Consider the following 59,917-nt stretch of genomic DNA (forward strand, 5'->3'; position numbering starts at 1 on the left):
CTCCTCCTCCTCTTTTCCTCTTGTGTTGTCTCATCTTGTCTCTTTTCTCCTCATCTTGTCTCTTCTCATCATCTTCTTCTTATCTTACCTCTTCTTATGTTTTCATCTTCATCTTCTGTTCCCAGGTGATGCGTGTACCCACCAGCCTTTGCGCCCACATGTGTTGCCACCAGCTCCCCACCAGCTCTTGCTCCGTGCCTCAGTTTCCCCCTCACACAAGCACCTGCCATGCTGCAGAGCACATTCAGTACCAGGTACCAAGGGTGGTGGGCACCAGGGGGGCACCAGGCCAAGGGTGGGGGGCACCAGACAGCCAGCTGACACCTGCTGTCCCCTTCCCAGAAGGGACCGCCCCCAAATTTTCCCTCCCTGGAGATCCTCGGGCACTGATGGGCCGTGGGGGCAGCCTGACCCCATGGCAGGGGCGGGATGGTGAGATGAGGTGTCTGCTGGGGACAGGGCGGGGTGATGGGGACCAGGGTGAGGTACCCAGTGGGAACTGGGACGAGGCACCTGATGGGGACTGGGATGGGGTGATGGGGACCAGGACAAGGTGGTGGGGACCGGAATGAGGCACCTGATGGCTACTGGGATGGGGTGAAGGGGACTGGAACAAGGTGATGGGGACTGGGACGAGGGACCTGATGGGGGTGGAGATGGGGTGACGGGACCTGGACGAGGTACCTGCTGGGGACAGCAATGGGGACTGGGATGAGGTACCTGCTGGGGACAGCAGAGTGATGGGGAGGGTGATGGAGAACCTTCTGGGGATGGGGGGATGGGGACCAGGACAAGGTACCTGCTGGGGACAGAGCAACGGGGACCTGGACAAGGAACCTGCTGGAGCCCAGCACGGGGTGACAGTGACCATCCATGGCGATGGGAGCATCTCCCACCCTCAGCAACCCCCGAGCAGCCCTGAGCTCCGCGCCCACAACCTTCCCCCTCCCCAAACCCGCAGCGGGGGGGAGGAGAGGACCATGGCCCCACCTCGCTCACCCCCAGAGATGCGGCGGTGGCCGGTGGCTCCCGCGGGGTTGGGAGCGGCGAGGGCCGGAGCGCGGGGAGCTGCCGGCTCAATGCCGGGGCCTCGCTCCCACGAGCGGATGAAAGGCTCCCTGTCCAAGCGGCATTCGACGCGCTGCGAAGGCTCATTCCCGATCGGTCACGCTCCGAGGCGCAGCTGCAAAACCCCCTCCAGGAGCTCGGGATGCTCCGGGGGCTTTGTTTGGAGCAGCCCCGCTTCCCGGGGAACCGTGACAAGACGATGGGATTACGGCGCAGGAGAAATAAAAAAAAAAATATAATAAAACTCACCCTCGCTGTGATGGAGAAACAAAGGAGATCCTCGAGTCCCTGCGCTCCTGCCCCGCGAATGACGGCCTCGGGGATGTGCCGGCCCCGCGGTGTTTGGGGAAGGGGCATGGCGAGGGTTTGAGGGTTCCCAAGGAGGGAGGGTGGCTTTTTGCGGGGGGGGGGGGGTGTGTGTGTGTCCCACCATTTCTGCTCCCAAATCCCAGCAGCGAGCGAGCGAGCAAAAGGAGGAAAACCTTGCAAGGAAGCAAAGCTTAACGAGGAGGAAAAACCTAGCGAGCAGGAAAAACCTGGTGGGGAAGGAAACTGGTGAGGAGGAAAACACTGGTGAGGAGGAAAACCTTGTGAGGAAGGAAATCTTGCAGGAAAGGAAATCTTGTGAGGAGGGAAATCTTGTGGTGAAGGAAATCTTGTGTGGAATGAAATTTTGTGCGGAAGTAAATCTTGTATGGAAGGAAATCTTGTATGGAAGGAAATCTTGTGAAGAAGGAAAGCTTGTGTGGAATGAAATCTTGTGTGGAACGAAATCTTGTGTGGAACGAAATTTTGTGCAGAAGGAAATCTTGTGAGGAAGGAAATCTTGTATGGAAGGAAATCTTGTGAGGAAGGAAATCTTGCGGGGAAGGAAACCCGCCACCACAAAGCAGTTTCCCAGGAGAAGGCAGAAGCGACGGCTCGGCGCGAGCCTGGCCAGGCCAGGCCTGCAGGTGCCCGTGCCCAGCGTGCCCAGGCGAGCGGGTCGCAGCGAGCGGTTCTGCTCCTGCTGCCTCGGGAGGAGCCGGGGCTGCCCAAAACCCCGGCGCGGTTTTGCTTCGCGGAGGTTAATTGGGTTAGCGCGCGGCTGAAGGGCGTAACTTGTCCGGGCGCCTGCTCCCTAATGAGCATCTCATTTGAATCTATGCAAAATAGCAGGGAGCATGGAGACATGCTAATTAAAGTGATTGCTGTTCTCTAATTAAGCAGCAATTCCCCCCCCCAAGACGGTATTCTCATGCAAATGGCGCCCGAGGAGGGGATTCGGAGGGGAAAAAAAGCCTTGAAAATTGTATGGGGAGGAAACGCAATTTGGCAGCATCCCCACCCCGCGAAGGACCATCATTATAATCTTGATTTTGACTGTTTTTACCTTGAAAAAACAGGTCTGGCCATGTCATTTCTGCACTGAAAACGATCCTCAAGTCCTCAGCTTTTCTGATGGCCACCACAAATCAGGTGATTTAATTCGCCAACTGAGCCAACCCTGCTTTTGTTTTGTTTTGGGGCATTTTCTTTGGATTATGGGATTTTTAATCGGCTGAGGACTTTTCTAGACTTCACTTTCTTTCTTTTTTTTCCCCTTTTACACTTGTGGAAATAATGACGTCCTACAGGAAACCTCCTGAGGGATAAAATTAGGGCTGGTAAACACAGGGTAGCGCAGCCCATTGGTCTCGCAGGTTTGTCCAAAACCCAAGAAACTTTGTTCCAAGTTTGGTTGCTTTTTTAATTTATTTTTTTTTAATTTTTTTTTTAAAAAAAGCCTATTTCTCTTTTATTTTTAAACATAGGAGCTATGTTTCTCTCCGGCCTGCTCCACATGCTGCTAGAGTCTTTCCACGCAAAACCCTCCTTGGGATAAATCCCTTTCCAGCTCAGCGCCCACCCACCACACGCAGATGTGATCAAAATTTAGTAAATTTGAAAAAGATGAGGCATTTTGGGCCTACCTTGGGCCTTTCGGAAAGGGCCAAGGGTTTGGGTGCAGGATGAGGCCTTAACACTGGTTTGCTGGTTTTAATCCCGCAGATTAGGTCTAATGCGGGGCAATTTAGCAAACTGTTAATATTAAATTACGCCGCAAACGACGGGAGCTTCCCTGATGCTTAACGTGATCTCGCTGCGGTTTGCAGCTGGATGCCGTCCAAGCCTCGATAAGCCCCGTTTTTCAGCCCCGTCTTGGTTTCTCGGTGGTGGAAGATGATGCGTGGAGGATGCGTCCAGCGTGCAGGAGCGTTTTGCCCCGCTCGCGGCGGCTGGAACCCCTCGGGGTGGGGGCGAGGGCCGGGCAGCGGGTCCCGCGGGCTGGGCGGGTGCGCGAGGGCGGCCTGCGGGCGCAGGGCCTGCGGGCGCAGAGCGAGCGGCTGAGCGCGGCGCGGGGCTACACGAGTGCGTGGCTGAGAGGGCGCGTGGGTGCCAGGGTGCCCGGGTGCAGGGGCACGTGGCTGCACAGTCGCACGGGCACAGAGCTGCAGGGACACGTGGGTGCAGGGACACACGGTTGCAGGCTTTTAGGGAGACACAGTTGCAGGGTGCAGGGGTGCAGGGACACACAGCTGAAGGGTCACACGGTTGCGGGGACACAGGGGTGCAGGCTTTTAGGGACGCACAGTTGCAGGGTTTGCAGGGTCACACAGTTGCAGGGGCACGAGGGTGCGGGGGCACACAGGGACGCAGCCGCACGGGCACACGCTTGCAGGCTGTGAGGGACACACGGTTACAGGTTCCAAGGACACACGGTTGCAGGGACACACGGTTGTGGGGACGCATGGTTCCAGGGACACAGGGGTGCAGGCTTTTAGGGACACACGGTTGCAGGGGCAGAGGGGTGCGGGGTTTGCAGGGTCACACAGTTGCAGGTGCCGGGTCACACGGTTGCAGGGGCACAGGGGTGTGGGGACACACGGTTGCACAGTTACACGGGCACACGCTTGTAGGCTTTGAGGGACACACGGTTACAGGTTCCAGGGTCACAGGGGTGCAGGCTGCAGGGACACGGGGGTGCGGGGGCACAGGGGTGAAGGGGCACAGGGGCGCAGGGACACAGGGGTGCGGGGCAGACGGGTGCAGGTTGCAGGGGCTGAGGGGTGCGGGGTTTGCGGGGACACCCGGCTGCAGGGCCAGGCGGTTCCGGGGTGCAGGGGGCGGGGGCCGGCGCCCCCCGTCTGACGGGCGAAGCCCCGCGGCGGCGCGCGCGCACGTGCAGCTCCCCCCCCCCCCCGTTCCCCTCCCGCTTCTCCCCTTAAAGGTCCCGCAGCGCCGGCCCCGCCCGCAGGGATCCCCCGCCCGGGCCGCGCTCCCCGCTCCGCCGCCCCGGGGCAGGGCCGTCGGCCCGCAGTCCCCCCGCTCCCCCCCGCTCCCCCCCGGCCGCCGTTGGTACGGTCCGCGGGGCGGGGCGGCCCGGGGAGAGGCGGCGCCGCCGCCGCCTCCTCCGACACGGGGCGCCGGTGGGAGCGGGGCGGGGAGGGGGGGAAGGAGATAAGCGGCGCGGCCGGGCGGCGTTGGATGGAGGCTCCCGTCCGCCGGGTCGCCCGCTCCAGCCTGGAATGTCCTGGGGAGCCGCCGCCGAGCGGGACCGGCACCGGGACCAGGGAGGGGGCGCGGCGGCTGCTGCCGCCGAGAGGTAACGCGGGCGCTTCCCGCCGCGCGGGCGCCGCGAGGGGACGGGGGGCGCGGGGGGGACCCGCAGGTGGCGGCGGCCCCTGTCAGCCCCGGAGCCGGCGGCCGGGGCGGCGGGAGCGCTGAGGCGGCGCCGCCGGCACCTGAGGGGCTGAGCGCGGCGGTGGGCGGGAAGCCGAGCCCGCGCCCCGGGAAGCCCGGGCAGGACCGGAGGGGCTTCTCGTGCTCCCTTTGCAGCCGGGCTCCGGCGCGGGGTTTATTCAAACCATCTGACTTGATTTTTTTTTTTTGTTTTTGTGCTCTCGGTCTGTGAGACTGAGCCGGAGAAAAGGCTAAAACTGCGCCTATGCGGAGAGCGCTTTGGTGAGTCGGAGAAAAATTCTCCAGAGCAGAGTTTGCCCTGCTCTGCCTCCAGCCTGTTAGTGTTGCTGATTTACGGGTTTATTTCACAGTGAAAGTTGCTCTGACTCTGCGAGATTTGTCATTAAAACGCTGCTCTGTTTGAAGTCGCCGCGGCGATGCGGCGGGGGATGGACTTGGGGTCGCGTCTCGCCTCTTTCACCGTCCTAAAATTGATAATCTCAGGGTTTGCTTTTAATCCGTAAAGGTCGCTTTCTCCGCGATTAGAGCGGTTGAAAGTCAGCCCCTGAAGCCAGAGGTGGTGTGCGATGCCTGAGGACTCCGGCTGTAAAGCATCGTGACGTCTTAACCCTGATTTTCTTTTTTTTTTTTTTTTTAATTAAGGCGCCTCTATCCGTAAAGCTATCTGCTTCTTGAATTTTAAATCACTTCTGCCTGCTTTGTCTGTCTCTTTGCCAGAAAAAAAAAAAAAATTATACAGTTGCTGACTTTCAATGAAAGAACTTTCCAGCCAGCTATTGCATGTTTTCAATATTGATGCTTTTAAACCAAAAGGGAAATGTTTTTCAGACGTGACACACAACTTTCAACTGTTCGGCAGAAAACAGGCGATGTTTATTTTGCCCCTACCTGGTAACTTTTTAAAGGATTGGCGAATGGGTAAATATGATGGCTTTATGTAACTTTTTTTTTTTACTGCTTTCCCCAAATGATTTGCTGCGTCTGTGTGCTCAGAGGTTTCTGAGGAGTAGCCGCGCTGAGCCTGCGGCTGTAAAACTGTCAGCTCTGAAGGGGTGTTTACTCGGTGAGTTGTATCTTTCACACATGCACCAGAAATACAATTTACTAACCCAAACACCAGGGTTGTCACTCCTCAGCCACCGGTCACTGAGGTGACTGGGAGCACGTAAACTTTTATTCTCTGGGGTTTTGTCGTTCGTGGCCCGGCGTTTTCTTTGAACAAAGCAGGTAATCCTGTTGTGCTGGTGCTTAAAGCTGAGCTCCGTGGAGCCAGTTTGCTTTTCTGCTAGTCTCCCACAACTCTGGTGTTTTGACAGTTGGTGATTTATGTGATGTACTGCCTGCCTGTAACTTCTTTAAGGAGAAAAAAGTGCTTTTGTAATAGTAGTTGCTGAGGGCAACGGCCCACTCCTTCGTGTCGTTATATTCCAAAAATTCTCGCCTTGAGTAGCGGTGGACGTTTCGCCGTGTGGTTTCTTAACACTTTTCTGCTAAACCTGATATTATAAACCTTAATTACAACCAGCATGCTTTTGTTCCACCAAGCTCAAACCAGCTTGTGTGATTCAGATGCGTCAAAACCAAACCCTCCTTTTTTTTTTTTAATAGCAGTTACAAGCCTGTCTTGTGGGGAAGGCTTGATAACAGAGCACTGCTCCGTTAAAAAGAAGTAAACATTTTCCTTTAATCCCCTCTCCAAAACAAGAGGGAAGCCTCCAACTGGCTCGGTCTACATCCCAGAAAAATCCACAGGCTTGTGAAGCAGCCATAGAAACCCGTGGCTGTCGCTCAAAACTATGCAGTTACTTAAAGCTCGACTTCGCGGATCAAAATACCGAGACGGGATCTGCTGGGTTACCTGTCTGCTTCATGTTAAAAGATTTGGGTCTTGGTTTTTTTTCCTCCTCTGAGGGGTAGGAAGTAGGATGGGAACAGCTCTAGTAGTGAGGGATTAGTAACTCACCCGAGGATGAGCGCGGTGGCTTTGTCGCTTGGATTAATGCGATTTACACCCTTAAGCTGCCCCGAGCGCTTGTCAACAGCCCTGCCCCTGCGTGCAAGGTGAAGTGCAGGCAGGCCGGTGGGCTGCTCCCGCCTTGGCAAGCTCTGATACACCACGGAAAGCAGCTTGGAGTAGGGCTTTCTGCGATTTTGGTTCTTTTTCATCCTTCTGGGGGTTTGGTGGGACTCCAGCTCAACCCGGTGCTCTTCCCCTGCCAGCCCTTCTGGACGCTGGTGAGTGGGGTTTGGGCCAGGACTCCTGCCTGCTCCCTCTGCTGGCTTGCTAGGATGCACTGGGACTAAACTTTGTGTTTCTTACCCCAAGACTGGGAGGAAAAAAACACGTAAGGAGAGGCCTGACTCTGCCACAGGGGCAAATCCCACCAGTGCTTTCATTATCTCAAGGTGTGCTGTAAGCCTGTAAACTGAGGCTCCTGCTTTCTTTGGCTCACTGGCGTGCCAGAGGAATAAGGCAGCTGTGCTCCAACTTCAGGTGATGTCAGTTGAGGATTTTAACTGTCAGAGCTTAAAAATACACTGACTTGTTTAAAGACTGCTTCTGCAGATGGTGGAAATTGTGAAGCAGAGCAATTGATTCGCTCACGTGAGCACCCAGCCGTACCAGTGTTCGTCATCTCATAAATCCTCCTCTGCGTATCCCCCAGCAGACCTGCTTTGCCTAACGAAGTCCCTGGTTGTACCAAGACCCCTGAAATTAATTTGGTGGCTGCTTGTGATAAGACTATTCAGTGCAAGACCAGCCAAACTTCAGCTGCGGCGCTGAAAAGCCAAACTGGGAAGTGTGTGGTGATTAAATAATTTTGGGGAATAAAGGTGTTTTCTGACATGGTGCCTGATGCAGACGTGTGTGGCCAATCGCACGGCCCAGTTGAGCCACCACTCCTCTTCACGTGGTCACTGTTGATGTGACTGATGGCGTGAAGGACCAACTGCTTTGATTTCACCTTCCCTGAGAGGTTGATTGCGGGGATGGGGAACACAAACACATGCAGGATGACACAAAAATTTGTTTTGTTTTGTGGAGTTCATGTTGCTTGGCTCAGATCCCATGGCTGCAAATTTGGTTGTTGGTGAACTTGGTGCCAGTGAGGCTTTAAAAACTCTGGTTTAGTCCCAGAAGCCCTGAGTCTGAGCGAGGCTTCACCCACAAACCTGTTGAGATCTGGTACTCCAGATAACATTTTACATGGAATTGCTTTAATCGGTGCGCTGCACGCAGCTCAAACCTGCTTAACGTCTTTTGTTAGGCAACATCTAATTTGTATGAATTTATTGATACTGTAAACTTGACCTTTATATGTAGAGTCAGGTTTTTTTTGTCTACTGCTTTGCTTACAATTCGTTGACTAGTGACTGGCTCCCTTCAGCTGAGTCACGCTGCTTTCCTACCTGCTGCAGTGTTGTTCTGTTTTCTGGTTTTCCTCAGTGTTGCAGTGGGCCAGGGAGCTTCTGAGCTGATCCCTGCCTGCAGCTGGTGTGAGACTGTTCAAAAATACTGGCTTACGGAGCTTAAAATCTTGTAGCAAGCAGAATTGGTAAACTTCCTCTTCAAGTGGGGATTTACAGCTTGTCTTGCAATCCTGACTCTTAAAGCTTGTACATGGGGACCAAACTGTTCTCTGTTCACTTTGTTTTTTTGCTATTTTGATCTAGTTTAAAAGGTGAGCTGGTGCTTGGTCTGATCTCCAGGCATATTCCCTTTCCCACTAGCGTAATGTTCTCCTGAAAATTTCCCCAAGCAAGCCCTGGTGTTGTGTGTCCCCTTCTCTCCCAGTGTTCACTCTGGGGTAGTGTTTGTCCTTGGCAAATTTGGAAAAAAACCCTCTTTGCTGTGTTACTTGAGGTAATGAGAGGTCCCCAGCTACCCAGGAATTGTTTCCTCTGTGTGTGTGTGTGTATATATGTATTTTTTTTTTTCCAGTTGAGTTCTTCCAGCAACTTCCTTGGTAGATGGCTCAGTACAACTTCGAGGGCTGAGTGTATCATAGTTTTCCAGTAAGTTTCGCAGCTCACTTCTCCCTTTCTGGTGCAGATGATGATTCTCCAGTGACAGTTATCACTTCAGGGTAAAATGCTGGTTCAGCCTTACTAGGGATTGAGACTTGTGCATCCAGACCACCTGTCTTTTCCATTAAGCCCCTGCTTGCTCTTTCTATGTGAGAAATATCTTCTGTCTTTCAACAGGAGGGAAAATAATCATGCAAGGTGGGTTGTTTTCCCATTTCCCATACCTATGAGATGTCTTCTAGCCAGGTGGGACTTTATTTTATTTTTTTTTTCTTCTTTTCCCCCCTCCCCGGCTCCTTGGGCGCAGTTTCATGTTACAGCTCAGTCGGAGGACTCGCTGCTGCAGGAGGTGGCAGGTATGTTCCTGCCTCTTCCCCGCTGTGGGAATCCTGCCGTGGAGCTGCCGCGGGGGGAGTGACTCCAGCTAACCCTTCAGGAAAAAAAAAAAGCAGGCCCTAAACTTTCTGCTGGATCTTGCCCCGCAGTTATAGAGTTGCTAAATCTTCCACCCCAATGACTGGGGAGGCCTCTCGGGGCTGGAGGGGTGTGTGTGGGGGGGGAATGGCCCCTTTTTGGCAGCAGCCGGCTTTTAAATTGGCTTAGCTGTCTCATAAAACTGCGCTTTCGATGCTGCAGCTGGGCCAAGAGCTGGTTGCCTTGTGGGGTGGGGGGGTCTTGCTGTTTCCCCCTCCATCTCCTGCCCCCTGCCACTCACCAGAAACATCCGATTAAACCAGTTCAGCTCACTAAAACGGCAGGGGGAAAAAAAAATCCCCCTAAACGCAGAGCACGATAAACTCGGTTGAAATATTTTCTACCAGTTTGGCAGCTGGGGGCAGTGCCAGAAGCAGTGGGAGGGCGGGGGGGGGGGGACGGAGACCATCCCTTTTGGCAGCGGCCAGCTTTGGGCTCGGCTTAGCTGTAAGGTGAAACTGCACCCCCGGCCTCACCTGTCTGTCTGATCATGCCTTTGATTTATACCCTGGCTTTTGCTGTTTAGTTTTCCCTGCAGACTTCAACCATTGTATCTGATAATGAACCAAGTGGTTGAGTCTTATTTGTTTAATTCAAAGACAAGTTTAATATTTCCTACCTCGCAGACGTACAAAGTCTGCCTGCCTTGCAGACCTTGGTTATCCTTGCAGCAAACCCATAAAACACCAAAGGACGCCAGAGGAGGGGAAAGTGCTCCTGCTGCGAGCAGCCCCTTGTTGAAAAACTCTGCTGAGGGGCTGGGCACCGCTGGCTTACATTTTTTGGGCTGTTTTGGGGGTGTTTTGGCTTTGCAGAGGCAGTGATGGGCTGTGTGGTGCTGCCTCGCTCCACCCCACCTCTGGCATGCTGGGCTGCCAGCTCTGGTCAGAGGTGGGCTGTGGGGGTCTTCTTTGCCCCCCTTTAATCTCACATGAAGGGAAGAGGGTTTGTGAATGCCTCTCATGGCCCTGTGTCATCTGCTAAAGCACTGGAGGCCGAACAGACGCTGGAGGTGTCCTTCCTCTTGGGGAGTTGTTTTATTTTGTGTAGACACCCCGTGTCCAGCCTGCTCTAGCTGGAGATTCCCTTGTTCCTGGTGCTGGGGGTTTTCATTTCCCAGTCCTCACCGAGTAAAACAAACTGTTTATCTGGCTAAAAGGCCTCACTCTAAAGAATCTTTAAGGAAATTGTGTTGTTTTTACACCCCAGTTCAGGAGATGACCCCTCTGGTGACTGTTCCTCTTGTGAGGACGAGTCCCACCTGGGAGCTGCAGCGAGGAGAGAGGACAGTTAACGTGGCCCCTTCTGAAACGAACTGAAGATGATTCTTCTGAGTTGAAATCCCCTCCTTGCTTCCAGATTAATCCAAGCTAGGTTTTCCCAATACTGTAATCAGGTGTGGGTTTTTTTGGTTAATTTCCTTTTTTTGCTTCTTGTTTGTTAAGAGTTGATAGATCGGCCCAAATAAGGGTATGAGAGGCTGGTGATTTTCAGGAGGATCCACAGACAGTCAGTGCATGACTTGTTGCCTTTATCTCTGAGATCAGGAGATTCCTTTGCAGTGATGGATTAATCCACTCTTGAGTGAATAATATAACTGAGAACAAGTAGGAGCCAGCGCTCCAAACAGATGATTTGTTTAATATGTGTATGCCTCTCCTCCCCGCCTCCCCCTCTGAAAAGCTTCTTTCTTCACTGTTTCATTCCATCTGCCTCCTGAATTCTCCCAACAACCTGCTCGTGCGCTGGCCCCCCGTACTGAGGGAGGGATGAGGCTAGGGCTGTGCCAAAGGCCTCTGGTCCCAGGTGGATGGGGAGATAAACCACAGCTCTGCCAAGCTGGCGGGGAGGCTTGGGTTGGAGAGGGTGCCCGGGGGCTGCTCAGGCCATGACATCACCCGTCGGTGTGGACTCCTTACCCCAGTTAGAAGTGATGCTGGTGCCAGCATCTGCCAGGGCGGGTGAGCTTGCAGCTCTCAGTGGCAGTGGGTGTCCTCCAGCACAAGGCAGCTCAGTGTCCAGGAAAAAAATTGTATGTAGGGGCTTGAAAACTGGGGATGAGGGAATGAACTTCTTAGGGATAAGATGATGTCAATGGGTGGCTTAGAAGTAGAAATATAATGTTGAAGATGTTTTTTTGGTTTTGCCTGCCCGCCCAGCTGATAACTCATCTGCAGATCCACAGCCTTTTGAGCTGGTGGGGATTGCTCTGGAGCCACATGCCAAAGATCTCCCAGTGACATGTCCTTGTTATATCACCCACAGTTGGATGGGAGGCTGGGAAGGGAGTTGTGCAACTTGGCGATAGAATTCACATAGCGAAATCTGTTACCATCCCTGTGGATATACTGGTATAATGCTTTGGCAGCTCATAAGCTGTGTCTTGTTGCTTTAACACCTTCCAACACGTGGATACTGCTGATAGGCTCAAAGAGGAGGTGCGGTGCAATGGTTATAGGTGTCTGTGTGGGTCCTCCCTTCCGCTCGGGACCCCCGGATCTGTTGTAGACTTGCTTGTTCGCTGGCAAAAGCTCAGATAGGTCACGTTGGTGAAACTCCTCAGCTTTGGCTTTCCTGAGTTTTGAGAGAGCTGGTGCTCTTGCATTGATCCGATCCCCTTGGGATGTGGGATCGGAAGCGCTAGTGACAGGTTTCAGCTGTATTTTGGAGAATTTCTGTGCTGTGTGGGGCAGAGATAAGATCTTAAAACCGGCATTTCCCCCTCAGGAGAATGAGCTTTGCTGGTGTTGGCTGTACGTAATTTCTGGTAGCTGGAGAGTTTTGCTGTGTAATGTTCCAACTCCATGTAGATTAAATGTATTGTGGAGTTAAACTAAACAATAGCATGTGGTTTTCCTTTATTCCCCCTCCCCTTCCCTGTGATGAGAGCTCACAAAAGTTTTGGAACTATGGCTACGTGTGCATACACTCAAGCGTAGGCTCAGATTTTCATAAACCTTGCTGAGGGCTGTTACTTCTGAGGAACTATTTCACATTTGCAATAGCTTCAGGAAATCTCTTTGTTTCTGAAGAGCCTTTTCAGAAGGTGCCTTTTGGTGTAGCACTCAGATACTTGTTGCCTAAATCCTTCGCAGTGACAGTGTATCGTAGCTTGATGGAGATTTGAGGCTTCTCTAATAAAATGCAAGCTAAGGAGGAAAACCCCGAGGGGTTTTTGGAACAGAAGATGTTTTCTGTTCCTGCCACTAATCTCTGTTGCAGAATGAAATAGGAATGTATACTTTAAATCTTTGTCAGGGTGTAGAAGGAAGCTGGCAACCGATGTAATCAAAAATGTTATTATCAAAACTCTCTAAATATGTTGAAATATCAAGCTTAATGATATAATTTTCAATTCAGCTATTCAGACGGAGGCATTTTTTTGAGTGCAAATTGCACTTTCAAATTGCTGCACGAGTCGGGATCAACCGGAGATGAGTCTGGGAGCGGATCATAGACGGTGGATACTGGCTTGAGTCTCTTTGGCTCTGAATCATTGTAGGAACAGCTCTCTGGTGAATTGGGTGGTGGCATGAAATCGAGGTGCATTTTTCTCAATTTTGGGCTTTTGAGCTGAGCACTTAAAAAATGGTCTAGTTTTTGAGTTAACATTTTTCTAAACTAGTGTATTTGCCATTGCTCATGTGTAACCAACACATACGGCAGGTTTATCTGTTCAGAGTTTGTCTGAAACGGCTCTTACTGATTGCAATGAAATGTAATGAAGCAACACCAGACCCTACGCCTGGTAGCAAAGACCTTAATCCACCTACCTGGTATGACAGGAGATGTTCGGTTTTCCAGCCTTATTCTTGTAGGTTGGAATAAGGGAACTGCAAGTAACCCTCACCCTTCTGACCCTTCTTCCTTGAGTGATGAGGCTGCAGGTTGAGGATGTAAAAGAAGCTGAAGTCCTCCTCAAGCCAAAGGTGTGAAGCTGTTTATTTTCATTCTGAAAATGTATATATTGCAGGAGGCAGATGCTAGCCTGCTTAACCTAAGCATTCACTACTTATCTGGGGTCTGGCAAGTGTACAAGTGTTGTCCCTTCTAATCCCCCAATATTAAAAAGTCCAGGCACCTTTCTCTGGCGAAGTATGAGATTGCTTTTAAAAAAAACACACAGAGAGAAGCCAACAAAAAAAAGAAATATTCATTTTCTTTGCCAAGTTTAAATGAAGACTAATGCCGTGGTGCTGCTTAATCTTGTTTTTCTTGCTATCTGATGGATGCTAACGTGGGATGGACGCAATCCTGGCAGCCAGTTATCTTTGCAGGGCCCCTCTGTGTTGCTGAGCTCGGCATTAAAGTCTTGTGAGGGAGCTGACGTTCTACGAAGAGTCTCGAACCTTCTTTCTGCCTTGCGGAGCCGCAGCAGCGATGTCCCTCCTTCCTGGAACCCCTGCTCTGCTGTCAGATGTCTGAACAGAAATCCTGTTCAGCGAAGTAGGATGTGTCTGTGCGAGTGGAAACAGGGCGCAGTCAGGTTAACCTGGTGGAAAAATCACCCTGGTACCCGTGATGAAACTTAACTACTTTCCTATCAGTTGCTCGTGTTTGAACTGGTTCTGCTGCCGTTACCCTGATTCACGGGAGGAGACTGAGGGCTCTGACTCAGGAACTCCTTGACGTGCTGCCCCCGACTGCCCCGTCCGCTCTGGGCTGGGGTCCCAGCCTCTGGCAGGGCTGAGCCCACGGTGCAGCATCGCCTCGGAGCTCGGCTGCAGCAGGTGAAGCAGCGGAGCTGGAGAAGCCGAACCCTCGGGCTACAGTTTCATGTTCCTTGCTGCCTCCTTCCCTTGGATCTACGCTCTCCTCTCGCTCCACTGGTGCTCGGTTGTGCAGCGCTGCTGAGCACACCCAACCCAAAGCCCCCCCCTCTCCTTCCCCTGTGTTCTGCTACCCCTCACCTTGCATGGGAGCCAGGTCAGTTTGTTGTAGCAAACCTCCCCTGACCAACATGATTTTCTCCTCTTCAATTTTTTTAAAATTTTTTTGTGTAGCTGTCACATTGAGACAGCTTTTATCTGGGCCTGAGGCGAATGGGATTGTTTTGCTGGACAAACGCATCAGGATTCCTTCCCTCTAGGTTAAAAAGCATGTTTTTACCCCAGAGTTTGGACTTCAATTTTGAAACCAGGTTTGATCTCTTGAGTGTGGGGGAAGGGAGGGGAGGAGAGCAGTAAAACTGAATTACCCGGTTAGCTTACTGTAACGCTGAAGGACGAATTGTTCGAAGGCTTGTTTTAATCAGGGGAAGAAAGGATGGGCTCTTTCCTGCTCTCTCCCTCAGCTGTCACTGGTTAGCTGCTTTGCTTTTTAATAAGCGTTGTGCTCCTGCCTGTCTGCCCCGGCGGCTGGGCTCGGCAGCGGCGCGCGTTGGCATTGCATGTGACAGCACGTGGACTACTGGAAAAGGAAGGGAAGCAGCAATTTCAAGTGGAGGACAACGCTTTTGTTTAGGAAACCGAGTACAAAATGGCTCAGTTGCTGTTTTGTGCATGATTTCAGCCATCTGCAGGCATGGTGTATTCTGAAGGGTGACTAACAACTGTGCTGTAACACACAGGCTTTGCTCTCGGTTCCAGCGCGCCTCCCATATCCTGCAGCCATGAGTTCACAGGCTCCTAATTGCCTATGATGTAAGACAGCAGTAGATGGGGTTGCTATAAATTCTGGCTGCAGGTGTGGATTTAATAGTTGTGCTTCCCTTTTAAGGGCTCACGGATAGCATGGATCCCTGCAAGTTGCAACAGACTGAGTTGGACTAGGGGTAAGGCAGCTAAAAGAACCCATTTTCCTGCGTTTTTTAGAGCTGTTGCTTGCTGGAGGCGACCGATGAACGAGGTGTCGGTGTTCATCTGGAATCACCTCGGAAATGAGCTTGCTATCCTCTGACAGCTCGGCCGTGGTTGCTTTTCTTTTCATGAACCTCCTCTTGGATCAAAACCTGTCAGGTGTGAGGGAACTGCTGGAAGCAGACCTTTGGGCATCAAGCGTGGACACAGACTCCTCTGTCTGAGAGTCTGGCAGGTTTTTCTGATGACCAGAGCAAGCCTGTGATTCTAGGCCTTTTATAAATCGAGCTTGATTCCAGTTATAGGAACTGTAGAGAGGTTACAAACACAGGGGATTGTCCTTGATGTGCAAAATGCAGACTTTTTGGAGGGGAAAAGACACAGCCTGAGGCAGTACTGGAGCTTGCTGTGGCATGTGCAGGTGTAGCTCAGATAATTAGGACAGCGAGTCCCCTAGCTCATTTGAGAAAATGGGCATGTCTCACTTGGAGTTGGATTTCGTATATTTTTTTCTTAATTTTTGCCTACATTCTTTCAGTTCAGAGTTTATTAAAGATACTGGGCTGGTGCTTCGGAAGCTGATCTGAGGCCTCGTGCTGTTGGAGCGCGAAGTTCCCTTTTGGGGATGTCCATTCCTATCCCCTTCTTTGGGCTTAACACTCCAAGAGCTGAAACTGCTCTCTCATCCAGGTGAAAACTAAACCTTATTTTATTTTGGCTGGGTTTTCAGCTGGATCTGCCAGCAGATCTGACTCACTCGGTGGCCACATGATGGTTGGTGCAGATAGGAGAAAGCAAGCCAGGTCCTGAAGGAAGGCGTTACTGCCCTCCTCAGCAGCAGCCTGGCTTTAAATTGGCTTAAACTGGTTGCAAAATATCATTCTCGGTAGAAATTGCTTGGTCGAAAAAGTAAAACAAATGCTTTGCTTGACAATGAGGCCAGCCCTGCAGGAAGGGGCAGAGAGGGGGTGTTTGCAGAAGGACCCTCAGACGTGGTGGATGGTGAGCAGAGCTGGCCTTGGCAGTTGTAAGGCGGTGGGACATGGTCGGGATGGGGGAGAAAATGGGAACATGAGGCAAAGTAGTGCCCCAGCCAGGAGAGAATGATGGTGGTGAGGTCTGGGGGGGGCCCTGGGGAGCAAAGCGTAAGAATTTTGTATGTATTTGGTCTGCTCTGATGGAACTGTTAGACTAATGATACCTTCAGATCTCTTGGGGTCTAAAAACCCTTATTTAGGCATTTAAGGATAATTGCAGCCCAGCAGAACTGTATATTAGGCTAATGCTCTATTCTTTTTCTTCCCCTGAGGCTAGAAGAGTCAGAAACCATACCCACTTCATTAGTGTGGCAGCAGGGGGACTGTCTCAGCTTTTTTTTTCTGAAGTTAATAATAAAATTAACTTAATTGTTATGCCTGTTTGTGGGTAGGGAAGTGTGGCTTCTGTGATTTTTTTTTTTTTTTCTTTTTTAATCTATTTATTTCCCCTGATGTGTCTGGTGCTGATACAGCAGGGTGGGAATCCCAGGTCTCCCCAGTTGCAGCATGTCTGAGGGTCGATAGCAGGCCAGTGACTCAGGAATGTTTTCAGCTGTGTGCTGCAGAGGCACAGTACACAAACTGTTAAATTTTCTTCCCTCGGCTCACAAATCCATTTCTTCAGTCAATGCCAAAGCATGCGTTCTTCTATCAAGACCATATGTACGCCAAACCCGAGGTTTTAAAGTCAAGGTGTTTTTGAAATATTGGAGTGCAAATTAAGTATCTGAGTAATCTTAACTGTCTTCTAAAAAAAAAAAAATCTCTATCAGCCTCACGTATAACTCAAAGGATTAATGGAAAGTTAAACTTTGATCAGAGTCCAACAGCTGATACCAGCCATGAGCCTTTCCAGGCCTGAAAGCAAAATAGGAAAAAAAAAATATGATGAACAACTCGGCAAAAGATCTGCTTCTCCATCTTTGAGGCAGCCCAACAGTTTGATCATGTTTTTAGGCTAATACTTTTATTTTCGTCAGTTGCTTAATGTCATCTTGTGTCACCTTTGTCCTGTGACGCTGGACCTTACCTGTAACAGGGTTTGAGTAAATAACTGACATTATTTAGGATGTTTTATAGCTTTGGAGAAGACACATAGACCTTGTTATTAAGGAAGGCCATCCAGGCTTCGGGTCCCTTGTCCTTGTAGGAGCTCAGTCACCGTCTCGTTTGCTCAATGCTGTTTGTTTTTCCTGCCATCTGCCACCCTGCGCAAATACTGCTTCTATTTTGACAGAAATAACGTGCCATTACATTTGATAAGGTATTTTATCCCCCTCCCCATATTGCTCTTGAGATTCATGACAGATTCATGGGGGGGCTTTAAATGGTGTGGAGCAAGCCTGAAGCTTGGTACGCCCTCATGCAAGGCTGCTTATAAAAATGCACGTTATGAAAAAGAGTAGAAATACCAAAGGAATCACGAAGTGGGAATACGTGTAGGAAACGCATGGGTGCTGGCTTAGCACTGATTGATTTGGATGCTAGGCATGGGTGGGGGCAGACATTTGGAGGCGTTAATGACATTCAAGGCGAGGATTGCAAACGTTGCGCAACTTTAATTTCTCTCCTTTAAGTTGTTAAGATAAGGATCTAGAAAGTATACTTCCATTTGTTTAAAATATAATAAATAAATACAAACATAACATCAAAGGATGCTTTTTCTTGTAATTTTTAAATGCCTTTTCATTTGGTTTGTTTCTGTAGATGCCTTTGAGTATGTTTCATTGCATTCTGACCTGTTTATATCTTTCACACTTGGTTTATAGGGTCACTGTCAGCAAACTGGTTTTGTGGGGCTTTCCCTTTCAGAGTTTTCAGGATAGAGAAAATACCAGGTTTTTTACCAGTTTGTTCTCTGAAAGCACCCACAAAATCCTTTTGAAGTACATAACTTTATTACTTACGCTCCTAAAATCCTGTCTTTCACGATGCCATAATTCTAATACAAATGCCTAATTATGGTATTATTTTTTTAAAAAACACCCTTACTTATGTAAATGCCTGGCTCCTTATCTCCATTGCTCGGCTTCCTGTAATTTAGTAACACAGAAACTGCAGTTTCAGTGCTCGAGGTGGAGAAGAGTAAAACAGGAGCACTTGAAAATTTTTTTTTTTTACCCAAGCTGTGATTACAGCATGACTTTTTTTTTTTTCAGTGCTCGAGCCCTCTCTTCGGAGCGTAATTAGGAACACATTGATTCTTATTGCAGCTGGCAGCTGCTCGCTATTGCCTTTTTCAGCTTATGACCCCCATAGTCCTGCTGACCTTTCCTAGGGTTAGTCGTAGGCCCTTTTTATTGTGATGGGCTAGAAGTGGCTCATGTGGAGTTGATTATTTCCTTGCTTGTCTGGCCTTTTTGGTGCCATAACTCCAAGTCACTTCCATTTTCTTCCCCTGCTTTTGGCTGACCACAGTGAAAGGAAATGCTTTTGCTGGCGACAGGATCGGTTTGCACGCTTGACTGACTCGATTGAGACCCTGAAAAGGGGGGAGGGGGAGGGTAATGAACGCTGTAGGTGCTGCATTTGCTTTTTAAAGGTTGATGTTAATGATTGAGTGGTCATTAAGCATTCATAAAAATGAGGCTTCGGCAGGCCTTTTAGCAACCTCAAACCTGCGTGTTGGCATTAAAAAAAAAAAATCCATTGGCCGCATCCTTCACGTACGGTGGCCGCGTCGGTGGGCGAGCGAGCCGCTGCGCATCGCTCGCGACTACATCCAGGCTTTCCCAGCTACCAGGAGACTCGGGACTAAACCTGGGAGGTTAGTCCGAAAAGCTGACAGGCAGACTCGGTTGCTGCCGGGCTGCTAACCCGCTCCTCCCCAGCACAAAAAGCTAATGAAGTCTATATGCCAGCTGTTACACTCATTTTGCCAGACCCCAGGAGGACAGCATGAAGACAGTCAGTGATCAAAGGCTTTGGAGATCACTGAGGAGCCGAGCTGCAGGAATGTCTGATTGCTTTCTCTTGGAATGCCACAGGCTTCAATACCTTTTTTTTTTTAAGGTGTCTTGGTGTGAGACTTAATGATCTAACTCGGCTTGCTCGTGCTAAAGGCACAGTGTTTTAGTTAATTCTGGGGGTTTTGTTTGCTCTAAATTTAGGTGCTTTGAAAAGCTATGATTTTTACGCTGATGGGAACAGTCTTGGGGAGCAAGTTTAAATGAGTTTTTTCTCACTAGTTCTGTAATAAACCAACCTAGGGGAAAAAGAAAACCCAACTTGCCATGCTTTAGGTGTTAAATCACACATAGTATTATAAGGTGAGGTTGGATTAATGTGATTTTGAATTGCTGCTGTTCAGGAAAAACACAAAATCTTTAGTATCCAGAACAGTTTTACTCCAAGTGAAAACTGTTGTCACGTCTGCAGTGCTGCCCTGAAGCAGCAGCTCTCTGTCACTTTTTCCTAGGGCTTCTTAGCAAGGGCCATCAGCTCCTGGAGGTGGAGTGGGCAACCTGAATAACTCCCTCTGTTCCCAAGCGTGCCGCTTCCTTCCTCCTCCTCCTCCTTGCCTGCTTTGCTCCGGCATTTATAGGACCCGGTGCATTTGGCTAGCGAAGAAACTCTTTCCCCCTTTAGCCTCGGCATGCTGAATGGGCTCGCTGAAGGCCAGATGAGTTTTGGAGGGGAGTGATGGAGCGGGAGCAGGGTTGCTGTTAGATTGGGGTGGGGTGGTGGCTAAATACCTCTGGTGTTGGGTGGCTTTTGGGAAGGGAGGGCCTGGTGGTGTCCATCTGGTCTGAGATGGCAGGAAGATGATTCAGGGAGCAAAAACTATCAGAAAAGGAGGAAAAAAAAAAGGGTATGAGATAATGCTCTTTTTAGTAGTGACTGCCCTCAGCTGCAAGGGTGGAGATGAAAAGTTCATGGTCCAGTGGATAAGCAGGGCAGGTTCTCAGCTGTGTTTTGAAGGACATGGGATCCACTGGGGCTGGGCACATGTGGCAAACAGCATTTTGTCATCTTTTAGAGCATAAAACCTTTTTGGGGGGCAAGTGTGGGTAGGAGTGAGTTAATTTGGAGGTGATAGGTTAAGTTAGCTACACTGAAGGGACCAGACATGTGGAGCCTTACACTGGAGACTGCTGGTTTCTGGAGAAACAGCACAGGCGTGAAGCTTCGGGAAGAGAGGAGGGGGGGTCTCTGCCAGGGCTGTGCTGTCTTGCTGCGTGGAGTGGGTCTGGGTCAGAGATGAGAAGCTCACCTGGCCGGGCTGGGGCCTGTGTCTTCCTGTCTCAGCCCGGTAGGGTGTTTTGGTGTGTCCCACATGCTGAGGGCCACTCCCTGGCACAGGATGGCCAGTGTCTGTCCTGGTGAGGTCTTCAGGCCTCCACAGCCACCCGGGTGGTGATGTGCAGGCTGCCCTGCAGAACCAAGCCAGCACATTCTGGGGCTGGTGTGACCGCCTGGCTGTGGTGACAGCCCTGCTCCTGCACTGGGAAACCTCTCTGGAGTTCCTAAAGACATTAATTAATAAGTACGTTCCCCTCTTTGGAGTTAGCACTGGTGATTTATTTTACTTGCCTGTTGATGGCATCCTGAAGGTCGCAGGGCTGAAATTATGAGCTGTTTGGGAAGGAGTCCCTTTTAAAAAGGGTCTACAACAAATGAGATGCACAACCGGAATTACTTTGTCTTCAGATGTACTCCATCTTATCTCCAGAAGTACCAGGTGCCCATTTCTGGATGCCCCTGCATGCATAGTGCCTTTCCGAGGGGTGAGCGTCCATTGGAATGGTCGGGACGACTCCTCGTGGCACAAGTCCGTTATCTTCCTCGTTTCCCTTGCTCCATGAGCAGCAAGTTACTTTAGAGCTGACAAGGAGGTCGAGTGCTGGGTGAAAATAATTGGAAGATGACTTTGGATGCAGATGTCTTCATGGAAGTAGGAAAAATATGGGCCTTTGCCATGCTGTGGCTTTCTGGTATGTGGCACTGTGGTCTAGAGAAATTACTAGTGAAAGTGGAAAGGATGTTTTCTTTGATCCATGAAAACCATGTCCATCTCTATTCAACCTTGGATATTATTAATATGAATAACTCCTGTCACTACTGTTTTATTTTAAGAGGCTTGGAAATAGCTCGTTTTCTTGGTGGTATCTCTTAGTTCAAAATAACGTTGACTGTTTGATCTGCTGATGGAGATTCATCCTCTTGAGCGAGGAATAGTGAAAGAGTGTGCAGAGGTGTTCCTGGGTGAGCTCATCTTGGAGTCTGAGACACTTAAATGGAGCCACCTCTAACCAAAGGCTTTCTGTTCCCAGTAGGTCCCCAGTGACTAGTCCTTGCTGTCAGAATGGGAGTTTATTGAAATGATGGCAAAAGGGGAAGAGTCCTATTTTTCTAACCCTAAGGCCTTTTAACACTTGGATATGTATTAATACAATATTGAAGAGGCAGAGTTTCTCTGCTGGGTTTCTGAAGACCCTGAAACTACAAGCTGTGATCTTGCCCTCTTCTCTGTACCTTGTGAGAGGCTTCTGTAGTGACACCATCTACAGAACAAACAGGAAGAAGCAAATATTTTTGGGTTGTGTGTTGGATCTCCTCTTCCCCCTGCGTTCCCATGTCTACCAGCGAATAAGAGGTTTCTGCAGTCCCTTCGAAAGTGGGTGTTAGAGAAACTTCCCTTGGATGCCTGAGTATTGTTGCTGAACAACGCTACTTCGATTCAAGTGAATGTTTTTCTTTTTTTTTTCCTCCAGTCAAAGAACTTTGGTCTTTGCGGCTTGCTTTGTGTACTCTCTGCTTTACAGTTGATTTTACCACTCCACAAGCCTGCGAAAGCCAAACTGGTAGGTCAAAAGAGGAGTAGCTGTTGACACTGGCAGCTAGGAACATGTAAAGAGAAAGATAAACAGAGGGAAATCAGAGACTGGATAAAGTAGATCTCCAAAGATAAAGTTTAGTTAAAGATAATGAGCTGGCCTTGTTTAAAAAGACAGCTGCAAAATAACCCAGTAGCTCCATGTGCTGGGGTTAAAGTTGACCTAGAATATACGTTTCATTGCTTTTCATAAATAAATAGTTGAGGGAAGATTTGGCAAAAAGCAACATTGCCCCCCACCCCTCTTCAGCAAAGTGTTTGATGTTAACAAGTTCTCTGGGTGTTTACTTTGTCCTCTGCGCTCGCTGGTGGAGCAGCTCTCCTGCCCTTGAACCGAGTGAGAATTCAAATAAACCCAAACGCCTTCTGCGCGGCCGGTCTCTTCTGCCATCTGCCTCTTACCAAAACAGCCCCGGCTGTCGTTGGGGAACCAGCCTGGTCTGCAGGATTACCGGGTCTTCCGAACAGCTGAAATAGATTTGCCGGATCAGATAAAACTGCCCAGGAATGGGAGCGGGACTTGACAGCACTTCTTTCAGCCTTCTCAAGCTGTCATTCTAAGCCTGGAGTTCAATTTGCAGGAGAAGTAGCAGTAAGCAAATAGCTCTATAAAATCTAGAGTGATTCTTATTATTATTGGAGCCTTTTCCTGATGCTTACTTTGTGTATATATTTTACAGCGATGTTCCGATGATAAAATACTGTTATTTTTAAATAAACCATGGGAATAATTTTGCTGTTCATATCTGGATCCGACTTCTTGGAAAGTAAATGGCTCCGAGTGCTCAATTAACTGGGACTTCTTTCTGTCAAGCATATGTATTGTTGCACTTGTTTCCGTGCGCTGCCCTGCCAGTAAAACTCCTAGTTATTGTATGTGTGTTAGATACGTGTTTATATACATGTCTGATATATGAGCCATTTAAAATATATGTTGAGTGTTATCAGCAGCAAAATTGTATGGCCGGGCTGATAAATGAAGTAACTGTGCTAAATGAACTCAGATTTTATTCATCATAATATTGCACAAGGCAAATAGAAAATTTAAGTGAATGACAGCTGCAGATTATTTGGGGTTTTTTCTCTTAAAGAGCGTTTGATGGAGACTGAGTGTCAGAAACACCCTTTCAGAGACTCATCTCATGCAGGTTAAGTTGCTGGTTTAAATGATTTAGTTTGTATTTTGCAGGTTTCATGATTTAATTCATGTTTTTTGGTGATGAAAGTGAGATCTTATGTACCTAAATAGTCAGGTGTTTAATGGCCAAGGAAAGGACTGTCCTCTTGTAGAAGCAGCCGTGCAGATAAAAGTGTACCTAATGGATGCCCCAGAAGTATGTATGAGAAAGCACTGTTGGTTTAGGAATATAAATGAGAACGAGATTAATATTAGTGATTTTTTTTTTTTTTGGTAGACATTGCCACCAGTTGACTGTAAAGCACACGAGAAGGAGCAAGCAGATGACATGTCTCCGTAAGCAGGTTTAGAGCAGTTACGAGCAGTAGCTGCATCGCAGCGTGTAGATTCATAAAAACTTGTAAAACAAGCGTAGCCTGGTGATAGATGGTCAAATGATTATTGTTTGCAAACAATATTATCTCCAATAGATAAGCTGTTTACTTTGGACTTCAGTTCCTCTGGTTGGAAAGTAGTCTTAATTTATCAAGGCAGTATGGTTCAGCGCCGATGCCTCATACCCCAGCTGTGGAAAAAATCTTACGTTAAGAATAGTACTTGGAAACATAGTTAAGTTCAACTTCTAATTCATTTTTACAGATGGTTTCTATATTGCAAAGAATATTGGCTCTTTCCTGGTTGCGTGTTTTTTTTTTTTAACCCCAAACACTTTGTTGTAAGAGAGTTAAAAGACTAACTCCTGAAACTTACAGCGGACATCTGTTTGTTTTGTAGCTGTTTCGGTGCCTCATCTTAGTCTGGAGCTTCGTGCTTTCAACTTCTGTAATTTGGCGCTATGCATCCGGATCTTGGACACTTACAGGCACTGCTCTTCATCGCTGCCGCGGGTCTCCTCTCCGTCAGGAGTTCAGGTAAGGCCTTCTCGCCCCAACCGAGGTGACTTGTTCACAGGTTTCGGAGGTTGGGTCTGTACTTCTGAACAAACAACGATTTGGAGCGCGTTTCAAAGTGGCCAACTTGAACACGTATTATCCATATTCTGCTTTTAAGGAAGCATGGAGCACTTAAGCGTAGTCTTAAGCTGAGTATGTGACTTTGCTTTTGAAAACTTGGCTCAAAGCAAGTGCTTGAACGTGGAAGACTCTGTTACATAGATTTGTTCTTTGGGATCTCTGTGGACTTAGCTGGATGCCGATTTTGCTGTGTACAGTGCATCTTGTGTTCCCATGGGGTTGGGAGGGGTTTGAAATTTGCAGGGAGAAGGGGGAATCAGATCTTTGAAAGGCGAACACTGATGCGTGGCTGCAGTTGGAAGAGCTCTTGCATTTAAAAAAAGAAGAGGGATGGTTTTAATTGACACATCTGCTCTGTGTAGTCAGCTTGTCTTAACGTAACCACACAAAAAAGAAGCTTTTACTACTTTTAGCACTTCATAGCCAATCGTTATAAGCAAATGGGATAAATTTTATTTTTCAAGCAGTCATATGAGATAAATTCCAGCTGCAGGGTCACTGCTACCAATTTTGGCTTTTACACTGAGCACAAAGTGTTGGTGTCATGGGCAAGGGCAGGGCTAGAGATGAAAGTAGCAGTGCAGTTTTGTAGAAATTGGTGGCTAGCAAGCTAAAAAGGTCACTGCTTTTCTCTTATCCCTGGAAATTCAACCCGAACTAATAGGAAAAACAGTTTTCTAATTAAAAGCTAAAAATGGACATCTGGAGTCCTGTGAAACGCTTGGATACCATTTCTATGGATTTCATCTTTTTTGTTAAGTGAAGCCACACTTTAACTTCCAGTTTTATGTTTATGCAGATAGTTTATGGTTTTATTAAAAATGCACAATTTCTCATCTGAAACTCATAAACAGAGCTTGGATGGACTGACTTGAGAAGAAAAGCATGAGCTGAGGGCCCCACCTACAAGAAAACCGTCTCTTCTTTGGATGTCATTTAATACCATCTTGACCTGTACTATCTGGAATTCCTTAGCTCATTTACAAATGGGGAATTGTTTTCCCCTGCCACCGTGTCGATTTTTAAATATTTTTTTTGTTTTTCTCCCACATTTCTAATCAAATAGGAGTTATTGGTGTTAATTGCCTTTTGCTTGCTCCTTTCATACTAAGTCTTGGGCGCAGAATTCCATAGAAAACAAATGGAAATAATTCCCAGTGTTTCATGGGCCAGGATAGGAGAAAATGTCTTCCAACAAGCAGGAATTTTCTCCTGGCAAATAAATGGATACTCATAACCAAGTTTTGTAGAACTGAACCTTTTCTTTATTAGCAGCTTTTCCTGTTTCAGTTCATCTTTACTCAGTAAAGATAATGGATGCCCAATTCATCATTCTCGTCCTGATGAAGTCCATGTATTTGGAATTAACAAGAGCCTTTGCTGTTCCTCCAGCTTTTTTTTATCCTGCTATTTTTAATTAGTTCTGCAGACTCGGAGACGGTTCTGCATAAATACCTGGCAGGCTGCTACCATTTCTAAAATTTTACAAGTCACGTCCTGGCCCACTTCATGTGGGACAGATCAGCTACAGCTGCGTGTTCCCAGACTCCATCTCTTCAGGTGATGGATGCTCTTTCACTCCGAATAAATCCAGTGGGATTGCAGTTGTTGCTGCCTCTAGCAGGCATGGTGCCTGTGCACGCTTAGGGGTGTATCTCACCTTCCTGTAGTCTGAACCCACCATCGTTTAATCGTTGTTACCCTCTTCAGGGGGTTTGAATCTTGACGTTTTCCCTGGTGTTTGAGAGAGAGCGCAAATCTGTCATGAGTTCCTCTTGCAGAGGAAAAGGTGACATCTGCTTGAGTATCACTGCAGCTTGGAGCTTAGAGACCCTTTACTTGTCCGTGTTTGATGTGAATAGTCTTTGAGCAATATTTCACCTTCTGATGAGAGAAGTTTGCCAGGTCGGTGAGCAGTGGCAGGAGCGTTGCTATAAACCAGGTTATAGTCTTTTGTGTGGGTCAGTGCATCATTAACCTTATCACACGTGTTCGTGCAAAATGCTGTTTGCTCACTGAATATAATTGTTATTTCCTTTTAGATTTAACTCCCCATTTTATTTCTGAGCCCTCATCTACTGTCCAGAAGTCTGGTGAGCCAGTACAACTCCGCTGCTCTGCCAAGCCCCCCACGGCTCGCCTTTCTTGGCTGTTTAATGGAGAGCCTCTGGACAGCAAGGCAGGAGAGGTGGAAATCCAGGCAGGATCTTTGACAATCGTCTCCCTCAGCCTGGCAACGTCTGGCCTCTATCAGTGCATTGCTAACAACAGTGTGGGTGCTGTTGTGAGCAGGCCTGCAACAGTATCGATGGGCAGTAAGTTAATTTTTCTTTATATTCTTTATTCCTTGCAAATTACATAGACCTCAACGGGTTTGTATGGTTTGTTTTTCTTTGACTTTTAGGAAACACTTAGTTTCAAGATGTTTGTTTTTTGTTTTTTTTTTTTTTTCCTCAGCCAGTACTTAGTATACGATCGATTATGCACTTTCCACCAATTTTTTTTTTTTTCCTGTGTCATCTGAGACCTGTCAGGTGATGCAACCCTGGAACATATTCCCCTAGAGAGCTTGTGGTTCCCGATCCTTGGAGGCTTTTAAAGACTCAACCAGACAAAACCACACCTGATTGATTTAGTGTTGGTGACAGCCTCATTTGGAGCTGAAAGACCTCAAGAGTCCTTTCCAGCAAATACAAATATTATTCAGTGACATAACATTTGCTTCAGCAAATGGACCTGAAAGTACAAGGTTCCCAAAAGCTTCTTTTCAAAAAGGATCTTGAAAGAGCAACTGAGCTGCCATGCCATTGCAGAAGCATGCTTGAGAGTTGAGGAGAAATGAGTGGAAATTGTTGCCTAGGAAGTAACCGGGAGCTGCAGATTTTCCTTTTCACTTGTAGCATTTTGTTTGGTTAAAACTATCTAGATGTTCTTCAGGTGGGGACAGTCTTCTGTCCTTTGAAAGACCATTTCCCTTCTCTGTTGCACTGGTTCTTCGAATCAGTCTTTGCCTTGGTGTTTGATCTGAAAATTATTGGATCTTAACTTCAGAAGAGGAAGGGCAATGTTTTCTACATGGAAAGGGTGATGTGGTGCTGAGAATGGGAGTATAATATTTGTCCATGAGCATGATTTGTCTGCTTGGGGTTGCAGGACTGTCTGAATCAGGCCTTTGTCAAGCAGGATTTGAGTGATTTCTCTGTAAGGGTACCTCATCTATGGAGCATGTCCAAAATCCTCCTGGGAGGAAAATTTCTTATAAGTGAGAGAAGTAAGTGTTTTGGTAAAGTACTGACCCATAGCAAGACCCTCTCAAGAGAGCTGTAAGAGTGGCTAACCTAGAAAAACTTCACAACCTAGAAGATGCTTTGAACATGAAGGGAGTAGAAGAGCAGCTTTCGCACTTTTCTCCTCACTGTGAGAATTTTAGTAGCAAATTAGAAGGTGCTGTGAGCTGTTGAGGCTTTCTGCTTGCCTCATCGCTCATGGCACTGAGTGGGAGGCTCTGCTGTACTCGGTGTTGTCTTAATTATCATCACAGAAAGACAATTTCATGTTTCTTAGGCGTGGGCTTCCTGCTGTTTAGTGTAAATTGTCTTCTGTAGTGCCTTCAGAGCCCACGAGCAGTCTTCTCTTACCAGTGTCATCTCGGCTTGCTTTTCCTGGAGCAGCTGAGGGAATGTAGGAACGATTTGTTCCTTCCTCACTATTCCCATGTAAGATCTGGCCCTTTCTATAGCAAGGAAGTGTGTGTGCATGGGAGGGTTCATGCTGTTACGGGCTGCAGAAAAGACCAAGCCTGTTGCTATGAGTGTCCAAATGCTGCACCAGAGAAGATAATCGGCTTGAAACCAGCTATATTTTAAACACAAATACTGCACTTACTGCCTTTCCCCCTTTCCCAAGCCTTGGCTGCTCTTAACCTCTTACCAATCTCTTCTAGGTTTAGCTAATTTTGATACAGTGGTGAAACCTGCCGTAGCAGCAGAGGAAGGGGGTACAGCTTTCATTGGATGCGAGGTGCCAGAAAGTAATCCTAAAGCACAGGTTCGCTTCCAGGTGCGGGGAAAATGGCTGGAACAATCAACAGGTGAGATGTTTTATGCCACTGGTCCCCAATAAAAATATCCAATAAAAGATTGCCTGGATTTTTTTTTTTCTGAAAACTTAAGAAAACTTCTAGAAACTTGCAAAATCACAGAATCATTCAGGTTGGAAAAGCCCCTTGGGATCATCGAGTCCAACCCTCAGCCCCACTCTACAAAGTTCTCCCTTACCCCACATCCTCCAACAGCTCATCTGAACAACACTTAACTTCATCTACAAGTCACTTTATTTAAACCTACCTTTGTAAATTAATATCCTTTGTGTGGCCAAATTATTTATTTGTGATTCACATTTAGAATAGATTGATGCATCTGAGTTATTTAAAATAAAAAAAATTCAAAAGGAAGCCTTGTTTTAAAATTAAACATAATCTTCTTTTTTCCTTCCCCACTTCTTTAGACAACTACCTAATTCTTCCATCTGGAAACCTGCAGATTTTGAATGTATCGTTAGAAGACAAAGGATCCTATAAATGTGCAGCGTACAACCCAGTTACTCATGATCTCAGAACAGAACTCACTGGACGTAAGCTCTTAGTCACACGTGAGTATTCAGGTCGGCTTTCCACAATGAACGCATCTCAAAACTGAATAAATAATAGCCCAAAGATTTTTTGCATGGGCATGTCAACCTGAATACCCACTGGTCTCAAATACCACGTTATGTAAAATCTGTCCTGCATTATTTGCACGTTCAATTCTTATTTCCCCTTACAGTGGAGGAGCAGCACGGCTGCTTTTCAAATCCCGAGGACAGAGCACTTAGCAGTATCACCTTCTCAAGGGCTAATATTCCAGTTGCCAGTTGATACTGGTAACATTCCAGTGATTTTGGGAGCAGGACTTCTGGAAGAGAGCATTACAGCATCGTGCTTGGTCACAAGTATAAGCAGCTGTGTTTGAAAGACGCGACAAACCTCAGGCCTGGAGGGCGGGATGGGAGAGGGTGGTTTAAACGGCTCCTTGTAGTGATCAGCCTCATCTCCTTCCTTGCAGGCTCTTCCTCGGGCGTCTTCCACATACTGCACCCCCTGGCACCGCAGAGCCTGGCGGTGCCCCGGCACAGCGCTCTGACACTGGAGTGTGTTGTCAGTGGGCTGCCTCCAGTGCCCCTCCGCTGGCTTAAAGACGGCCGGGACGCGCTGAGAAAAGGCAGGTGGAAACTGCTGCACTCCCATCTGGTGACGGACAGGCTTGAGGCGACGGACTCTGGAAATTACTCCTGCCTGGTGGGAAATGAATCTGGAGTAGTGAAATATGTTAACTATTCACTTACTGTACTTGGTAAGAAATAAAGAATTTTTCACGTCCAGGCAATGAACAGTCTCTTTGTACGCTTGCTGGTGTGGGCATCTGATTACAAATAGCCTAACATTCTTTCTCAACGTAAGCATATTAAAATAGAGAATAAAGATAAGCTCATAATGACCATATCTCACCATCTCTGCCAAATTAAAATCCATGATTATTTATCCCTTCAAATCCTTCACAGCCTGAAATAATTAAACAGTAAAGGATAACAAACTCTGAGGGAAGAACTGATCTGCTCCTTTTTCTGCAGAGCGCCAAGTGCATATGGGGTGCAGTGTCAATACTGTGCCAGAGATCAGATGTTTCTCTTTTGGGGTTGTATATAAGCAAAAAGCTGGCAAGGAGAGGTGATAGGTTTGGATGAGGACAAAAACAAAAGCAAAAGAAATCTATTTGGCCCCCTTTGTGTGGCTGCAGGTTGTTCCTAAACTCTCCTTTGTAGTAAATTTTCCTGTTTGAGATTTTTGCCTCCCTGACTGTTTTTGTTTGGTTTTTGAAATGTACACATCAAAGTAACTCAGAAAGCAATTTGTTGAGACACAATATATGCTTTGTTATGGGGGTGTCACTACAGAATTAGTTTGAAAATACAGCTATTTCTTTTATACTATCAATGCAAACATGACTGGAATAGAAGGGAGAGACCATTAAAATAAGCATGTGTGTGGGAAAAACAACTCTAGGCTGCACAGATCTAGATGTATGTGGTGCTTGCTTAGCCTTTGTATATAAGTTTGTGTGATATTTTGCAGTATTTTCTTTCAGGACTTGGGATAAGATCAACATACAGTGGTTTATGTAAAATTCTTTCCCTTTGTAGAACCTGCCTCCATCTCCAAGGGACTGGAGGATGAAACCGTGGCCGCTGGAGCGACTGTGCATTTCTGGTGTGATGCCCGCGGAAGCCCTGCTCCCACCCTCACCTGGCTGCACAACACGGCTCCGCTCCGTCTCTCTCCACGGCATCTGTCGACGGGAAACCGCCTGCGGATCCGCGGCGTCACCCAGGAGGACTCCGGCCTGTACCAGTGCGTCGCAAACAACGGCGTCGGGTTTGTGCAGTCCACTGGGAGGCTTCGTGTCCAGCCGGGTACGAGCGCTTGCAGCCCTCAGGAGCTCAGACTAGGCATTTGTACTTCAAGCTTTATTCTGCTGGGGTTTTTTGGTCTGTTTTTTCCCCCCTAGGTTATCTATTGATTTGTTTCTGACTGCTGTTTGTAGCAAATCTTACAAACAAGGTGCTTTCAGTTGAATTTTAAGAGTTGTAGGTATTTCTGGAGTAGTGTGGTTACTTAGAACCTAGATTACCAGTGGCAATTAAATTGGCTTATGATTAAATTTGACACAATTTATTCTTAAATAGAATTAGGGTTCTGTTGTACTGGATTAAGTGGTGTTCTTAGCAGTGTTGGCTGACAAGTAATTATGCCTATATTCCATATCCTCAAGTTTACAAAACAATCATCAGATTTGGGGTTGATGCACGCTTCCCCTGTACCGGGTTAGCAGGTACCAAGAGCCTTTTTGATCGCTTTTCAGTCTAACGTACTTTCTAATACCTAGAGAACTTGATTTCTGCTAGTACAAGGATGCTGGCAAGGCCACTGCTGTTCCTGTTCCCTCCCTCTCCTGTGTAGTTGAAGCTTTTGACCTCCTCTGTACCTGCTGAGATTGATGGGAGCTCTGCAGAGGCTGGTTGAGCAGAGATTTTGTGGCTTGCTTGTCTGTGGAGTGGGCTAAGCCAGTCTTGCATGTACTGCCTGGCCCCCTGACAGTCAAGTCTTTGTTATTTAAAAAATTTGCGGTGTGGTTTGAGTGTAGCTTTCTATTTAAGTATGAGTCTCAGCTGATCAGTCTGGAAAGGAAGGCTGAAGAGGCTGTCTAGAGAAGAAATAACTGTTAAAAATGGTTAAAAAGAAGCATGTGTGACTTTTTTTAGTTGTGCTGACTCTTTTTGGCATTAACTGTCATATTCCTTAGCCAAATTAAATCTTTGGCTTGATCCCCTGCCCCCCCTTCCCCAGGCTCTAGGCCAGTTATAGTCTCCCCACCAGCCAGCGTCGCTGTGGTAGATGGTGGGGACGTTACGCTGTCTTGCAATGCCACCGGCCTGCCTGTTCCCACGATCTGTTGGTACAATGGCAGCGGGCTCCTGACTGGTCGCCCTTCCCAGGTGCTTTGTTCAAAACCACAGAAACCTCCTCCAGCAGGGCTGGGCAGCGCCGTGGCAGAGCCCACCCACTTCTCCATGTCTCGGGCGGGCTCGAGCTCCTTGCACATGAGGAATGTGACTTCGGAGCGTGCCGGGGAGTACACGTGTGAGGCCGTCAACGAGCACGGCTCTGTGGTGTCCAAAGCCTTCCTTACCGTTGGTAAGCTTAAAGCCCCAACTTGCTCCCATTTCAGGTTAGAAATGCCTCAAAATAAGAAACTAATGAAGGTAGGTAGTGCAGGTATCCTGGGGAAACAAAGCAGAGCAGTTGAAGCTGTCATTGTGGACCAGTTCCTCCCTTCTACCTTAGGCAAAGGAGAAATGGCCGTGTGTATCAGCATCCTTATCTGTGATAAAAAATGTCCAAGCGTGGTTTCCTTTTATATTTCTTGAAATTGCTACTAGGAAAAGACAGTTCTTTTCTAAAGGCAAGATGGGAAAGAGATACTTCCTTTCCAACTATTGGAATATTATGTGATACTAATTAACAAGTTTAAGCTCCCCCAAGTTCCCTTCACAAGAACTAAGATCCAGGTTTTTAGTTAAATTAAGTGACTTAAGCTTCTCGGCTCTTTCAGCGTCTTACCTTAGTAAATTTAGCTGAATGTCAGTGGGATTTGACGTCAGCAGAATTAATATGTGGCCCTGTATTTCAAGTTTTTTGTTACCACTGATTAGAGTTTAAAACTAACAAACAATTTGAAAAGATGCTTAAGCAACCCTTAGAGGAAGAAAGAAAGAAGAAAGCTCAAGAAGGTGATCCCATCCTGTAGTTATTGTTGAACCTTGTTGGGTGGAAACACAAAACTAAATATCATCCCAGAACTCAGTCTGTGTCAAACAGAAATATCCCACTGCTTTGCCTCAGAATTTTATGGCAGTAAGTTCAATTTTAACGTTTTGTTTATTAACTTTTATCGATTTCTAATATGTTGTACTAGCTGCTGATTATGGTGCGGAGGGTGGTTAAGGCATTTGGTTTTGATATAAAAGTCCTTAAGTAGTTTCTGGGAGCTGTTAGGGTTTTAGAACAGTTCCCAACCGTGCCAGAAGACATGCTCAAACATTTAGATGGTTTAATGAAGAATTCGTGCCAGGTAATGCTTCCGAAACACCTGAATGACTTAAGCTGTGATTCCAGCGCATGTCTTTGGTAGAAGGATCAACTTAAGCAGCTCTTGGCCTCAGCAGCTCATTCCCGTAATTTGCTTTGTGCAAGAACACAGTAAGAGAGTTTATTTGGCTGAAAAATGTATCCTTTTTTTTTCTTTCTGCTGGATCTATTCCACGATGTGATTCATTGCATGGTCTTAAAAGCGGGCAGGGCAACTTAAGCTGCCATCATAGTGAGAAACCACCAAAATGTTAAATGATAACCTTAGGATCCTAGACCCATGGCGCTTATTTTAAGGTCTTTTTTAGACAGTTGTGGTGTTTGCATGCATGGCAGTAGCTTCCCAGAGCTACTAAACACGGGGTTAATTCTCCAAAATAACTTAATCTAATGGAAATGAAGGAGGAAAAGACACTCCAGGAAGTCTGAGGAGCGGGCGGGTTAGTATAAAACACAAGAAAGAATAGTGTTTATTGCAGGTAGGTAGGTGCTCCAGCGGAGAGCAGCCTGAAGTTGTTTTTTACAGAAGCCAGGCACCGCTGAGAAGTCACAGGGTGATGGGAAAGCCTTGCTAGGCATGGGGGACTTCACTGCTGTGCTGTGTTTGGATTTGCAGAGCGCTTTCCCAGCCTGGGCTAAGGTACTCGGAGAGCTGGTAAGGAGGGAGGATCCTCTGGTTGTTGAAGAAGCAGGGAAGCACTGCCTGGGAATGTAAGCTGTTTGCATAGCAGAGCAAAATACAAAGGCTTCTCCACTGCTGTCCAAACCCAGGGCACGGCACGGGTTGAAATCTGGTAGTGTGTTTGCCCCCCTGTTTCAAGAAGAGTGTAGAAGAACAAGCAGAGGTGCTGGGAAACACAGCAGGTTCATAGGGGTGCAGAATAGATTTTGCAGGGGGAGAGGCTGAAAAGGTGAGGGCTCTTTGCCTTCAAAATGAGGCAGCCGATGGGGAGACTCAATAGCCAGCTATAAAATACTGGGTATTGTGGAGAATGCGAGTAAAAGCTATGAACACATTTTTTTAATGCCCAAATTTGGGACATTCAGTCCTCTGGTTGCTGTCAGAGGCAGGATTTTGGGCACGTACAGCCTTTGGTTTGTCCCAACTTTGGTCAGTGGGGCTGGGAATCCAAAGAAGAAGAGTAAGTCTCAGTGGCTGAGGGGAAAGGGATGGCACTGAATGCAACAGCCCGAAAAAGTTGCATAATGACACAGCAGCAAAGAGAAGTCTGATGTGCTGGTTTATATGGGTAGCAATTATGCCAGAAACTTTGCAAAAAGAGCTTAGATCCGAATTGCTTAATGGAAATTGTTACCCGGGGGTTATTTTCCACAGCAAAAACTCAACCTCCTTGCCAGTTGTTGACGCCTCCCCTCTCGCAGCAATAAACACGGCAACGACTGCAGGTCTCCTGTCACCAGCCTAAACCGCAACGCATTCTCCACGAGCAAGAGTCCATTTCCCCCACGGCAGCGGGTGTCAAACCATCCTGTGCCCACCCACAAATCCTCCAGGTCCACCACAATCCAGTGGGCCTTCTGCTGCCTCGAGCAGAGACGGCATTTGTTTCCAATCTTAACGCACGGCGGCGTGTCCCCTTCCCGCTGCTTCGCTGACAGTAGATACCCTTTTGCTTGGAGACTTGTTCTGGGGGCGTCTGACGTTTTAAGCCAATTCCATCTGGCTTTGGGGACGTCCTCCCCGTGTTGTTCCCCTCTTCGGTCTCCAAACTTTGTGGCATTGCTAAATAAATAGGAAGAAACAAACACGGAATGCTTGCTGAGAGCGTGGCTTCAATTTGAAAAGAGAACTTTCCTTCCCTTCCCAGCTTTTAAAAAAGTGGCCAAAAATAGCAGCCACACTTGCTGCTGGTATTTTAATGGAGGTTTAGAGGAATCTGAGTCAGCCAGGCTAACACTGCCTAGGCTTTACATTACCAAGGAATTTGTTTGTTTTGTAAACCAAGTTCCCTTCATTCCCTTCCCCTTCCAGACCCCGGCGTGTAACATAAACCTACACAAATCTGAAAGGACGGACAGGGCTAAGAACATCTGGCAGTGCCGGCGCTGCAGCCTGCAGCCTCGAGGAGCTGTGCTGGTTCCCAAACGTTCCCGTTTTAAGCACTTACATTTGCTTGTCCTGGATAATCTCAGATGTCCAACCTGCCACCCCTTTCCTGCCTGGAATGCTGACGAGCCCTGTGTCGGCCCAACAGTGCTTTTTGTTTTTTCTCGTGGCCTCTTTCGAACTACTGATATTATGTGTACTTTTTTTTCGTACCAGGCAAAGTAAATAGGATGGAGGAGACTGGAGCAGGATTTCTAGAAATGCGTCGGTATTAAATTGCATGTTAGATCTGCCTGTAAACCGAGTTTATTCTCAGCATAAATTTTCAAATGAAGTAGTCGAGCTGTGCGCCTTTCAAAGCTGATCAAAATTACAGCTGAAACCTCAGAAAACCGAGGTAGGAGAATGTCCTCTTGTGCACACGCCAGTTCAGGCCATGAAAAGTTCCTTGTACAACTGCAATTAATTTAAAATTACTCCATTTGTGTCACAAGTGTAGCTATGTATTTTATTTTTTTTCTGTTAACTTGCATCGCCACTACTTAATTTCAGAGATACTAGTCAAACCATGCCTGCACAGTTGCATTTTAGGTTTTCTCTCTTTGCTACTGTGGGGAAAAAACCCAAAACCAGAACAAAGTAAACCAAAAAATGCTGTTCTACCCTGAAAGAATAGGCAGTGTGCAAGGGCACGTCTTGGAAGGGGGCTCAGGTCTGCGTGGACATCTCTTGAGCTGGCTTTTTGCATCAGGGCTTGTTTAAAAATGACACTTTTAAATGATTTAGTGCCCCCTCTGCACAGGGAAAATGTACCTCATCTTCAAGATGTAACCAGACTCCTCCCTTTACAGTTCCTTTAGAAACTGGCATGAAAGCAGAAGAAATGGCTCCTGTGGAGATTGCCCAGAGTGATGAAAGCAATGGTGATTTTGGTGCACAAACGGCGTTTTCGAGCTCGCCTCCAACAAAACTGCCTTTGGGTGCAGCTGCAACGGAAAAAGCCTCAAATGCTGCCGCTCCCCCCGAAGCCCCCATCATCCTCAGCCCCCCGCAGACGCTGAAGCCGGACATGTACAACCTGGTGTGGCGTTCGGGGCGGGACGGGGGCTCGCCCATCAATGCCTATTTTGTGAAATACCGCAAGGTACCGTTTCTCCGTCGCACTGAAGTAGTGGATTGATGGATTTTAACAGGAATGTAGTGTCAGGCCAGAGAGAATATAGAATATTGTTGAGCCGCAGCATTATCACGCAGGCAGCTCATTTTAGGGATGACTGGAGTTGGGCACAAGTATGCTGGTCTGTCTAGTTTTAAGTGAGATTTATTCTGCAGAGCCCAGGCTCTTATTTCCTTTACAGTATCGTTATGGTCTGTGGGGAATGGGGCTCCAGAGCATATCATACATGACTTCAGTGATGTTAAAAATGCGTTTGTGTGAGCAAGCTTGAAGCTGGTAATACTTCTCACAGGTGATTAGTGACAGAACAAGGGAACGGCTTTAAACTGCAACAGGGGAGGGTCAGACAGGACATGAGGAAAAAATGTTTCCCAGAAAGAATAGTCAGAGTGGAACAGGCTGCCCAGGGAGGGGGGAGTCTCCATCCCTGGGGGGGTTTAAGGGTCATTGGGATGAGCTGTGGGGGGATGTGGGTTAGGGGAGAACTTTGTAGAGTGGGGCTGAGGGTTGGACTCCTGATCCCAAGGGGCTTTTCCAGCCTGAATGATTCTGTGATTGGTACACAAGAGCAGAAGGGAAGCGGAGTATTAGCCTAATACGAGTTTGCTACTCGTCATCCCAAAGAGACCCTATTAAACTGAACTTATCAAATACAGAAGTGAACTAAAATTCCCACAGCAGATGCCTATTATGTCCTTAAAAACAGTGTGTCAACAGTGAACTCTTGATTAAAATCAGAACCAAGCAATGCCTCTGCCCGCTCTTCCAAGCAAACAATTTTCTGCGTGGCAAAGCTGTTTCGTTTATTTTTCATAAGCTTTTTAATCCTCTACATCCTGATCTTGTCTTAGCCTGAAGGGAATGCTTAGATTTTTGACCTGTTAGTTCCTGAAAACCTAGTGCCAAAGTCTGTTGATATAATTTCTCATCCAAAGGTGGTTGGTTCACATAAGCACTGAAAGCTTTGAATACTACTTTGACCTTTTTTTGATGCTTCACTCATAACAATCCTTTCCATGTTAAATGTGCTCACTCATGCATTTCTCAGCAGGGAGTTTACCATGTTTTTTTAGGGTGGTGTTCGCTTCGTGTCATTAAATTATTTTATTGATTTCCCTCTTAAAGAGGGGGGGGGGAAAAATAAAGGTTAGGGGAATAAAAGCCTTAGAGTGATTGCTTCAGAAGAAAATACTTTAAGAAAGACCTCTGGCATAACCCCTTTGATAATCCACAGCGTTTAGATTTGCCTTCCATGTTTTATTAAAGTCTTATATTGTTTAGTAGTTTATTTTTGGTAGAATCTTTGTCTTTTCCTTTGGGATTTAGGGTAATGTTTTCCTGCAAAGGTCAAGCATTAAGAGACTACCCTGAATCTCTTTCCTTTCTTAAATGGAGCTGATGATTTCACTGTTCAATTAAAAAGTGTTGTTTTTTTTAAAAAAGAGAGGCAACATGCATTAATAAAAAACAAATCTTTGGTCTCCCTGCTGACTTTTTTTCCCAGCCTTGAGAAATAACTAAGATGTACTTTTTGTTGCCCATTTTAGCCAATAAATATTTTTAAATGTTTAAAGGAAAAGCTGGGATAGTTGAGGGAACATATCTTTCTCATTAGGGTGTTGGGTTCAGCCTTTAATGTCACGCCTGCTGCCAGCTGAAAACTCATGGAAGTCTTTAAAATTATTTTGTCTTTTGCTAGTTTTAGCCATGAGTGAAAATGACCATTTTTTTCCAAAAACAAGTGTGCGTGTGTGTACGGAGAGGGAAAATAAGTGGCGTTTGTTGAAGGAGCACTATAAAGGTAGTTGCGAAAATGCTGATTTGTGGCAGAAGCCCTTGGAAACAAATCATAGCTAGGTACAGGAAAACATGAGGAGTTTTGGCAAGTGGCAGAGGTCCTTTGGGTGCTCGTGTGCGACAGCGACGAGGAACTTGAGCGTTGCACTGAGTTCTGAGCAGTTCATTGCTGATGTTGAGCTTTCTCTCCCTGTCCGGTGCAGCTGGATGACAGCGTCAGTGCAGCGGGAAGCTGGCACACGGTGCGTGTCCCCGGCAGCGAGAACGAGCTGCGCCTCACCGAGCTGGAGCCCTCCAGCCTCTATGAAGTTCTAATGGTGGCGAGGAGTGCTGCTGGGGAAGGCCAGCCCGCTATGCTGACGTTTCGCACCAGCAAAGGTAGGTGCAGCACAATGTGCCCTGTGTCCTGGGCTTTCGAGGGGACGTTTCTTTAAATTACATCAACTCTGTGTTGTCTGCGAAGCCACAGATGAAATGTTCTGTAGTTTAGTTACTAAAGAACAGCCTGTAATAGCTAAAATAGCTGTAGGGCGAACTTCCCTGAGCATTACTGGGGCTGTTGGGCAGTAGAAACTATTAAAAGCTTGATAATATTTTTTTTGGTATGTTTATTAAGATTTATACCATAAGATTATACTGTAATATAGGTATAAATTGCTTGACTCCATTGCTTAAAGGAGCAGCCTGTCCTTGTTCAGTTTTTTCAGAGTATTGCAAAAGAAACTCTCCGCAACATCAAGTTTTCATATATCAACAACACTGCTTCTGGTTTGCTTTGCAGACACCTTGGTGAAAATCACAGCTGACCAGAAGCCAGCTGTTCTGATAGTTGCATGCAGACAGCGACAAGCCTCAGTGCATTTCTAATCAAAGCAGGTTTTTTTCTTTCAAGCTTGGACATTAGTGGCTGTATGCAAACAATCAGATATTTTTCATACTAATGTACAAGAATGGGATAGCTTTTCAAAATTTTATTTTATTAATAAATTTTATTAAGGACGTAATATGTTTGTGAAACCTGTGAATTCATACATACGCCCTGCCACAGGCCTGAAGTCCGCTCAGCCCAGTGTCCTGGGTCCAGCTGTGGCCTCATGCGGCTTCTGTAGCATTTGTATTGAACCTCTTCCCCTAGAGATTGATTTCAGTGTGCATTTTCCACCACCTGTTGTGATTTGGGGGATCAGAGGGGGCTGTGAAACCGAGGCAGGAGCCGGTGGCATCACTGCAAAGCGCAGTACTGCAGATGTTATGTCACTTAACCACAGCGCAAGAGTCCCTAGGCTGAGGGGAGAAGTGTCTCTTCTCTTGCTCCCCTGAAGAAACTCCTTAACTGCTATCCTGACTGTTCAGCTTGTGATTTGGAGCCAGGGCTTTAGCCCCCTGCACTGTAGCGAGTGATTTTGTGGAACTGAGCACATTGGGGAGGCGGTGAACAGCATTTTCTTACCCAGTCCCTGAGCTAATGTCTAACAAATATTTTGTAGAAAAAACATCATCCTCGAAAAACACCCAGGCTCCATCTCCACCAGTAGGCATTCCTAAACATCCCGTTGTTCATGAAGGGACAAATAATTTTGGTGTCGTCCTTCCAGACCTCTCTCGACACAGCGGAGGTAGGTGTATGGATGGTTTGTAAGCCACGTGCTAAACGTTGTGTTGCAAAGAGATGCATCTGAGTTCACTTGTGTTACTGCTGCTCTAGGTGCTTGTATGACCTCTTCTACTTCTGATTTACTACCCCAGGCTTCTTTGATACAGGTATTTTTCCTGTCTTGTGGGACTTCTGTGAGTGAGGTCAGATACCTGCCAGATTCTCCTATATGTTTCCAGAATATAAGGTCGTAGTTTGTGCTTTTAGGCTTAACTGAAAGGTTACCTTACTCGAGTCAGTGAGTTAGCATTTGAAACACCTACCTTGACACCTTGGGTTTCTGCAGTGAAGTCATGAGGCACTAGTGCATTTCATACAGACTTTGGCATCTGTGGTGGGGTATTTGAAGCTCTGAATTTAGCAAATGCATGCCTTAATCTAGCAAATATATAATATTTCCAAAGAAGCTGTTACCTGCATGTATGGCGCTCAAAAAATGTTTATCACGTATAACCCATGTTCTTGCTGCTCGTTTTTAAACCTGCAGTTGCTTTTTGTTGAATATTCTGGCTTTCTCTTTTGTTCCACTGTGAAAGATCCAGAGGAAGAAGGGAAGTGGGAGATGCCCGTGTCAGAGTTTAAGTTCTCAGAGTGGCTTATATCTGTTCTGAATGTTTTCCTGTGGTATCTCAGGGATGGGCTTATTTTTGATGGCAAGAAGATACAACCACTTCCCAGTAGGTGTGATTTTTTTTTTTTTAGCCTGGTTTCTGGTGAAAACAGCAAGTTTATAGTCCTTTTTGTCATCACCCCAGCCTTTAAACTCATTGACCTGATTCAGGCAGATTTACTCAGGGGCTGAGAACTCAAAAGGTGATTTGGAATCTAAAATTTTGGGTAAAACCAGAGGTGAGTGGAGAGGTTTTTGTTCCATGCTCAGTTCCTCCTCTTGTCAGTGCCCAGCTCTGTGTTAATGAACATAAACTAGCTTAGTAAAGCCTTACATCAGTCGTCAGAATGGTTATAACCAGATTTACTAACACCACCTCTTTCCATTCTCTCTGTTCCACTGCTGTCTGTAACTTCAAGTGAGTTCAGTAAGTATACCAGTTGTTGCATGCTTTGTTCTCATTTCTCTGGCCATACAGCGCTCGTTACTGTGGGTGGATCGACATCTCCTTGGGTCTGGGGGAATTCTGGTGTTTGGAAAATGAGAACCAAATTTTTCTGGTTTGCTTAGGATGTGTTTCTGTTTCCGTGTAGAGGTGGGTTGGGGTAGTGCAACACCATATTGGTTTTGATTATTATATTGATAAATTGATGCCTGTGTTTTCTACTCTTCAGGCATCTTTTTCAGAAGAGTAAGGGGAGTAGTTATTACAGGAGAATGTAAGATTCTCCTTGTTAACATATGAATTTTAATTTAATCATCAGCATCTAGTTTAATTGGTTGCTACAGGAAATGAAATGAACTGAAATGAAGTTTCAGTTGGGTCTAATCCTCTTGTAACTAAATTTCTCATTTCAGTCCCAGAAGCTCCTGACCGACCCACAATCTCCACAGCGTCAGAATCCTCCGTCTACGTCACGTGGATCCCACGAGCAAACGGTGGCTCCCCCATTACCGCCTTCAAAGTGGAGTATAAACGCCTGGGTCGAAACAGCGACTGGCTGATTGCAGCTGATAACATTTCTCCTTCGAAGCTGTCTGTGGAAGTTCGTAACTTGGAGCCAGGTATTAAAAATGATCTTTCCTTCACCTCAGCTGTTGCTGCTGTTGTCTTTGCTTAGATGACCACGCTCCCACTGAGGGCATACTGCAATGCTTTGGTTGTTTCATTTTTCCCTTCTGCTTGAATTATTCTGTTTCTGGTTGGTTAGGAGATTGTTTTTTGTGTGGAATAGGAGCTCGTTACGTGAATTCAAGTTGATTTCTGGCTTTCCAAATGGAAAAAAAACCCACCATAATTCAGTACTTTTTCATGTAGAGAGGAGGGTTGTGTATTACTATTTTTAACATAATTGTCCTTCTAGTAAGTGCTCAGAATGCAAAAAGAGAAAAATGTGTTGATGGAGAAACATTTGTCCTGATTTCTCCCGGTGTCCAGCCCTGGAAGCTCAGGGAAAGAAGAGAAAAGGATGATGATGGGCAACCTTGGAAGCATCTTCTCGGTGCCCACCAGTTTGCAGTTCAGGGACTTCCCAAGCTGATGGAGGCATCTCCATCTCTGTGGGTAGTAGCCTTTGGATTTTTCTTGAGTGGATTTCCCTAACTGCTTCTAGAAGCTGTTTATATTTCTGATGTCCTTGTTAGTCTGTGGCAAGCAGTCCTATGTTTTTTCTAATTGGACATTGTGCAAAAAGTACTTCCTAATCTGTTCAGTCTCCTTGAATCCTGTTTCTAGTGCTTGTTTTGCTGCAACATCTTTCTTCCTTTTCTTTTCTTCTACAACATCTTTCTTCCACTTTTTTGTTTTGCTACGTCTTCCTTTCCCTTTTTCCCTTAAAAGGAGAGATGTATAGGTTCCGTGTGATTGCTGTGAACAACTACGGGGAGAGCCCGCGCAGCGCAGCGTCTCGCCCTTACCAAGTAGCCGGATTTACCAGCCGCTTTTCCAACCGCCCTATCACGGGCCCTCACATCGCTTACACCGAAGCCATCAGTGACACTCAGATCATGTTAAAGTGGACGGTGGGTATAACTGTCTCCTGTTCTCACAGTTGCAGGGCAATTTTGACTGTTTTGGCTCTTAAAAGACAAGGATTAAGAGCTGATGGTGGAGTAGTGGGTGGTGGTTTCCCATCCCTGCGACTGGGATGATCTTTTTCCTAGAAAAGCTACTTCATGCTCGTATGGCACAATTGGGTAACTTACTGGGCCGTATGTCTCTCGAGCCCTTTGCCCCCCACTTCCAAGCCCTCTTTCCTCCTCTGAGACAGCCCTGTGAGTTATTTGCTGCCTTTTGTGCTGTCTCCCAGCCTCCCTCCACCTCGCTCTCCCCTTTCTAGCTCCCCGGGGATGCCACGCACCCCCTCCTCGGGTTACACCAGATGGGAGCCCAACTGGCAGCTCCAGTGAGAGGCTGCAGCCGCCTCAGTCCACCTGCTTTGGCACAGGCGTATCGAGAGGCACCAGTGGGCTTAACTCTGTCCAAACCACTGTTCGTGCCGTGACTTGCGAGTGAGTTGGCTTCGTTTCCTGCAATTCCTGCTGCTTTTGTCAATCCAGGCTGTGATGGCTGGAAGCGGGCACTGCGTTTAAAACCTGCCGTCCTCCCTCGTACCCAGTAGAGGTTTCATGTTAGAGAAACGTTTTCCTTTCCCCTGTTACCTCATCTTTTGTAAACAAGTACTTTAAAGTCCTTATTGAAACCCACAGAAATTCTTTGCTCTTGTTTTGAAATCTAACCCCTGGTATACTTTGGAGGATTTAATGTGTAGAGTTCTTGGTGTTAGTTTGCTCTGCTAGCTCAGCCTTAAGAGATGTTAAGGATAATAAACTTAAAATAACCTCTAGTTCCTCAGGAGACTGCATAACTTAAAATATTCCTTTTCAGAGTGATCTTAACTCTTTCTGAAGTCAAAATGGTATTAACTTTTACATTTTCATTAATCACAGAAATTTTTAGGCTGTTCATGGTCAAACCCTAATTGACAGTTTAGAAAGTGATGTGGGAGGAAAGTGTCAGCCCCAGCTCAGTCTCCTCTCCCTACACCACTCTCCCTTTTTTTGGCTGGTCCGAGGAGTTCTGTGGCAGAGGGCTCTCCTGCAGCCCTGTGAGAATCCCTTGGCATTGTGCTCATCCACAGCAACTGATAATCCTCTCTTCTGTTGTAGCTTCTGTGCAAACTTCCCCCTACACCTTGCTTGTGCAACCTTATTAAAAAAAAAAAAAAAAACAAACATATTTCAAGGTGGTAAGATAGAATCATCAAATGGTTTGGGTTGGAAGGGACCTTAAAGGTCACTAGCCCAGGTTGCCCAAAGCCCTGTCCAACCTGGCCTTGAACCCTGCCAGGGAGGGGGCAGCCACAGCTGCTCTGGGCAACCTGGGCCAGGGCCTCCCAGGGAAGAATTTCTTCCTTAGATCTCATCTGAATCTCCCCTCTGTCAGTTTAAAACCATCACCCCTTGTCCTATCCCCACACCCCCTGATCCAGAGTCCCTCCCCCCTTTCCCGCAGCCCCTTTCAGCCCTGGGGGGCCGCTCTAAGGTCTCCCCAGAGCCTTCTCTTCTCCAGCTGAACCCCCCAACTCCCCCAGCCTGTCCTCACAGGGGGGCTCCAGCCCCCCCAGCATCCTCGTGGCCTCCTCTGTCCCCGCTCGAGTGGGTCCGTGTCCTTCTGCTCTTGGTGCCCCAGAGCTGGACCCAGCCCTGCAGGGGGGTCTCCCAGAGGGGAACAGAGGGGGACAATCCCCCCCTCGCCCTGTGCCCCCCCTGCTCTGGGTGCAGCCTGGCACACGGGGCCTTTCTGGGCTGTGAGCACACGTTGCTGCCTCAGAGTCAGTTCTCCACCCTGGAACCCCCCCAGTCCTTCTCCTTGGGGCTGCTCTCCAGCCCCTCCTCGCCCAGCCTGTGTCTGTGCTGGGGATTGCCCCGACCCCTGGGCAGGACCTTGCCCTTGGCCTTGTGAACTCCACGAGGTTTGCACAGTCCCCCCCTCCAGCCTGTCCAGGTCCCTCTGGATGGATCCTTCCCTCAGCGTGTCCCCGCCCCACACAGCTCGGTGTCGGTGGGGACTTGCTGAGGGTGCCTCGATCCCACTGTCCACGGCCCCAACAAAGGTGTTAAACAGCGCCGGCCCCCACCCCGACCCCTGGGGACGCCACTCGTCACCGCTCTACCCTGGGACATCAAACCATTGACCACAGCTCTGAGTGAGACCATCCAGCCAATTCCTTACCCACCCCGTGGTGCATCCGGCAAACCCACGTCTCTCCCGTTCGGAGACACGGATGTTGTGTGGGACGGTGTCAAAAGCTTTGCACACGCCCGGGATATTCAGTGATGACAACTTAGCTGGAGTCAGTTAAAATTTTTCTCACACAGTCTTTTATAAATCTCTTTTAGTATATTACATCAAGCAACAACAACACACCCATCCAAGGATTTTATATCTATTACCGGCCTACGGACAGTGACAACGATAGTGACTACAAGAGGGACATCGTGGAAGGTATACACATGCTTAATAACACTACTCGATGGGGAAGAACATCATGTAGCCATGGTGGCTGTGTTTATATGAAATCTAAACTGCTTTTCCCAAACTAAGTCTTTACAATATATTTCACAGAAGTAGCTATCTCAACTACATAACGTCAAGTTCTGCCCACACATGAACTTGTTTCTTCCTTCTGAAGCCTCTTCCATGTGGAAATTTGAGAACTAAATACTGGTTTTAAGTTTGTTGTTTTGTACTGCTGCAGGTCCTTCATGTAGGTCTGTTTAAATTGGTTTAGCCTAAGATAGTTGAGTAAAGAGAAAGCAGTGTAACTGAGATTTAACCCAGGGTAAGTGCATCTGTGTTAGACTGTGCTAACAACTAACTGGCTTTTAAAATTATTTACTCCAGCACAGACTTTTCTAAGGTAGGTAGTACCTTGTGTGCAACTGCTCGTCTCTCTTCTTACCTTGCTTAATTACTTACCCTGTTATAAGGAAGTTACTTTTAGCCTCAAGTGCTGTAGTATGCTACAAATGCAGGTATGTTTGTGCTTCATTTTGCCTTTTAATCAGGTTATTTTTTCCCCCTGTGCATATTAGATCATCATTTTCCTGGAAGAAGTTATTAGATAATGTCTATATTAGTCCAGAAGTGGAAAACCCTTTTAAAAATATTTTACTTAATGTCCTTATTGCTTGGGCTGAGTAAATGCAGTGATCTCATTCTGTCCCAATGACGTTAATTATTTTTCCCCCTCATTTATTTCAGTTACAAGAGGAATGGGTCTTTATTTTGAAAATTTTCCCCTGCTAGACAATACTCCGCATAGTACTTTGATGCGTGACATAAGCTTTTACACACTATAAAGCCATGAAAGATCCAGAGTTTCAGCTCAGAGGATTGCTTTAAAGAAGCACATGCAGTCTGCACCTTCATCTGCAAATGTACTTTAGCCTTTGCGAGGCAGAACTCGTGTGTTTATAAATCTTACACACTAAGCAGTTAGTTGTTTAAGTGGGCTCCACTGTGCTGTGAAATTAGCTTGTTTCTGATTTTTTTTTTTTTTTCCCAAGAGTGTGTGTGTGTGTATTGAACTCTTTGTGGCAGTCTGAAGCCATTAGCAGCTGCTCTGCTCTGCCAAAGCCTGGAACAGAAACCCATTCGGTGGAAATATTTAAACTTAAACTTTTTCTTTACTGTGCTCCCCTAAATTAACTTCTTGGGGGTGGGGGGGAAGAGAGCTCTTTTCAATTAACTTGTGATTGGAAGCATTTGATGTGAAATATGTGGAGAAGCATGTGACTTAAGGTATTTTTGCCATAAATCACTTGTTCTTCACTTTTTCCCCCCTCTGTTACCTTTGAATTAATCTGTCTGTTTTTTGACAGGGAATTTTATCTTGAAATGACTGCATGAGTTGTGGAGAAAGTGTTGTGAAGCCTGTATTAACTAAGTACTTGCCGTAGGCTTTCCTTACCGTTTCCTGTTAAGTCTTGCCTTTCGAGACATTCAAAACTCTGCAGAAAACTTTTTTTTTTCCTTATAAATACTGCTACAGGCAAAATCAGATTTTATTTAAAGGGGAAAAAAAAAAGGCAAAAAGCTTGACTCAGATGGTTCCTTGGTATCTTTCAGCAACTGAAGAAAAAGCAGAGCAAAATCAGCCCTGCCCTGCATTGATGATCTGAATTTCTCTCTTTTGAGGGTCGTGGACACTGAATTTTAAATGTAAATGCAGTCTGATGTCAGTTGTTTAAATGTTTTTCCTTGCTAATGGTGCACGAAGAGGACAGTTAAAGTGCCTGTACTGATTCCAGTTCCACTAATGGTTTGAAGCGGAAACCTAAAACCTGGTGTAGTAATTACGAAAGGAATGCTTGGGGGTGGGGGCCACGGGAAAACCGAGTATGAATCTTGGGAAAACGTGCGATTTAGGGAAAGGCCGGTTCCAGCTTCAGCCAGGGCTTGTCTGCTCTCACTTGGGACGCCCGGTGTGCAAGGGATGGAGCTAGAACCATGTGGGCCATCCCCTCCTGACACCCCCAAACTGAAATGGGGTTCTCCTGGGTACCTTCTGCCCTTTTTCAGCCGGGCAGGGATATCTGCACCTGAGCTCGGGCCCCAGAGAAGTTCGAACAGAGTCATGGTGACAGCCCCCGCCAGCCGAGCAGGCTTTTTTTTTTTTTATTAATGCTTAAATCAGTAGGTGGTATGACAGTTTCTTAGAAACAGTGGAAACAGTTCAAGGTGGTATTTTCCAAGAGGGATTACAAGTGCTCAAATAGTTAATTAAACTCCCTTTAAAAAAAAAAAAGGTCGCTGTTTATTAAAATTTGTCACAAGCCTGTGAAAGTAAAAACTGAGAGTGATTTATATTGAAGTGCTCAGTACTTCAGGAGGGTGTCTAAATGAAATGCTGGCTGGGAGCCAGAGATGACAAAACCATCCTATTAGAGAAGATTGCTTGGCTTGGGATCCGTCTCTGCAGGGGCAGGCAGCGCGAGAGACAGCCTTGCTGTCTAATTTTGTTTCCTAGTATGTTTAATAAAATGCACGTTCAATTATTTGTGGTTTTGGCGAAGTTGAGCAACACAGATGTATCCTTCCTGCAGAAATCGGGCGGCTTCAGTTGGTGCCTCGCATCTCTAGGGATCTATGAGAGGGTCTTACCCAAGTGAAGTTTGTCCCCGTCTCAAGTTTAATCTGTTTTCTGTGCCCGTCTTCCCTTGTTACTTGCCCTGCGTATTGTAAATAGCTGGTGTAACCCATCCCTTCACCAGTTTCGTATGTCAGATGCACAGAGCTGCAGTTGATTTTTAAATGTACAGATGCTGCAAACTTGGATGTTTGTGTTTTGAGTTTAGCGACTTCTGTGTTTTGTATATGATTTTTTTTAAATCAATTGGAAATACTAGAAAAAACCCACTTTGATTCATCAGAAGGTTCTAAGAATCTGTTTCGCAAGACAGTGCGAGTTTTCTGGTTTCAGATAAGTCCATAAATTGTTAATAAAGACTTTTGTGCTAACGGGAAAAGCTGCAGTACCCCTGAATTTTATACAGAAAGATGCTGCGATGTCATTGTACTTAATTCTGGCTCATGCAAGTAAATGAAATGCAGTTGATTTTTTTTTTTTTCCCCTTCCCCATAGGTACAAAGCAATGGCACTTGATAAATCACCTGCAGCCAGAAACATCTTACGACATTAAAATGCAGTGCTATAACGAAGGCGGTGAAAGCGAGTACAGCAACGTGATGATCTGCGAAACCAAAGGTGAGCGCCGAGTCCGCGCAGGCCCGTGCGAAGGTGGTGTTTTGTGGCGTGGAATATCTGCTGTGTTGAATTGTTCTGCGGTGCAAAAGTCAGCTGCGATGAAGACTCTTAATTTTCTGGAATGTTTTGGAGGATTGTTTTGTCTTCCAAAGCTGGGATTGTTTTGAACATATGGAAACTGATACGTTGCACTCCCCAGAAAGGCTCTTAGCAAAGCTCTGCAGATTTGCCTGGCCTAAGAGATAGTGGTGTTGTTCTGGGTTGTTGCTTTTTTTTTTTTTTTCTGCTGTGCTGATAGCCTCTCCTTAGGAGACAACCATGCTCTTGAAGATGACAGAATTGATTTGTACGTCTGTTTTATGTCTCTGGGGCTCTGTGACACGTTGTATAAGTGCAGACCGCAGCAATAGATGGTTATGTTGGCTGCCTCCATCACTAATCCTGCATGCCTCTGGCACAAAGTTTGTACTGTTCTCTGGAAGTGTCAGATATGGCAGTCACATTTATTTTGCAAAGAATTCCTGTCTCCTTTAATCTCTAAAACCAAGTAAGGCTGTAAAGGGAAAATGCAGACAGTAAACTTCAAATGCAGCGCTATGAAAAAATGTTTTTAAAACAAAAAAAAAAAAAGAAAAAAGCCCTCTAGGAGCGGAAGCATCGAAATTTAGCTAAGTTAGTAGTGAAGCCTTTGAAAGAAGGGCTAGGACCTGCAGGGCTTTAAGGCTGTGTGCACAGTTGATCTTCCTCCTGCAAGGAGTATTACTTTCTTCCCTAATTTTAAAATTGGCAAGATGTAATCTGTCGTTCATACTGACTGTTCCTTAAAATGTGTCTCCTTCAGGCTTACGGGGGTGATCCAGCTTATATAAAATATCTGCATGGAGGTGCTTGTGTCTCTCTGACCAGCTTCTCTCCTAAGCCAGGCACCTCTTTTAGGTTTTTAGTGTCAAATCTGATTAATCTGAGCCATGGTGTTCTGAAAACTAAGGTAAACTTAATTACTGGGTTAAACCAGCATCTCATTTTCAGTGATTTTTTTTTTTTTTTTTTTTTTTTGTTCAGCTCTTAGTATCTTCAATAGTATGGTTTTGAAAACGGGGTTAGCAGGGTTCACATCAGATAAAATGAGGTCATCTGGCAGTGGTTAGGCGATAGAAATGCATGTTGTGGTTTTTCCTGACCTCAGAAGTGGAAAGATTTGCGCTCTTTCAAGTTGGGAGTTAGAGCAGTTCTAGCCATGCCTATGTCGAGTTGCTCATTAAAGTTTTGAGTGACCTCAACGAGAGGGTTAGCAAGCTGGATAATAACCATTTTCCAAGGCAAATAGTCATTACCAATAGCACTTGGCCTTCTTGTTATAGGTTTTAATATTGACTTGGAAGCTTTCTTTTGGAGGCACGAGGATTCTAACTCAGCAGTAATTTTTTTCATTTCGTAATGAAAAAATGCCTTTAGCGAACGTACCCCTCCTTGTCTCTGATTCCATCCAGTGAAACGCACGCCGGGAGCATCTGAATATCCAGTGAAGGACCTGAGTACGCCACCGAATCCCCCCGACCGCGCTGGGGGAAGCGGAGCTGGGCCTTCCAACGGCCCCGTTCGGAGCAGTGACATGCTCTACCTGATCGTGGGCTGCGTCCTTGGGGTGATGGTCCTTATTCTCATCGTTTTCATTGCCATGTGCCTCTGGAAGAACCGTCAGCAAAACGCCATGCAGAGTGAGGTTTTTTTTTTTGTTTCCCTTCCCCATGAAAATATTACTAGAATAAAATTAGTAATGTTCATATTATGCTTTATGAATGGGAAGAGGTTTCGTGTTATAAGCCAACTGGCATTTATTTGAGACTTGGACTTTTTGGGTATACCTTAAGTGAAGGTGTGGGGTGGGGCGCTTTTGGGGGTTTGTTTTGTTTTAAGAGCAGCAGTGTCTCTGTTTCATTGTCTCGCTGCGTTGCTGCGCAGTTGTGCTGTGGTTTCACCCAAAGAATGATGTGTGAAGAGCCTGGGCAGAGTTTCTCCAGCTTATGTTTAACTCTAAGCACCTGTGTAGGTTTCTGCTGATTTGCAGTGGCAGAACTTGTGTGTAATCATAAGTACTTCTTAAAATGTGGAGACTTAAACCCCAGATCTCTCCCTCATTTGTGTATCTGGAAAGAAAGAGAACTTGCAGCACTTGGAGACCTTGTTACCTCTCAGTCCGTCCACAAAAAAAATGGAGTTCCATGTCCAAGTCTTTTAGAAGGTGTTAGTAAGGAAAACCTGCCAGTTTGCAAGTAGGAACCTTGAGCAGACATGGTGGAGATTAAGCAGGCTTTGCAAGGTGCTCTGTACCCACCAAACGATTCCGTGCTAGCAGAATCTTTCCAGTAGTCTTTTCTGTTCCTAATGCATGAATCAGCCTTGCTCTTTCCACAGCCTGTGGTTATTTTTAAATGTCCTTACTCTGACAAAGAGAAATGAGGCAAAACTTCTTGCAAGATAAGATAGTGTCTTCAACTGCAGCCCAGAGAGATTGTTCTGGAAGTGGTTCGCAGCAGATGGCAGAGGGCCTGTTGATTGTACGAATGACCATTTTTTAGGATGCTCTTTGCAGTGACTGACGTCAGCTGAGTCCCTTCAGACCAGCGTTGCTGGTCTGTTCTCCAGGGTGTGGCTGTTTTCCATTTCTGCATTTGTGTAGTAGGCCCTTAAATAATACAGTTAATTTACAAAAGCTGTAGAAAGAGAAAATAAGTTTCTTTTGTTTCTTAGAGATGCTCATTTAACTTCTCATTCGGCTTTTGGTAATCTCTTGCAGAATATGACCCTCCTGGTTACCTCTATCAAGGGGCAGATATCAATGGGCAGATGATCGAGTACACAACCTTACCCGGCACGAGCCGAGTCAACGGCAGCATCCACGGGAACTTCATCAGCAACGGCAGCCTCAGCAACGGCTGCCCCCACGTCCATCATAAAGTTGCTAACGGAGTTAACGGGATCATGAACGGAGGAGCTGGGCTCTACCCAGGGCACACCAGCTCCCTGTCCAGGACACGCATGGACTACGAACATCCCCACCATTTTGTGAACGTAAGCTCTTACAGTGGGTGGAAGGCTCAGCCTAGACCTTAGGATTTATTCAGAGGTCGTAGAAGCAGACTGATTCTGGGTGGGGGAAGTACTCATCCATTGATAACAGCTAGTTCCACTAAATTACTTATCCCAGAGGAAGCAACTGGGCTGATATTTCTGATACAAACATCACGGTTTTCATTTGAGAGTATCGGATGACGGCAAGAATTCCACTTACTCTGGGAAATCTGCCTCTACCCTCCTCCTAACAGCATGTAAGCTCTGAGAATGCTTCAGTACTGGGCTGAGATGCTTTACTTGTACATATGGTATTTCTCAATCTTCAAGTTAAATAGATTTAATTATAGCTGCTTATTCTGCAGCTTTATGGATCACCCGTTTTTCCCCCACCTGTTTCAGATCTGTAACTCTAAGCAACGCTATTAATTATGGCAAGGCACGAATGTAGCAGGAGGCTCCATAAAATAAAATGCCCTATACATCTTAAAATGCAGCAACGTAATAATGCTGTCTTTTTTTTTTTTCCTCAGTCCCTTGTTTGTGACTGCTGAGACAGGCTCATTTTTTGTTTTGAAATTTGAAATAAAATTAAAAACTAATTTAAGTCTGTGATCCAGCCTTTGTATGCAGTGGAAAAATACTTCATTTACTGAAATGTGTCCCGTTTCCAAGAGAGAATAATGATTTCATTATTGTCTATGGAAACAGATGGCTTGCATTCAAACTTACTAAACTTACTCAAAACTGTGAACATTGCCCAGGAAAACTGAAAGAAAAAGTTCAAAAGTCTGAATAACCCATGCTGTTTCTGGAGAAAAAAAACCGGGGCTATTGTTTGTGTTAGTAATTGAACACAAGCACTTCATTTTATTGAACAACAAATTAGCACTTGCACAGTAGTTACCACTTCAGTTAACTCCAGCTTGGAGTCCAGACCAGTTGGTTTGTCACCTGATTCTGTCTTGGGTCAGACTGCGTAGCAAGCAGTGCTGCTTTTTTGGTGGCTTTCAAGAGCAGCTGAGGCCCAAATCATGTTTTTTGGACCTGTCTAACCCTCCCAATGGGTGAAACTCTTCAGAAGTCTTCAAGCCCTCAGGAGGGGAAGTTCTGCAGTGCTCAAAAGCTCATCCAAGGGAAAGCCTAGGGGCTTGTGTTGATGTTTTGTTCCATCTATTTTATTTTTTGGAAGGGGGGAAGGAAGGAAATATGGATGTAGTAACACAGGTCTCGGTGCTTGGACCTCCTCTGTGCCACGAGGTGGGATGTGCAGCGCCACGGTCTTATCACAAAGAGTTGACTGGGTTGAGTTTTTCTTTTTTCTCCTCCATGTTGTAGAAAGTTAGTCACATGATCTCTTCCCATGTAGAAGGACTGGGACTGGCATGTGGGTGAGGCAGTGCAGAGGAACAGGATGTTCTCATCCTCATTAGGACTCTCTTTATTGTTTCATTGATTGGCCTAAATGAGGAAGAGAAGCTGGCCAGGATGGCAATCAAGACTAATTAGCCATTTCCTCAGGGCTCCCTATGGCACTGAGCGGCTTCAAAAACTGAAGGATAGAGCCCTGTTTTTGCAGAAATAGGGATTGTTAGAAGATCCCTACCATTCGAAATCTCAAAAGCCAGGTGAGCTTTCCCAAATGCTCCCCCCCGACACACGCCGTGGTAGCCTGGCTCCACAGCACCGTTTTCAAGCAGCTCCCGCATCAGTGTCCGCCTAGTCTTTAACAATGAGGTATGTGTTAATCTGGGCATTTTTACTTGCTTGTAATGGCCACTTCAGCCAAAACTAACAACACAAAATCCCTCTCACCCAGAGTCATTGCTGGCTAAGGAATTACCCCATCTGTAAAAATATTAAATGTTTCAAAAATCAGCGTAGCGAAGTAAACTGATCTAATCGGAGTAATTACAGGAAAGTGGGATGGGTTTATGTTGTGACATCAGCCCTGCAAATTTAATACTAGGTCTCTCCAGTTGGGCACAGTTTGCTAACGAACAGCAATTTGCTTTCATGTCTGTCATCAATGTTAAAAATAAACATATTTACAGTGTGTTTATTAAATTAAACCTGAGTGTATTAAGCTGAAAACAGACCAGGGAAATTACCACATACTTGTCTAAGCTGCAGTTATTTACTTTTCTCTGACACACATGCTGGCAAAACCCCTCCACTTGACTTTGTATAATAGCTCAGTGTTGCCGTGCCACATTAGGGGGGCAGGGATCTGAAGATTGATAAGGTGATTAGAGTTTGAAAAAGAAGTGAAAGAGCTTGGGGGCGCTGGCTTGAGCTGAACAGCCTCTTCTGCGACTGCCTCTTGGATGTTGGAATAATGATTGATGAATCTTTAATTTTTATGTTAATCCTTCCTGCTGCAGGGTGGCGGGATGTACACAGCGGTGCCGCAGGCCGACCCCTCCGAGTGCATCAATTGCCGAAACTGTCGGAACAACAACAGGTGATGTCAGACTCGCACCCGGGCAGGACCTTTGCTGACAGGAGCCCTCGCTCTGGGTGCTGTGTCATAGCCAGGGCAAACAAAATCAGAGAGCTCAAGTCCTGGCTGAGGGCATGGTGGAGCTCCGTGTCAGTGCATGGCTTGGGGAGCAGTTGGTGATTGGGGGGTAGAATAAAACCCAAAACTATTAAAGCCCCAGAGCTTGCTTTGCCCAACATATTCCTTTGATGCTCTCTAGGAAGTGAGGCAGGTTGGGCACTGGATTATTTTTTTTTTAAACCTTATTTCCTGTGTTTTCTTCAGTTTTGAGATAACAAAATCATTCCATATGGAGTTTGTCAAATAGGATTTAATTGGTCTTCTGTATTTTACATTTCCTGCTGTTCTCTGAAGAGCAGCATCGAGCTAGACTTTCAGCTCTGCTTTCACAACGCTGTTCTTTGTAAACCGTGGGATTTGAGGTTCTTCAGGAGCAGGTTGGGCAGCCATTGTCAGTGTGGGATACATTTTTTTGCATGAGGAAAAGGATTCTTGTATAGAATAAAGGAAAATCTGTCTTCTATGTTGTAGCTGGGAGTCTGGATTTTTATTAGGTTTTTCACTTTTGAAAGTTTTAAAGAATATCCTTCCAGGCTTCTGACTAGATCTCTGGTTGTTTTAATGACTAAAAATAGGACTAAAAGTGAGATGTGCTGGACTGCTCTGACTGGTAAATTCTGGATTTTTTTCAATTATACTTTGAATTTTCTGTCTCATTAAAATTGTCAGCTGCCTTTAGGTGTACATCTGGAGAAGCTGAGTTGACGTTAAGCTGGTTTTGAATGCAGAAAACATGTTCACGTTATTTTTGTGGTTTGACTTTTTAAAATATAACTTATAATAGGCCTTAAATTCTTCCTCCTTCCATAAACATGTGTGTGATGGTGTGATGGAGATGGGCTGGGCACGCTTTGTCTGGACCAGTGTTGTGGCTGCTCTCTGGGGAAGGCGAGCTACCGTTTCCTTAGAAGCCAATTGTCTGTTTTCAAGGCAGGCTGTGTAACAGCAGTCAAGATGCCTATGACTGGCCGTAATTTGGAACATGCTGTATGTGTTATGCTGTAATTAAGAGCTCGCTTTCCAGTTTTAAGTATATTTTTAATTTAATAGATTTTTAACTGCTCTTTTTTTCTTAAAGCAGGGGGGAATGGGTTCCATCCTCTGCAACTGTACTCTTCCTCCCAGATGGGTCATCAGCAGGGTCTGAACTTTGAGTTTTTACATCCCTGTTCTATATTTGACTGCTTGATAGAGAAACAAGTTGTCCTTTACAGCTGCCTTACCCCAGAGGGGACCATTAACCTCCATTTGGCAGGAGAGCTGCACAGCAGGGACCACTCTGTTCCCTTCCTGGTGCTGGGGGAATGGAAGGAGGACATGGGAGAGGGGAACGGGGAGGACCAGAAATGTGCCTGAGGATTACACCAGGGGCCAGAGCGAGGAGGAGGAGGAGGGAAGGCCTGGTGGGTTAGTGCAGTCAAGTCAGTAGGTTTTGGCAAGTGGGAATTTGGTCTTTTCCCTGTCAACCTCGTTAGGCAGGTAAGGGCTGTCCCCTCCGCCTGGTCTGTGTGTAAAGAGGACCCATGCCTTGTCCCACCCTTGAATTATTGCACTTTGTGTACTAAAACCAGGCAATTTCCTCTGCAAAACACCCGCGTGATAACAGAGGACAGTAGGTTCAAGTGGAAACGCCTCTAGCAGGGTGACAGTCTCTAACTCGTGAGCATTTCAGGTGCACGTGGCCTTGCTCATATGTTCCACCTTGGCGCTGCTAATTCCTAAATGAGCCCATTTCCACTGCAAGCCTGGAGTTATTGCTGATTTGGGTAGAATTTAGCAGTCGTTTGAGTTGTGACCACGTGCAAATGAATCCTAAAGGTTTAGCATATTTAATAGCTGGCTACCACGGCTGTTCTCAGCCATAGCCATCTCGGAGCAGGTTTTGTTATTACAGTGGTGAAATCCCTCGGTCTTCTGTTTAAATTAGCACTTTATGCTCTCATAACTGCTCGTGGAGGCTTGCCAGAGGTAGAAGTTGCTGAAACGTGGGTACCCGCTTTGCTATTGTGGACAAAGCCGGTAAGACGAGTGTGGTTTGCGCTTGTTACGTTAGGATTGAGAGCTGATTTTTTTTTTTTCCTTCTCTGGTGCTTTTGCATTAAAACTTTCTAGATACATGCTGGTTGCAGAGGAATTTACAGTTTTGCAGGTTTCTTCTTTGCAAATTCACTGTATTCTGATCAGAAATCTGAAATACACATTTTGAATAAAGCAGTATTGATCTGTTTTTCCAGCTTTTTAAATCGAAATTATGCTCATGTGGGCTTTTAACTTGGATTTGAGTTTGGTAGGATTTTAGCACTGAAAACTGATAGAAAATGTGTTTCCTGCAGCAGGGATTTTACATCACTATTCATGTGCACTTTGCTCTGGATATACCAATGGCTAGTTTCCATCAAAATGTGGTTATTTAAGCTTTAAAAATTGACTGCTGTCTTGAAACATCATTCAAGCTTGTACAGTCATACAAAGAGCTACACTGACCTCTGTATCTTTAAAAAGAAACCCCCATAAACATGCAAACCCAAACATTTTTAAATGGGTTCCACTAAGGGTTTTTTTTTTCCTTAAATAATAAGTGAGTGCAGTCAAAACCTCTGCGGAAAGAAATGCAAACTAATAAATGGATTTGTTTGAAGACCAGATGTGTTTCATGTGGATTCTTCAGTGGCTTCTGTGGTATTTTGGTACTTGAAATAATGATTTTGGAGGCAGTTATGGGAGTGGAAGGACAAAATAGGAGAGCGAAGGTTGAAAATGAAGCTTGGTGCTGCTCCATCCTCGCAGCATTTGGGAGAGGGGTGGGCTCCTGGGGTGACACTGCAGCTGCTGGAGGGATCCCCCCTTGTCCTGTGTGTTGGCTTTGCAGGTGAAACAGCTGCCTGAGGGGAAACGTGCTCCGGTTCCTCCTCTAGAAAGTTTATTTGTGGATGTTCTGTTGCTCTTTCAGTTCTGTTGGTATTGATGATGGTTTCAGGTGAAAGTATAAACTGAGGCTCTGAGTGAGTTCATAGGACAAAGTCCCTCGAGTGTGATGGTTTCATACATTGCCGTCACCTTTTTAATGCGATAAAAGTGTTTTCTGGGACTTGGGCAGGAGCTTGCTGTGATTGCCAAGCTTAACATCTCCTGGTTTTAAATCTGAGTTTAGTACTTTGGTGCTGAGGGCTCAGCTGCTACCAGAGTAGGCACTGATGGTGGATATCCCATCACTGATGATGTCCAAGTCCATCTTCCCCTACCTCTTTCAGCATCAAAACCATCAGTTTTGGGCCAGAATCACTCTGAAGAAATGTGCTGTGTTACCAGATAAGCTAGCACCTGAACAGCCTGATCCCAGGTATTAATTTTTATATTTCAACATGCCACTGCTTAGGTAGCAGCCCAGAAATAACCTGCAGCAAGATGAATTAGGTGTGTCACTGTGGGCAGAAGAGGCCAGAAACATATTTAAATAGGGCAGAAAAAAATAGAAAAGGCTTTGAGTTGTTATCTGTATTGGTATATAAATCCTGAAGCCTGTTTAGCCTTCATGAGAACGTTTTGGAGTATCGCTGGCTCTTGGTGGGTTTGAACACTCTCCATCCTTACCCCGATGCTTTGCTTTTATCTGCGGATCCATCTGATCTGTTCTGCACCGCAGCGTGTTTTGGGGGGGCAGCTTCCCAAAGCTCGTGGCAGCTGTACAAGTGAACCTTTCGTGGTAATTATGGTTTTGTATAAAACCACACTGAAGTGTGATTCTTTTTTGGGCTTTCTTACGTAGGAATTGCTTATAAAAGTGTTCGCAGAGGCCACGTTGTTCACGGGGCTCCAAACACTGCAGGCATTTTCCCTGCTTGCTGCAGTGGTACGCATGTCTCTTAAGGTCCAGCTCCTTTTTGTTTAGAGGTTAAATAGCTTGGCTGTAACAATTGATTTAGCAGTTTGACTTCAATTTCACAGCCTTATGCACGTGTTACAGAGCCACAATCTGGGTCACACAGCACAGGGAGGTTTATATTTATAATATTGCATGTATTTTTCTAATCTGCATTCACTACGATAATGCTTAGTGTTTCTTTTCCAAGGTACTCAAGTTTGCTGTTTGGGTTTCAAACTTGAGCTCTTTTTCTTGGCAGTGAAAACCCGTTTTATGGGGATGCCTTGATGGAGAAATGGACTCATGAGTCAGGTCATCAGGTCACAACTGACGGGGGATGTAACTGAGCACATGTTTTGAATGTTTTCGGCTGTCTGTTAGGATTAAAAAATGCTTGATCCTTTTCTTAATGTCACAATTGATCAAAAAATGTATGTAAAATCTCTTTGGCAAGCCCTCTGACTGTTGTTAGTGACTGACATGTGGTGAAGTACTTCAGAATTGCAGTTTCTCAAGAGAAATGGTGGAAAGAAATAGCTCTGAGTAACCCTGCTTGGGCTTGTGTCCTGTCTGCAGGTGTTTCACCAAAACCAACGGCACTTTCAGCAGCAACGCGCTACCCGTTGTGCCCATCGTAGCACCTTATCAGCAGGATGGTTTGGAGATGAAGCCCCTGAATCACCACGTCATGGTGGCCATGTGCTTGGCCTCCAGCGTCCCAGAGTGCAGCACCCGGCTGGAGGAGGAGGATGGCAAGGAGAAGACGGAGCAGCCCCCTGCCCAGCACCCCTGCTGTCGGGAAGGCATGAACCAGCTCTCCGTGGATTACACGGACGGTAAGGCATCCTGGAGAGGGAAGCGCCTGCTTTTGAAGCCGGGAATAATCTATAGGACAGCTGCAGGGCGCTTAATTTATTGCGGAGAAGCTGGTAATTAAGCCCACAAAAAAAAACCCTGGCTTTTTGAGTAAGATTAAGCATTCCGCCCTTCCCATTGTGGAAGAGAGGAGCAGCCATGCTCAGGTGCTGTCGTGCCCTTCGTGATTGATGCCTGTAATCGAAGCTCATCAAGCAGGCGTGCTCCAGATAACGAGCCTGGGACTGATTTATGTTGGCTTGCAGTTGCCTGCACCTACAGCCTACCCGTGGCCTCCCAAAACTGCTGAAATGCTAATGGAGTTTTCCCCTAATGAGCAGGCGTCTGTGGTGGCCTAGAGCCATCCTGTAGGCAGGAGGAGGGGCAGAAATTTAGGTGGGAGTTGGGCTGAACTAATCGACCTGACTGATTCAATATCAGCCGCTGCTCTGAGCTGCTGCCTAATGTTTTGTGCCTTTCTTCTGACAGGCAAGAAATAATTATGGGCATAAAAGAAAGCAATTTTTAGAAGGGTTATTTTCTGGATCTCTCAGGACATGTTCTTGAAGGAATCATATATGAAGAGATATTTCTGTGTGTAAGCTCAGATCATGTTTATCTTCACAATTCTTTTGGTCACAGAATCACTATATACTGCAAAGTCAACATATTTGCTATCTCTAGGATTTTTGCAAACATGCAAGGATCACTTGTTGAGAATTGCCAGAGAACCCACTGGATGTTTTTTACTATATTTTCCCATTTTATAATCAGCATACAAATGTGTCCACAGAACAAATTCTGGTCCGTTGCAGTGTACAACCCAAGGCAGGTGCTAACCAGATACGGTTTGCTCATTCCAGTCACATTATGGGAATGAGCCTGAGCTCAAAGGGCATTACCTGCTTCTATTAGTCTGAATTTTTTGTGTTTGTTGGGTCTGTTGAGCTGAAATAGGAGATGATCTACTCATAAAAAAAAAAAATCACCACAACCCAAAAAAAAAAACCAACAACCAACCAACCTGCCCCGCTCTTGCTTTGCAGGTGACAACTGCGTGCACTCAGAAACATCGAACCACATTTTGAGCTGGAGTCCCCTGATTCTGCAGCCTGTTTCGAAGGACTGTAAGGAAAAACCAGGATGGAGTTCATCCAGAGTCACCTTAAATGGTTCTGGGGACCTTCGGCAGCTCCAGCTGCAGGAAACCTGAGGAAGTGACCATTGTCCCCACTTAACGCCAGTAACTGCACAGCAGAGTCGCTGAAAGGGAGTGATGGGGGGATGTTAATTATAACAGAGAGAGTCACTATTTATTTTTTTGTAGTAGTGTCATATGAATGTATCTTGTTTTTAAAAATGGTTGCCTTTTTATATTATTTATGCCTCGAAATTCTTTTTTTTTTTTTTATTCCCCCCCTTCCTCCCCCACTGCGAAACTAGCCTGGTTATGTGTATAAAAAAGAATTGTAATAATATAAAGAACAACGATGGGAAATTTGGAGTGTGTTTTCCATGGCATGTTACCCGCACAAGAAGCACAGGATTGAGGAGTCTGATGGAGGGATTTAGCGGAGCAGGTCTGATACTTGTGACCGATGGCTGCTGTGCCGCTGGCAGCTTGGCCT

The 59,917-nt window shown here is 46.3% G+C and overlaps 1 protein-coding gene across 2 annotated transcripts; it reads left to right on the top strand.

Annotated features, from left to right (window-relative positions):
* The first annotated feature begins 4,552 nt into the window (after nt 1-4,552).
* CDON (cell adhesion associated, oncogene regulated) lies at nt 4,553-59,668 on the top strand. Of its 2 annotated transcripts, XM_074927564.1 has the most exons (20): nt 4,858-5,052; nt 23,878-24,014; nt 26,159-26,431; nt 28,060-28,206; nt 28,623-28,766; nt 29,219-29,506; nt 30,354-30,623; nt 31,558-31,905; nt 35,779-36,071; nt 38,105-38,279; nt 39,389-39,517; nt 41,024-41,230; nt 42,006-42,187; nt 44,567-44,672; nt 47,815-47,937; nt 49,428-49,655; nt 50,735-51,009; nt 53,394-53,473; nt 58,011-58,317; nt 59,299-59,668. In XM_074927564.1, the coding sequence occupies exons 2-20, from the start codon at nt 23,939-23,941 to the stop codon at nt 59,500-59,502; spliced, it is 3,855 nt and encodes a 1,284-aa protein (XP_074783665.1). In that variant the 5' UTR covers nt 4,858-5,052; nt 23,878-23,938; the 3' UTR covers nt 59,503-59,668. The 2 variants fall into 2 exon arrangements, with proteins under 2 accessions (XP_074783666.1, XP_074783665.1); XM_074927565.1 differs by lacking the exons at nt 4,858-5,052; nt 31,558-31,905 and adding an exon at nt 4,553-4,693 and having other exon boundaries at nt 58,011-58,270; nt 59,336-59,668.
* Nucleotides 59,669-59,917: the final 249 nt, after the last annotated feature.

The sequence above is a fragment of the Athene noctua genome, chromosome 26 (assembly GCF_965140245.1).
Source record: "Athene noctua chromosome 26, bAthNoc1.hap1.1, whole genome shotgun sequence".
Taxonomy (NCBI): Eukaryota; Metazoa; Chordata; class Aves; order Strigiformes; family Strigidae; genus Athene; species Athene noctua.

Coding starts and splice junctions, on each gene's coding strand:
- CDON (XM_074927564.1), top strand. CDS start 23,939: ATGCATCCGGATCTTGGACACTTACAGGCACTGCTCTTCATCGCTGCC. Junction 42,188..44,566: donor AGATCATGTTAAAGTGGACG/GTGGGTATAACT, acceptor AATCTCTTTTAG/TATATTACATCAAGCAACAA. Junction 49,656..50,734: donor TCAGCAAAACGCCATGCAGA/GTGAGGTTTTTT, acceptor AATCTCTTGCAG/AATATGACCCTCCTGGTTAC.